We start from the raw sequence: 72,089 nt of genomic DNA on the forward strand, positions 1-72,089 counted from the left end.
TCGTCAGTTTAGCAAACTGTATCGTAAACATTTGAAACATAATAGTTATTCTGTATAAATGAGAACTTGATCTTCTATTCAGAACTCTTGAAATTTTGAGTATATATACCTTTATAGAGATAAATACATTCACAGTTGAACAAAATAGAAAGCTGGAAGAATTACTTCATAAAAGAATACAATAATAGAACATTTTAAAAACATGAAAACATTTTTTGGCTAGACCGTTTATTATTTTGATTTTAAAACTAATTATAATGTACATTAAAACATCGTTAAAAGTTGTTTGCTCAGCCTTTTTAATAATATTTTCTTTCTAATAACCTCTTAATTAAAGTCCAAAAACGAATTGGCACTTTATGCTCTTATACGGATCTGAGTAAGTTCTTTGTGTGCCAGAAGAGTGTTTAAGGAATACCCATCTTATTATAGTAATATTATGTCTCCGTCTTGTGTTTTATGAATTTTTTGTATCATATATTTAGCATATATGTGTTAAATCACAACCAAGTGGTAACTGTAGTTACGCAAGGATAATAGAACTTCGGACATTTGCCATCATTATATGTTACAAAAATAGAAGATTTGTTGTTACAGATTCCTAAATTTCTCAGTTGAGCGTTTCGGATGAAAAAATATTCAATTTAATATGAATGTCTACAGAATTAATATACCGTAAGTATGTTTGTTGAAGCTAAAACTTTCATTGTAATGAAAAATTTCAAAACGTAAAATTGTTTTCAATACAGTAATATATGTATACCTACAGCACTCGGCACCATCTTTCCCAGTAAAATGTTCCAGTTTGACTCGATTTATAGTGTTTTCATTTATTTTGTGCGTTGTTCTAGTAATGGTAGGGTCTTTTATAGTCCTTTTGTTAATCATTATAAATTTGCTATGGCGAACTTCCTGAGATATAGCGAAGGGTGCGATTTCATGGTTATGTTATATAAAATACGACATTGTAACAGTACAAGAGTGTTGGAAGTGCAGCGACGGACAGGTTGGGCTGTACCTATAATCTTCGGAATGTGCGGAATCCTCGTTCCGTTATCTGGCCCCTCCGTGATGCACTGCCACTCGGCGTCGGCACTCCAATTTTGACCAATCCACCCTTCCAATTTCATGTAGGTCATATGCAGTGACGCAACGCTGGCGGCAGAGCGGGGTCGGAGGGGAGGGAGAGAATGGATGACGTCAGGGGAAGCGGTGTCAATGAAGTGGCCGTGGAGGGGGGGTCACATGGGTGTGGAGGGGAGGGCGGCGGAATGTTCCACCCCTCTCGGCTCTCTTACTCCTCTCTCGTTCGCAGTTGCTCGTCGAGTTCCGAGGCGGTTCCACGTTCGCGCAGGTCGCTGTCGCCGCTTCATTTTCAGTTTTGGTGTTGAAACGGAGTCCTTCCAGTCAAATGTGGTGTCAAGTGGTCCTCACCGCTGGAATAACGGATTGTGCAAAGTTCTGTGCGAATTTTCTGAAAAATGTGCACCTCGTCGAGTGAAGTGAAGTTGGTGGAATTCGTGGGAATACGCAGTGAAAACGTAGTAATCGTGTAGAAAATCTTCTCGGTTGTGAAATTTCGACTCGTAGACGTCTGGAAATGAGTACAAGTGCGAGTCGCCCGACCGTGGGAACGGTATGCGCCATTCCTACGCCTCTCCAATCCAGCCTTTTTTGGAAATGACGACTTCCGGTCGAATGTCTGCCTTGTGAACGGCCCCAGAGTTGCGTAATTGCGTGATGTGGTATACCGAACAAGCCAGGATTGCTCCGATCGTGTACAGTTCACTGTATAGTCCAGATTCCTGTGGGAAGTGGCCGTGTGAAAATGTCTTCGTTTTGCTCTTACATTAATAAAAATGGCGAGTACACATACTTGACGCTAGGGGCAGCACTAGACGGTCGGCCGTCGCCCGCTCCTCCGCCTCAAGGTTGCTTACGCCAATTCTTGTGCAGTTTTTCTTTTATTTCTTGTTCCGCAGCCTGGGGGTTTGATTGGTGAATTAGTTACTAATCCTGAGATGAATTATCTTATATTCGAACTTTGCCCAGCCTATTGCGTGCGGTATCAGGCGTTTCTAATCAGACATTTAAAGGGCACTCATCTCTCATAAGTTTAAAGATTAAATGCCTCGTCTTAAGTGTTGTTTAAAGTTTAAAGAGCAAGCCTCGCCTCAGCTGTTTTCCTAAGTATACTATACTTAATGATATGTTATTTATTTCACAATTTCAAGATTTATACTTGCAGCAGCTATATTACAATAAGTCATCTCTTTATGACTAGTTAATTAGTTTTGGGAATTATTTAAACCCTATTTAGATTAGATATAGCTTAAAAATGACATTTTAAATTGCATACAATTTATAAAATGTTAGGCTACATTTTTATAGTGTTCGAGTTTGAAATATTACTAACATTAAACTTTATTTAATTTAGTTTAATTGATCTAAAATGCATCCTTGACAAAATTTTTCATATTTTCTGATCTATAATTATGTTTTCATCATAATTAAATGGAAAAAAACCAATCAGTGTACCCCGCCTTGTTACAAGTTGGCTAGTTTTGGTCATATCAATTTTTAATTACAGTTTTAAATTTACTAAAATTGATAACTTATTATTTGAATTTTCCTTTCAAATTTTTGGCAAATTTTACAATAGCCCAAAAGAGTAATATAATTATCAGATGAATAATATAGTTTTCTGTGTATATCAATATATACTTTCAAAGTATACATCAAATACTGTCAAATTATTAAGTTACTGAGTTAGTTTATCTTACTCTGAATTCAAATCTAATAATTAAACTTTGGTTGAAAATAAGTTAATTAAGACTAATATAAACTTCCAGAACAAGTGATAAATTTAGTACTGATTGTTAATTTTTTTCAGCATTTATCTATATTGAATACATATATGTCAAAATAGAAGCTATTTTAAAGATGGTAACCTCTTTGTACTATTGTATGTGTATAATCTATGTAAATTATTTGTACAATTTCATATAAATTTGGTCTTTGCTAGCAAGTTTTTGTTACATTTGATAAAAGTACATGTAGATGTTTTTATTTTTAAAATCATGGGTAATATTCAAAGTTATAATTTTACAACTTCTATTTGTACATGTAACAACAATAATTCAATCCATTGTTATGTAATTTAAATTTCAAAGCTGATTTTTTCCTGTACAGGTTATGTTAGCAAAGTTGTTGTTAAGGTAAGGAAAATGTGGAGGTTGTATAATATAATATTTTATATTATATTTTTCAAATGAGGTGTAAAAATAAAAATGTATTTGGCCAACTTAGTTGGGTCGTATCTTACTATTATCTGGATAATCAAGATAAATGCAAAATGTGTAATTTTTACTGTATCTAATGAAATTATGGACAAGTACTGTAAACTTTTAGGACTAAATATTATTAGCATTCTTTGTTGTGTTGGAAATTGGGATGAGCTTTAGTACAAACCTTGGTGGTAGAATTTTAAATTGAAAAAATGTTATTTGGTACAAATTTTCAATATGTTAAAACTTTTATTTTGGCAAAATGTGTTCATACTTTTAATTTAATAATGGGGAAATTTAATGTTGTAATAGGTTTTTTAATGGATCGGTCTCTTCTACACAATTTTTTGCATGAAACCGATAACCTGAGTTTGAACACTTCTCAAACTCTTTTAATCTTTGTTAACTATTTCCTTATTATTCTCAAAATTATACTTAAAACTAGTCGGTATTTAAAATATATGTGATATAGAATTAAGTATGGAAGATGATTCTTAATTTAATGTAACCGAAATTATTTATGAATTGTTAACTAAATCAAGTGAGAGAAAAAGGAATAAGTACAACTATACGGAATCGAATAACAAACTCTAGGTTGAGTCCTTGTTTTGATCAAACATTTAATTTTCTCTTTTCACTCAGTGTAAGTTTAGGATGTTGAATGATTTTTTTGTAAATACATTGAAATGTATTTACAAAAAAATATTGAAATATTAAAAATAAGAAGTCTTAAAATGTATTTTAGTTTTAGTTTAAAAACTATTAATTTTGGTTTTCTATTGGATTCTTTGTTGGGACATCAGCAATCTAGTCATTGCAAATGAAATCAGTATTCTATGTGAATTTTACTGTAACTGTTTACCTAATAGTGGGAAATTATAGGATAAATAAAAAACATTAGTTAGCCTTAAGACTAGTCTGAGCGCAACTTAATTATTTACATAATTTGTATACTGAGGTTTTGACATATTTAGCCAAGTTTAAATTTGTACCGTTTTATTAATTTAATTATTATTTTTTTATTGGTATGATAAAGAAGTGTTCTTTAATGAATTGTGTTTGTCCATTTAAAAATTGCATGAAAATTGCTGGCAGCTGAAAACTTACATTGCTCATTAATTATTTAGTCACACATCTTAAAAGAATTTTAAAAAATGCGAGTTTTGTTGACGACAAATGTGTCGGTTAATTCTTCTTTTGTTATTAATCTGCGTACAGAAGTATGTATAAGTTTAAATATATTGTCATTTAAATGTGTCTGACTGAATTAAGCGAGACTGATTCTTTACAACTCAACAAGACTTGGACCTCGGACCAACTCACAACTCAGCAACACTCAAAACAACTCATCAAGACTCAACCGTCGAGAAATGATCAAACAGAACTGGTTTTCATTGTGATCTGGCAGAGTATGTACGTCTCTGAGATCATTATGAAAGCTAATTTTGTTATCAGAACTACAAGAACTTCACTACTAAACACCAACTTCGGTGTAGATTCTAACCCAGATCTGTAAAAGCATCTTGTTTGAGTCGTGTTTTGTTACTAAATTTTTGCTTTTTAAGCTTCAAAGACTGTTCAATATATGTTCAGCCTGTCTCGTGGTAAATATATACCATTAAAAGTACTGCTAATCATAATTTAGGAAATGCTAATTAATTTGTGTTTTGCTAGTTGTTATTCTATGCAAACTCTTTTAACAGGTTGTAACCCGTTTTGGATGGGCGTACCTTTAGAACAATGGTTGTATATGTTCCTATACATTTTATACAGTTTAGCGTGTTTACGAATAATCGATCGTAATTAATAAAGTTTGATAAAGTTTTCATGATTATTAGATACCGGTAAGTTAAATGTACTAATTTACTTACAAACATATATTTTTAGACAATAAAAATTTGAACATGTTTTTTTTAATAAAAATTACTTTAAAATGTAAGCTCCAGAAATGTAGTTTTCTTTCAGGAAAATTATGCATGGGAATTATCTTTTTTTATAACCGAGGAGGGATTCCGTAAGTTGGAAAAAAAATCCATTATTTAACTAATGTATTGAGGAGACTTTAAATAAGCAGCCTACACATGATATTCGATATTGTTATTATCAAACCATTCGATATATTATCTAAATTCAATATTATATAATAATTGTACACAACAAGACTCATAATACATTAGCAACAAGAATAGTTCATTATAATTTTTAATAAAATTACTACAAAATAACAAAACCAACTTTGGCCTAGACCTACATATCAGAGACACATTATTATATTTATAGGCTACCCAGATAACAGTGAGCAACCGCTTTAGTGAAATGAAGGAAAGGATTCTCCCAATGGGTTATCAGGAGCTAAACTCTCATTTTAAAGGCACTAGAAACAAATCTCCACTTTTAACAGATACCTCATAAATTTCCTAATATTCATCGACATTTTCAAATTAAAAAAAAAAAAATAGTTATTATTCTATGGTTTTGCATTAAAAATTACTGTAATTAATTAGTTTAAATCAAATATTATGTTAAACAAGCTGTAATATCGAATTATTTATTGGATAAAAACTATCGAAACATTCGTTAAAAGAAACCGAACAAGTGTAGGCCACTTATTACAGTCATCGTGGTTTATTAACAGTTTATTATGGGACAGGTCCAAAACTTACAAACAATTCTCACTGAATGTTATGTTTTAAATACTAGTATTGAATAATGTTCATTGGACCCCTTAGTCTTACGCAACTCTGGATTATGTATGATTTAATATACCTGGCTCCTCGGTACTAATACAATCACAACATTATATTATTGACAGTGCTAAATGACGGTTATTAATCAGACTCATTGCATTTTATTTGATACAAGGAAGTATGAACCATTAATATTGGTCTATCTAATCTATGAACAGTACAAGAGTTAAGTTACAACATAACAAAATTTATATCTGCTCACTGCATTAGGGTAGCAAATGTTATGTGTCACCTCACAAAACTTCTGTTTGGGATTGCTGCCTTGTGCTTTGTAAGTGAGAATGGGGTACTGTCTTTCTATCAAAATGCCATAAACATGTATAAACTCAAAATGAAGTATGAGGTATTTAACTTTCATATTATCTGGCCTGCCATCTACTATGTTATACGGGATAATGGTCTATTGTGCTTTCATTTTATTATTTTGCAAAATTTTGTTTGCATATTAATGTCACTACATTATAGATAAAAATTTGGATAACATTTTTTAAACATCGGAATATTGTTACATAAATAAGAAGTAAAAATTATGGTCCTCACTTGTACAGTATTTACCGTATTTAATAATTTTCTTAAATTTCTTTACTTTTAAATATACTGGTAGGCCTATAAAAATCTGTGTAAAGATATAATCTAAGATGCAATATCCACTGTTATATTTAAAAGAATGTTAATTTAAGAAAACATGACATTATAAGTATTATATAAAAAGAGATACACATAACAATGGAATTAATTTATTCAAGATCTTACAGAAAATAATTACTAATAAGTGAAAATGTACAGCCGATATGGATGCTCTTGGTGCTCGACCACCAACCCTTGACTGAGTTTACATAAAGACCCTTTGGGGTTTTGGGGGTAAGAGGGTTGATCAAACTAAAATGTAACACATTGACTGCGACAGACTAACCATTACTACTCAGGGGCAAGGGGGAGGGGGCTATCCCTAAAAGTTGAGACAAACATTAAAATTGCACTCAGTAATTTTTTTTTCTTACAACACATTTATGAGGTGTAAAGAGAAATCATTTCTCAGGGGGATATTCCAGAGCTCATATTTTTGGAGGGTATTTTATACCTCCTAAACCACACAGTGTCAGCCCCCCACCCTCCGAAATATTTTTCTATATACACCTCTGTCATAGAGTCAGTAAATGACTGTCACAGGGAAGGTGTTAACAAATTATAATATAACTAGAGGTATCATAGTTAACTTGAAACTAAGATCCTATGGTAACATATCACAACTTTTGATCCATTACATCTGAGAAATTCACTGGCGTACTTTGAATGGTATTTTCTAAGTGGTGGGTGGAAATGACAACATGTATACCTGCATTATTATAATTGTATTATGGTTGTATTGTTATTCTTAATTTTAAAAATTTCATGAAAAGTTTATTATCCCTCAAATTCTCCTTTGACTACACCCTTAAAGATGCAATATTTCTTAGACTGTATTATGCATTACATGGATTGAACTAATTGTAAAGAATATGTAAAAACAAAACGTGTAGGTGGTGTGTAGTTTTTCGTTACAAAATTAAATCAATTACAAATTAATAAGTGACTTAAATTAAAATAGTATTAAGATTGATTAATGGAAATATTATTTATACTATTGGTTTACAAATAGTGCAAGTTTTGTAAGTTATTTCATGTGTTTTTATTAACGTCGCCAAGCTGGAAATAATAGAGTTTAAGACTCCCAAGTTTGGTTTATTTTGTTACATTTTTCCTTAAAGGGACAACTCTCAACTAGGAAGGGTGAAGTACATTAAAGATTAAAAGTAGGTCTTTTGTAGGCTATCACTGTAGAGGAAGAGGCAGTTATCTTTAATAACCTAGACAGGTTATCTGCAACTGCGGCGCCGTGCTCTCGGCTCCGACTTCTATTATTAACAATACTATTAATTTGGTTAACGTTCTGTGCATAATCGAGGTTATCTACCTAATTACTATTGCCATCGCGTGCGAGAAGTAGGTACAATTTCTGCAAGAGCGCGTGCAAGCAGCCGAGTAATTCTCAGTAACGCCACTAGGAGCAGCAGCAACCAGTGAGTAGACACGCTCTAGTGGCCAAGCGAGCAACTAACTAGGTCGGCGCTCTAAATGGAGTATGAAGTCTAGACGATCTTTATTATCGACTCTCAAAGCTTCTCTGACAGAGCACGTAAAATATCCGGAATAATCAACGTAGCACAGCAGCAGAACCAATGAACTCACGAGGGTTTATTAACCTAGAAATTTGATGTCCACGCCAAAAACACATATCGTGATTTTTGTCTGATCTTTTAATTATTTTTAACATTGTTAAATGTATCAATTGATTATATCTATAGATTACTTGAGCCTTATCAAATAGCCCCTTAAAGGGAGGGAATGCTTGTTTGTGAGAATTCTATTAAAATATTTATGTGCCAATTTAATGAAAACATTCTTATTTAATTAGTTAATGTATGTCGTCCTAATTGTTTTTTTCGTCCATTTTTAATTCTGTGTTTTAAACGCATAACAAGCTAAAGCTTTCTTTAATTGAGTAAAAAGTACCCCTACCACAAACTAATCTTAGGAAGTTTTTTTTTAGTAATTTTAACTATAACGCACTAAATCAAAAAGTTCCTAGTCGCTCTCTTTCTTTTCCATCCTTAACGAGAGGTTATTAATGGATCAGCTTTTCTAAAAACTATTGTGATCTTCATGTCAATGTAGGAGATCAATATAGGCTCTGCTCGCACCGTATATCGCCATACACAGTGATCTCCGTGTAGTAAAATGGGAAGTCCGTGCAGTTGGCTTACTCTAAGACTACTACCAACGCAGAAATCGGTGCCATTCGTTAGTGCTGATTAGTGCTCCAACTCACAGTGTTAGTGCTTTTTTAGAAGATTTAAAACTAAGATACTAATTGATCCAAGTCTTCCTCCAAAGAAGGAGGGAGCAATTTTATGGAATTTATTCTTACTTCGATTAGCCACATTGGATAGGGTAACATTAGATACTTTTTTACCTTCAAAATAAGACGTCACTTGATAAGACATTTTTTACTTACCTTATATCACCCCATTCAGAGATAGGAATTGAACAGTTCAAACTCCTAGGTTGGTCATCCAAACACTCCTCCAAGTTAATCTATTTATATCCACTAATAAAAATATATAGGGAATTTTTAGTTAAATTCGAATAAATGGCAATAGCCAAATTTATTTTGGATATAGATTTATTCACAAAAGCCACCTGACCCATCAGGACTCGAATCCGGATTTCGTGCCGGGCGAGTATTTAGCCTAATTAGTAAAATATTTATGGTTTTCGCAGTAGTAAGTCATGGCGTAAAAAATCGGAATTTCTTGTCGATTATAATAGTTATTTTATGTCTCTAAGATTTTAAATTTCTATGAAAGTACTTATTTTTGAATATGACTGGGCCGACCCTGGCCCTCTAGTCGTGTGGTGGCCGGCAACTTATGTTGCATCCACCTTAAAAGCGATGAAAACTACAAGGGCTTGAACCAGAACAGGGATGTTGAAATTAATTATCATTGGGTTGCACCTCACAATGTAAGGGTTTTAGTTACTTTTGACTCTTTTTATCAATCATTCTTAGGTTGCAGGCGCAAGGAACATAGCTAAGTAGACTGCAAGACACAGTGTAAAAACTATGCCTGAACCAGAATGTAATGCCGTAATTGAACAGTGCAACCAAGAGATTCTATAATTTGCAGGCTTCTTGAAATTGGTTTAACTTTTTGCGAACTTAGCACTTATATTTTCGTTCATATTCTTAGATAAATGTCTATGAGCATAGTCAAGAAGCCGCAGGAAACTGTCACGATTGATTTTAACCATCAAAATATCCCCGTATTTACTACACTGAGTAATCTGAAAAATTCAACCCATGCCCAAATCTCCAAAACAGATCCAAAGAATAACACACTGATCCAAACTGTATACACACTGATGGGATCTTAGAAACTTTAAGAGATACAGTAAAGATTAAATTTACAAAGTTGTGCGTAATAACAGACCTTCAAATTAATGTGGTCAAGTTGATTATCGGTTGTGTCGTTCACTCGCTGCGCCCAAAACAACTGATTTTGGTCAAAAATGTCTAACTGTCACAGTTCTTTTATTAGCACCTATATTAAAACGTTTTTTTACGGGAAATCTGCAGAAATTTCTTCTAGTGTTTAAGAGACTAATAAGCAGGAGCTGTATAGGGTTCGAGTAAATTTTCTTTTAACGAGTATTATTATTTAACGATCCATTTTTTACTTAATAAAAAGAAAGTATAAATGTTGCATAAAATTTGGAATATACGGTATAACTTTATCCAGACTGTAAACATAATATTGCCAAAAGAAAAGAGGTAGGAGGAAAGGTAGGATCTTCTAGGTCGGACCTCAGCCAAAGGAACAAAAGTTTTACCAGCGATAATCATTGCCGTCATGCCATGATTACAAAGATTTTATCGTTCTCAAAGGGTGTAACTTTCCAGGAAGCTGTGCGGAAAATGGGCCTTGCATGACAGAATGATTGATGAAGCGGTTCATTAATGACTGGTAACTCTAAGAAAACTACTGTTATGATCTGACAGTTGGAGTTCCCGGCGCATTTCTTAGGTCAGAACAAAAGCGGCTTATTCACGAGGATTTGGTAGATACATATAACAAGATTAAAACTGAGTTTTTCTTATCTTTTGATTTTAATAGTCCGTTTTCTAAGAAGACATCGAAGTTGCGTCATACTTTATGGATTTCCAGACAAGATCGTAGCCAGGAACAGATGTTTTGGGGGAGGGGGAGGTCAAGACCACTAATATTTTCCCGTAGTGGACAGAGAGTAAGGCCAATTTTGTTCCTTAAAAAGTTCTTGACCCGTTTCTTTGTTGAGAACGATCTTTCAGGAGTACATATCAGTAATAGTGAATTATTTAAATAATAATAATCGTTTATTAAAAAAGTAAATGAAAAATTGAAAATTTAGGGGGAGGGGATCCAGACCTTTTGGACCCCTCACTGGCTAAGGCCCTTGTTTCCAGGCATAATCTGTTCATACAACTTTGTTGAAAATGTCTTTTTTTAAATGCACTCTTCCTTGTCTTATGGACAACGTATGTGATCATTGTCGATTGCCTCCTCAAAGTGAAATTACTCTCGTTCTCAAGAACTTCATTTATAGATTTGGAACGGGAAAACTTTACAGTTAAGACTTACTCTCTTAAGATCCCAGAAAGTAGCCATTCTGCTGCAGGCAATGTTGCTTTACATCAAACGGATATGTTCCATTTCCATTTGCAACTGGGTATCAGTGACGAGTTCAGAGTTTAAGGTTTATCAACACTATTAGCGAAAGGAAATGATACAAGAGGTTAAATTCACTATGTACAATGAGACACCAATAGCCAAAATATGTAATTCAGATAAATTGGTTAGAGGGAAAGTTATCATCCTTGCAGGAAAGTTTGAAGCACGTTTTTCACGCCTCTTAGTTACAGGCAACGGGGGTGTACCAGGTTACACATTTGGAGAGGGCAGAAGAAACAGAATTTGGTTTCTGTGAAGTAAAGTCCTTTTCAACTGCTATTGACCTGACGGATTTCCTTCATCCGGGGGATGTTCTCAACCAACCTGACATCGGCTAAAAACGTGCCCAATTGTGTCAACATCCGTCTGAGTTGACCGATAAGGTTTAGCTTATCTAGAACGGTGGAACAAAAACATGCAATGTAGGTGACTACCATGACCTCATAATAATAATAGCTGTAGCTTGTTAAGGCAAATCCTATAACCAAGACTTATGAAATCGTGGAAAGTGTGTAGATAACGGAAAGGTATATTTGTATTGAAACTGAGGGCAGTAGTGCACAAAATCGCTCTCCACTACTGTAACTCCACGGATTGTCCCATTTGTGAACAGGAATGGGGTGGCATTGCTACGATCGAGAGTTTTACTTATATTAGTAGAAGAGACCTGCAATTGATTAGGGCATATGGTCGGATTATTTAAGTTTCTATCCATTAACTAACGAAATAGTTCCTATTACTGTTATTGACTAATAATTTACTGCATCCTTTTCAGCTGATTTTTTGTGCATATAGACTTTTTACTGTTTTTTTTAAATAGTTGTCTTAAAAAGTTTCGCTACTGTCGCTATATAGAACCAGCTTCAGCCAAGAGATGGCCACTGAAAGAGTTCTACGTCTACACTTTGCTACCACGCTGACAAATCTGATTGTATCGTATTTAGTATTGTGTACATAATTCTTTTCATAGTTGAAAACGCAACACTATAATGCTCTATACTATGGTAGCTGCATTCAATAAAATAAGCATTTTCTGTTAGTTTCGTTTTTGTGGCCAAAGAGAGGTAAAATTGTTAAAGAGAAACTGAAACTTTGGTCGTCTCCAGCCCACAAACTTTCAGCTATAGCACCAACTAGCTCAACAGTTTGGGCAAAACACGTCAGGGCTAAAGCTCACAACTATGGGTCATCTGCTGTGACGTAACGAGGAAATTGAAGACAACCAAAACGTACACATGACTTCAGTCTACAGAATTCGCTAGTGTTGCACAATACGCTGCTAATAGTAGTACTAGGTCTGGCCGCAGGATCGCTTTGCGAAAAGTTGTTCCAGTGAAGCAGCTCTGGTGCACATTTTTATGGTGTGTATCGTGTGCTGGTTTGTTTATATATCCGCTGTTATTATTATCCATTAGAAGGATAGGATTTTTTACAATATGGATATTCGTCAGTACAGTAATTATTCTTTACGATTAGGCAAAAAGACAGAAAATAAACTTTTGAATGCGGCGTGCATTGCGGCAGATTGATAGTAATCATCGAACCGAATAAACTTCGACCATCTTTGGCGAAGTGAGCCAATGCTAAGGAGTGTCTAACCTTTTTTGTGCAATCGAAACTTTCTGGTGGATCGAGAGAAGGGCGTCTCAGAAACTGAACAGCAAGCTATCAAGAGCAATAATAGGATACCTAGTTTGAGCTCCGGGTGAATTTGGTATTCTTTAACTATTTTAAAGTTTTATACATATACTAGGGATATTCCTTTATGCTTTTTCAAATCTTTATAATTGTTTGTGTCCAACCCAACCATTGTAAAATAACAGTTAAGTCCTTTTGGTATCCTCCCATTTTGACTCTCCAGAACAAGAGTGGTTGATGCACAATATTTGGTTTAAAATGTCATAATCAACTGAGTTCAGTAGATAATTACAATACTGTAGTTCAAAATAATACTTTCATTCATAAATTGTTACTGTACACCAAAAATTTGAAATTTATTGGTCAGTCCAGTAATTTAAATTAATACAATCCTATACATCCTTAACTTTTTCTAAATATTTTCCATTGATCAGTAACAAAATAAAACAATCATTAATAAAATAGTTACATATATTTTCTAGTTGATTCTTGAATTTAGCTTTTAAATTAAGATGTTAATGTTTGCCAACCATTATTTGGTTTCTTAGTGTGAACGCTTGCATACCATTACTACGATGGTAAAAGTAATATTTTGACACTAATTTTTGTTTTTGAAGAAATTGAGCTTCCTGAATGAAATCTTAAATGTTTGGAGGTTAGCTTGTGTAAAATCTATCGTTATAATCTTTAATAATTTGGAAATAATAATTAAAAAGTAATAAATTACTTGTTTGAACATTTTAATTTTAAAAGCAAGTTAGCAGTCCTGGGATATTGTAGAGGATGAAATAGTGAAGGGGAGGCGTTGAAGAGGAGTGCTATTGTAAGGAAGAAAAGATGAAATTTTATGGATGGAAATAAAGAAATTATTTAGTTTTATTGGATATTGCACATTACAAAGATTTTTCAACTTCAAAATACATAGCCTATTATATAAGCTTCAAGTTAAATCATTTAGTTCGCGAATGTCGTCATATGTCAAAACAGCTGGGCAAGGTCTATTGCATCACGATTTCCGCTTATCACCGTTGATAAGGCGATACCGCGATAACTGATAAGGGACCAGAGGCCCGTTGATCCAGAGGGAGAATGTATACAGTACTGTGTCCAATACGTGCGCCCTTCGCTCGCGTCGTAACCTGGTTCGTAGTTTCATCTTTAGGATTTGGGCATCCCATAACAAGTCTGCCTATTGAAGAGTATCCTTGTCTCCAAAGATTATGAATAAAGAAAACCACCCTTTGATAATGAACTTACCTTCAAGTTATATAATATTGTGTTAAAGTGTATTGATTTCATTTGTATACAAACTTACTAACTGAGCAAAATAGAGTAACACTATACTTTGGTTTGTTAAGTTAATTTCAAAATGGCCTTTACAATTGTGTTCTTATAGTTGGAGGTATTTTAGGATAAGAGTCAGTGTACTGGTGTACACCTGATTTTTCTTTTCAGTATTTGAGAATATTGAATTACAATTTAGGTAAACTTAATTTACTTGTATTTTTTCTTACAATAATTAATGTAAACCCTTTGTTGAGGTTTGGTCTTGGATGTATTTCACTCTCAGATAGTGTAAACATTCATATACAATACTGGGAAACTTGTCTGGAGACCTATACCATTTAAAAATCTGAAAAAAATTCTCCATTTAAAATTGAACAAGTTACTTAGTGCATTATCAACAGATATTTCCTCATCTGCATGTAATTTATATGGAGTTTGAAAGGTTTTTAGCAAAGGCCTTGAATTATAAAAATAATCAAGATTTATTTAACCAATAAAATTCTAAAGTGTATTCCATATAGATATTTATTATTTTCTGTGATAATCTAATAGATAAAATGTATAAAATTATATAAAATAGGGCAAAAAGTCAAAACCCACTAGAAAAGGTTCCTTTGAAAGTATTTGAAAAATTCAATAACATCAATTAATCTTCTGTAAAAAGTATTCTTATGATTAAAAAAAAAAAAATAGAAGAAAAAGTATAAACAATTAAAAAATTGTCAGAATAAATCAATTGACATTTAGGAATAAGCAAAACAATATGGATTTGTAACTCATCAGCATTATTATTCAAATTTTATCAAAGATGATGAAATTTCTTGTGAAAAATGTATACAAAATCAAGACTCAGGCCATCACTTATGACTTATGACAAACAGTGAAGATAGAATTTGTTGGCCCACAACACAATAAAAATTACATGTAATATCATCGAAATTATTTGACAGCAGTAAAATATTGTGACAGCCTATTAGCACATGTTGGACAACTCTTCTCAACATAGTGGTGGTAAACAGTATATGCTGAGTAATTTCTACAACGCTAAGAATTAAAAACACAACAACATTGATTAACAATTCTTACCAATAGTGTTCTCAAGGCAAAGTCATATTGGAACTTAATAAGAATGCTGCAGTAATTTAAAGTTCAATGATATGATTATACAAACATAATAGAACTGTTTTCAAAACATTTTCGTAAATTAAATGTCTTGGCCTTCTTAGGAATGGGAACCAGAAGTTCTTCTCTACCAGGCACCGACCCATATTGATTACAAATGACCATGTGTCTGGACCTGTACATCCAATAAATAAGGCAATAGTCATATTGCTCAGTTGTTCTTGACTCTGATGAAGCAGCATAACTAGCTATATTATTAAAATATAAATAATGATCAAAGATTATAATAATGTTTAGTATAATAAATCTTCTCTTGAAACAGACCTAATTCATGTCAAATGAAAACAGACAAAATGAATTTCTACTTTGGATCTAAACTTAGAAAATTTTATTACTTCTTTATGGAGACCAATGTTGGCAACATATTACCGTTGGTCTAATTTTAATTCATAAAAATAATACCACAAATCAATCAAAGTAAAGAATTACTTAAGAGAATTCTTCCAATGTTAGAAACAATAAAATTCTGGGAGTGGACTTATGATTCCCTTGGAAACCCGAGTAAAAAATATACTCTTTTGAATCACTGGGTTCCCAAGAAAAGATCCTTGATACCAAGAGACTGAAAGTCATTATTAAGAACCTTAAAGCTCCTTCTTAAAATCGTATGTTGTCTGTATTATGTCTCTTGATAAAAAGGTCCAAGAGACTAACTTGTGTGTCTGACCTTTTGACTAAGATTGGTTTTTAGTGTGTTAGCCAAACAATATTATCTGAGAAAAAATCATGTTTTAATATTTGTTATCTTTTTGATATCATCCCATTTTGACATCCCCAGAACAAGAGTTGATGTATACATTTTTCTATGACAGGAAATTTCTCTATCAATGCATGAAGAATTAGTATAAAATAAAAATTGGTTCTTGTCTTTTGGACTAGAAGGCCGTTATTCCTTAAAAAGAGATCTGGCACATTGTGATCATCAAATCAGAGTGTTTGTGCAACATTCAGATAGAGTATCTGTGTTGAATTGTTTGCAAGTCATAAAGGTGGTTAGGTATCAAAATAACCCTTCATTAAGTGTGACTTTGTGTTAGCAGCACAATTTCAGAGGCCAATGACATTATTTTCTGGCCTTCAATAATTTCTTGTCATAGAATGTTATTGTTTCAGAACACAAAGAAAACAATCACATGTTCTTGGTTGGTTTGGACAGAACTAATCTCCTGCTTAGGAGAATTATTAATTTCCGAGCCTAGCAGAATGGGATGTGGAGGGTCCTTCTAACAGCCATTACTGTCTTTCGGAGAACCAAAAGTAATCTTGTTATCTTGGTAAGAATCATTAATGACCTATAAGGTTTAACATACTTCCTGACCTGTTATAGTGAGATGGGATGATACAGGGTGAGGAGATAAAATGTTTTTAATGACCTTTAGTCTCCATACAGAGCTTTGCAAAACTTAAGTAATATACTCATTGCATTACATCCTTAAAGATTATGGAATATCAGGTAACTTTTAAATGTCCTGCATTTGAATTCCTACTGCAGGTCTGACAAAGCAAACGCTTCAGCAATACAGGTACAGGTACTTTGGAATTTCCTTAAAAATAAGAATATTTACAATATTCACAAGGTAGAAATAACATACAGTCGATATTTGCTGTCAATTTATAAATTTACTGAACATTGTGTATAAAATTACAAAAACACACATATTCAAATTTCAAACTTCTCAAAAGATGACGACACAAATGACTACAAATTTCAGACTAGAAAAGCTACATTCTCCACACTAAGCACGATTTATTGTTGTGTGGAAAGCTACTCCGGAGGTATCTCGTCCTGCATGCGTGTGAGGACAATATTTCGATCAGTCTGTGTGGCCGGGTCGGCACGAGTTCCGGTGTTAAGGCGGGAACGCAAGTCCAGACAGCGCAGATCCGTAGTTAGAGCCTGATTCTTGTTGTAGAGTTCTCGGTCAATCACCATCAGCTGGTCCTCCAACCCGTTGTAAGTAGCTCTGAAACAGTGTGTGTGTGTGTGTGTGTGACAAGTTTATAGACATCGGTTGTTAGCTGACTTCTAGACTTCTAAATCTTTAATCAATAATATTCTTTGAGCTTCTTGTCAGTCTCTCAATAGTGTTCTCGGAGTAATACTAATTCAAAAAGCGTAGGTCAAAACTAAAAACCTCCCTGCTCAAGTTAGGGAGAGTATCTAGAATACGCCATAAAGAAAATAGTGTAATGAACCTATGTGGAGTTCTCCTAAAGCAAGAAGTTTCTAAGGAACTATTTACTTACAAAGAAATAAGTAAAAGAAATAAATGAGCTTTTCAGGATGTGGTTCAGTGGCATACCTAAGAATCTTACATCCAGAAGATCCACAGAAATCATTACTGTGCAGCAGCGGGATGGCAAAGGGGTGGCAAGGATGGTCCTCACCAAGGACTTCATTGCAACGGTTTCGCATAATCATCAAGGTATAGGTATCACCTGATTTTGATACCAAAGTTACGGTTTGGTAGAAAAGCACCAAAAACCAGTACCCTTTTCCCATGTTATTGATATAAAAAGTGGAAATTATTGTTTGTAAATCATTAACTTAACATGTCTAAATGCAAAGATAAAAAAATTTCCCTGTTATTGTGGCTCTATTTGTTAATTTTTAAACTCGTGTACCTACACGTTTTGATCTGAGAATAGGCTAAATAATGAAAGTTTATTGAAAGGTTTCTATTAGAAATGTCCAGAAATGTCAGCATTGGAAAATGTCCATAAATAGCATGGACATGTTTCTACCAGTTTTGGATTAGAATGAGTTTTCATAAAATAGATTATAATACTTCCCATACTCATTCAACTGAGAAAGTACTATCTGGAGTAAGATTTGAAGTCTTTAACGGTCCAAAGCTTTTGTCACAGTGATAAAGTTAGATTGTGTGTGGCTGAACGAGGTTCTCAAACAGTTGATGTGTCAATTTTTTAATTTTAGGTAATATGTGACTAGACATAAAATTGGTATCACAAGACTCTTGCAAATAGCAAAAAAGTGAGAGAATGGTAAACTTTATAGTCAGTCATAAGATGGTTTTTTAAATTGTATTCTGTTTGGAAGGATCAACAAGGGAAATCATCGCCATTTCCAAATCTAAACAAGGGCCTTGGATTGGATACACAAATCCATTTATGAAAACTCATCCAGCCCTAGGTTAAATTGTATGGAGTACATTAAATAAAAAAAGAAAAAAAGTTAAAAATTAAAAAGTATGAGGAATCTGAAATCCCAGGAAGTATTCAATAGAAGATTGAGAAGTAGAGGAGCATTATCAAAGTGGTTATTGATGTCCTATTTTTGTGCAAAAGATTTTACCACATCAGGGAAAAAGTAAGTAAGAAATAATTGCAGAGTCTAGTAGTGGAATATTTCTAAGTAACTTAGAATTGATGAGTCACTATAATCCTACTATAAGTTAAGATAGAATAGGCTGAGGATTTGTTGATTGAATAACATTACTGCAGTCAGTCATAGGTTGTTGGAAGACGAATGCAGACGTATTGTGACCTGTATTCTGTAGTTCAGATTTAATGATTAGTGTTGTGTATAGTTTTTTATCAAGTGGCTGTAGTTCAGATTTAATGATTAGTGTTGTGTATAGTTTTTTATCAAGTGCATGTTTTTAGAGTTAGTGTAGTTGACAAACAACATGGTGGTTGTAATTCCTGACTTAGGCGTGCCACAACGCTTTGGTATGATTTGTTTATTTTAACCTAGTTTGTAATTATGTATTAGGCTAGTTATTACCTGAAGAAGAGATCAGATTATAGATCTCGAAATGTAGTGTTACTGATTTATTGTTTCACTGAACGATTTCAAATGTCCGGAAAAATCCTGTTCCTGTATCCTGTTTACTGCAGCTACATTTGACCTGTTTTACCAAGTGAGATCAAATCACTGTTATCAAATCGAAAAACTTTTTATTTATTTTAAATACCTGAGATCCATGAGTTCGTAAATCCCTAATTGTATTTAATTTCTTTCTATTTATATGGGATCATATAAACTGTCATTTCTGTGGAAAAAGGTTTATTGTCTAAGGTAATTAAAAAGTAAATATACATACTTATATACACATTAAGAAGGATATTTTTGGCGAATGACGAATTTATATCAGAATATTAAAATATTCACACATTTATTACAATAAACACTTTTCGAAATGGAAAAAAGTGTTGAAGAAAGCAAACAAGTTTTCACAATATTAAAATAAATTTTCTTCAGTTCTTCACTGCTACTAGTAACTTTATTTATTTTTACATCCTTGTTTAAATCACACAATAGATCCTATTCTACACACATTGACTAAGTTAGACATTGCGTATTGAGTAAGATTTGAGTCTATATTTTACAACAAACTCACAAACCATAATAATTTGAATATAGATAATGCTCTTTTATATGTTACTAGCATTAGCTTAACAAGCATTTTTCTCTTATCAGTTTATTTTATATGTGATTGTACATTATCACGGCATAGTTTGCAACAAACATGACAAATTCAAGGAGATTGCCATGATTTTCAACATTATCTAGTGCTTTATTTGCCATGATCTTCAACATTATCTAGTTTTTGTTTAAAGTTTGTTATAGATGCTGGATCATTTGAAAGGATAGTAGGATTTTGGACATTTGCCATTGTTATGTGGCTACTTTTGTGTAACACGATGATGAGAATGTCCGAAATCCTATTATCCTTTCAATATCTAGTGTTTACACAACTTCTTTTCCTCTATCCTTGTATTTCTTTGAGTAAAACTATTTCAATCAATTGTTGGGCAACTTGCCTTCTAATTTGACCTTTACTCTCTATTTTTAGTTTTTCTGATCTTTGCTAGAAGTGTTGAAATATCTTGTTTTTTTTGACTATAGACAGCAGCCTCGTCACAAGTTAATGACTTTGGACGTTTTCGTGAATCTCAACACATACATAAATATGCTTAGCTAAAAGTTAATGGCTAATAATGAATGTATAATTTCTTTGATCTTTATCTCCAAACGCCATGTAACAGGAGTAATACACTTTGTTCAGTTGCATCGAATACAACAACCATTTTCTATGAATATTTTTGCCATTTGGTATAGCATTTGGCTCAAACAGTATTTTTTCTCTATCCCGTTACTAATTTGTTAGTTATGCTTTGCCATAAAAGCTTTTGTTGCATCAATTGTATTGTTTTCATTACAACTTGTTGTTCTTGCTTATCAGATCCCTGCTGAAAACTTTCTTTGTCCTCAGTTTTATAATTAGAAAATGTGTCTGATGAATGATTTCTAGAATACTCTTACTATGGAGAAATAAATGTTTTGTTTCTATATCTATACTGTACTGTACATATATAGATAATTAAAATTATTATTAAAACTTAATAGTTCAGACCACTAAAATGTATATTCATGTCGATGTGATTAGTAAAGTAAGGTAAGTTAGGGCCGCAACTGTGGAATGTTAAGATCAGTTTTCCTTAATTTTTAAAACATATAATTCCAATTTGTTTAGGTAAGTGAAACCGAACTATTAAGCAATTTAGCTACCGGCAAGTACAGTTTAAAACTGACTTCCTGACTGTGATTTTTATGTCAGTGAGAAATAATAATTAATGAAAAATAATTTGCATCAAATGGCACAGTCTGTTTTGAGATGCATGTCCTTATTAGGCAATTACAGATACTAATTAATGAAAAAATAATTTGCTTCAAATGGCACAGTCAGTTTCGAGATGCATGCCCTTTAATAAGGCAATTACAGATTTTAAAGACAAAAAAATTACAAGTAAGAGTGGTTTGCCAAGCTTTATTTAAATTATGTTTTCAACATTGTTAAAATATCAGCAGTATTTTATTCTAGAAATGAATTTACAATTCGATTAAATAAACTGTGTATGTAAAAATTTACATATGGTATTTAGTTCATTACATATTTCAGGAGAGGTTTCCTCAATATTTTGTTGGAGGGCCCAAAACCTTGATAACAATTAACGAAGCCTTATTATTTAATTTTAGAATATAAATGATGGAGAGCGAACGAGTCTGTCACTTATTCTTTACTTACTGTCACTATTCTCTGCTATTTAGTATTATCAAGTATTGTAATTTTAACACTCTCATTTAGCTGTCCACAATCTCTTTCGAGGACCCAATAAAATCCTCCAAATGCATTTTGCATCAAATAAATTTAATTTATTATTTATTTAATGGGACTCCTTCAATTATTTGTGGGAAGAGCTCCAAAATTGTTATTGCGTTCACAATTTCAGACTAAAGAAAATACAAGAAGATTGAACAATAAGAAATTTAAAAAAAGTAAGGATAATTATATGCAACTAGCAGTTGCCCGCGGCTTCGCACGCAATTTCCCGTTGAAAACAGTACACTATATTCACTTATTCTTTTTCTATCACATTCTAAGCATTGCTGAGATAATTGATAGTCGTTCCTTCGTGAGCCTCTTGGGCGCATTATGAAGGTATGTACCATATTCCTGCCTCTATCTTTGGTGGTTTTTGCTAGGTGTTGATAAGTTATCCAGAACAATTAATAAAATGTATCAAAGAAACCCAATTTTGATCATAAAGTGTCTTCTTTCGGCTCTTTTCATTAACCTTCGATGTAACCAAATTCGATTACCTTATGTGCAAACATTAACGGATTTGTACAATGAGGTTGTTTTCATAATAGTGTTTAATAGTATTTTCATTGCATTAGATAGTTTATTGATCATTGGTGCAATCTGAATTTAAAATTAGGCAATGACATCTTCTATGCAACCTGCATTACACTACTGATCAAGCACTTTACAATTTTACTCTAAATTTTAAATGTAAACAAATGTTTCTGCCTCTTTGATGAACTTCAGCTGAAAGTATTAACAGCTGTTAAGTATCAATTCGCTTAGTATTACGTGTCGTAGCGCAGTCTGTCTAAAAAAACAATTTATAATTAAAATTAATTAAATAAACTATTTAAATTGGACCAAATTGTGAATCTAAACCATTCTCGAATTCCACTGAAAACACACAAAAATTTCATCAAAATCGGTCCAATAGTTTCTGAGTCTATAAAGGACAAACACACAAACATTCATTTTTATATATATATATATAGATTAATTTTCAGTTACTATTGGTCATTTGTGGGAATCTCTGGACCATTCGAGGGCTCTATGAAACCTTCTGGACTTGGGGCCGTCAGCAATCTGTATTTATAGTTAAACAATTATGTATAGTAGTTTAACACACTGACTGAGGAAGATTGCCTTATTATGGTGCAGAGGGAGAATTGAGAGTAGTAGGTCTCACTTACGATAGAGCCAGAATGAAGTTGTTAATTTCTTATTCACTCTTATATCTAAATCACAGTTCATAATAGAAAGTCTCCCTTTTGTATTTTGTCGTATTTGTCCATCCATTAACTGCCTTACCCACGTTTGCACTATTCCACCACTCATTGCATGTTCACTGTAAGTCTCCATAATTTGACAATGGATTGCAGCTGCCATAATATTCCTTAAATTCCTTAGAACCAAATCTCACAGTTGGTAGAATCATCAGTTGTCTCAAACATTTCAGTGGCCAAAGTAAACACAACACTAATCAACCGTAATGGTATCAGTGTGTAGCTTATGAATTTAAGAAATAAAACCACTTGCATGTAACACTGACAGTAGTGCAGAGGTGGCTTTATGGTGAAATGTACTTACGTTTTGGATGTGTATTGTATTAAAATAGTCTTTTAGCTAACTTTGTAACACTGTAAACATTCAGCTTTTTATATTATATGCCAAATTCGTCAGTACATTTTAAAGTCAAGGTTACATTTTATAAAATCAAAATAAACAGTTTCATAAAAATTAGATAAATTATTCTCCCTAACGTAATAATGATCTTTTCTTATTCTTTTAATTATAAAAATTATAAATAGAGATATTCTGGATATTACTACTGTTAGGACAATTTCTTCAAAAGTAATTCGTACTTTGCTGAGTCAAGTTTGTCCTGAAGGTCACGCATAGTCCGGCGCAGCTGTAACACCTCATCAGCCAGTCCCAGCATTGGTTCGTCTCTGCAGAGCTCTGCGCCGGGCCGGTACAGTCGGTTTTCACATCTAGTTTCAGCCAGTTTCAGGGCATTTGTCTTCTCCAACAGTGCTGCTTCCAGGTTAGTGATTTCCTTCATGAGACGGTCCATGTCAGGGATCATCTGTACCACAAGAGAGATCTTTCAATATTTAAAACATTTTTACTCAAGTAATAAATAACCTTAGTAGTAGGTATAAAATAATTCAATATATTTAATTATTCTTAATCAGACAATAATGATTTGAATTCAATTTTTTAGGGATTAACAATACTGTAAGAATTTTCAATATAATATTAACAATTTTGCCATAACAGAAATCAACAGATAGTGGGTTTGAATTAAGGACCAATAAAAGAAATAAACTGCTCATAGATAGCAAGTGTAGCCTGTGTCACCAATTAGGAGTGGGGATGAAATGCATGAATCATCCACTCATCACGCCTTACAATTTCACTAATTTTATTACTGAAGGAGCTGACCAGTTTGAATCATGGTTAGCGCATGTGCACAAGCAACTGTTCCCTCTACACTCCATGCTAGAGCACATGGTACAGTCAGTGTTACACAAAAGTAGTGCTATCAATCGCTACACCACATGCGTCGAATTGCTCTATTTCTTTTAGTGCTTGTTTGGTTTGAAAGCAAGTGGCAAAGTATACAATAACTCATGAAAAGTGATTTCCAAAGTTATGGATTTTATGAAAGCTGAAAGGTTTTAATATATGTTAAGAAGGTGCATGAACTAGTTCAAGCTGCAAGTGGAGTGTGAAAAAGTACGTACCACAGAATCAGTGAGCAAAAAAAGGACAATAGTACAAGGCAACTTTCGTCCATTGTTAAAAACTCCAAACAAAAAAAAGAAAGCGGCCAAAACATGTAACTTGTCAGGATGATTTTTATACATGTGTGGTTAAGCGTATTGTAAACAATTATTATTAGGTCGAAAATTATAACAATTCAGATAAAAATGCAAGCTGATATGAACTTTACCGGTTTACAAGCGTATAACGGATTCTTACATGAATAGGTAACAAATGAAGAAAAACTAAAACAAATAAAAAGATTTGTATGGAATCTCATGATGTGTCCTATCAAAGATTTGTGTTTATAAAAAAGTTTGTCTAATCTATATATAACAATGAGTCATACATTGACTCTTCTCATGTTTCAAAAAAATATGGTTTTGACAGCTAAAATGCTGGTGTTGCTTTACCAATCAACAAAAGGACCCATCTTATACTGTTACATACAGGTGGAGAAATTAGCTTTATTAAGAACTGTTTGACAATGTAACAAGCAAACCACAAAACTGGCGATTATCACAACAATATCCATAACAACATGTACGTTAAGTGGTTTACAGAAAAGTTAATACCACAACTTCTAGAAAAAAGTGCAGTGGTCCAGTGCTGCTTTTCTGATTAGGCATGCTAGGTATGTGCAATGGGGCACAAAGGATTTGGGGTGCCAAAATCTAAATTAAAAAAAAAAATTTTTAAGGCGGAAAATGAGGTAGGAAAATGTTTAAAATAAAATTTACAGGATAAACATTTATTGCCTGTCAACCATGAACCAAGCCCAGTGAGTGAGACTTGTGTGCGATATTTTGTTTGTTAACTACGGTAAAAGGCTGTCCTGTACTAGTACAGCACAGTGTACTGTCTTATGAGTCATAAGCTTTGTTTGCAGGTGCCGAGACACTGACCAACGCAACAACAAATCGCTTCCCTCCCGCCCCTCACTTTACAGCGGCTTGATAATTCTAACTCTACTGTTATCTTCCTTCCCTCCTGCCTGCAGGTTAGAAAAATCTTAAACTGCGTAGTTTTCGTGTGGTGACATTGTAGTAGAAGTGTGTAGACACTTGCAGAGTGAATGACAATTGACGGCTTGTTTATTTAAAGCTTTTATTTACTTCATTAAAAGTTCCAATAGTTAACCAGTTAGTTACCTAATAGATTCTGATTCTAGTCAGTATTGAGAGTAGTATTATTTTTAGTTTTTAATTTGTCTTATAAAGTGTTAAAGTAACAGCGTTTTTTTTTTTTTTTTTTTTTTTTTTTTTTTATTAAAAATGATTGTTCAGCTGTTTGTGTACAGATAAGCAAGGCAGTTTTTCTTAACAATCATAAGGTTGTTACAAGAAAAGATATTTTTAAAATTATATTTTTTTACAGTCAGAATTATTTAACAGTTTGTGAAATCATTTTGATAGTACTTACAGTAGTTATAATTAAAAATCTTTTAGTATAATTTTATGAGCTTGTTTTTATTACTTTAATTACGAAGTTAGAGTATCTTTCTAAAACAAAATGACCTGTAAGAAAAAACCCAGTGGAACTGAGTTTCGCAAAGGAACTGCTGAAAATCAGCAAAAGGAAGAAAAAAAAAACTGTAAAAAGTTCCTAAGATAAGAAGTTTTTTTTACTTAAAATCGTGAATCTAACATTGGACACTCACATTCCCAAACTTCAACCAGCTAAAATGAAACCCAGACCAAAAACGATGAAAGTCATCAAGATAGACCATCAATATACCAGAACCAGACTGTCTTTCACCACTACCGACTGCTCTGACACAAGTGATACTACTAAGCCTGTGACGACCCTCTTCTCGACAGTGACTTTGTACTGGAAGATCTTGGTACACAAACTGTTCAAGTAAACAAAATATTTAACTCAAATTTAAGTAAACTTAGATGCAGATTTTTCTACCTCTGAAAATTCTTATGAAGGTGCCAAAATTAAACGTGAACTCTCAACAAAATTATTTTTTGGTGAGTTTCCCAATGAAGAGAAGTTTAAGAGAGACTGGTTCTTCTATTCAAAATCAAAAGGCCAGGTGTATTGTTTTTACTGCCTTCTGCAGACGTAAAACATTTAGCTTTAGTGATTGGCTTTAGTGGTTGGAAAAACTTTTGTACTAGTTTCACATGAGAGGTCCGAAGATCATAGAGCAAATGTTTTTAATTTTAAGGTAAGAAAAAAAAACACATTAGTCTAAATTGGATCTCAAAGTCAATAAGACAAAGAGGTTAAATACTGGTGAGATTTACTAACTAGAGTTGTCGCTTTGTAAAGATTTTGTCGGCTAGGGGTCTTGTATTCAGAGGCAACGACCAAAAACTTTGTTCAACATCAAACAGGCTTTTCTTACAACAACTTAAACTCATAAGAGAGTTTGACACATTTCTTGCCAATCATCATACAAAATATGACGAGAATTCTGAACTATCCTGTAAGTGTCAGTAATCAACATAAGTAAAAGTAAGCAACACATGTTACTCATTTGGAACAACAAACCTAGAACTTTTTCAAAATGGTTGATAATTGTCATTGTGTTGTTAAGCTTTAATAACTTTTAGACATAGCTGAGTCAGTTAAGCAGCTTTTTACAAACTTTAAATGAGCCATGTTGATTAATTACTACTTTAATTTTTAATCTAAGTCCATAAACTGAGTTATTTAGTTTTTAAAACCCTTGTTTGAAAGTAATGAAATTTAAAAAAAAAATAAACTTTTATTACTTATTTGATTATTTCATCAGATGCCTCTAAATTAAAACATAGAATGCTCATAGAATGCTGATAGAATGTTCAGGAATAAAGAACCAAAGAAATGTAACACCTTCATGTTTATTTCCACACATGATCTGAATTGCTAAACCAAAACCGTTTACCATATAATTTCAGAATAGGCTTCTCAAACCAGAATTTGAATCCTGATCCTTGGAGTGATAAGATGAGAGACGCTAGTCATTCAGCTGTTAGGCACAACATAACTCTTTCATCAACAGCAATTGCCTCCTACAGAGTTCACATCTCTTAGACCATTCTTGGGCAAAAATATCATCCTTCATCTCTTATGGATGTAGATTTCTATTATAAAATTCTAAGTGTAAAAGTTGTACGATGGTTCAGACATTCAAACCCTTTAGGAGCTATCTGATTTTGAGTGGGATCAGTTGCGAATTTGGTAAAGAAGTGATCGGTGGATGGATTTTTCATCAGTGTTTCCTAAAACATTCATACAACCTTTGTTTCCTAAAATGTCTGGCAACAGAATAATTATAAAAACAGAACAACAATAATATCATAGCTGTTATAATGTACTTGATTATTGAATAGAGGTATAACCCACTGCTTTACTTCTTTACTATGAGAAATACTCTAGAGAGGATGTGGGGAAGGGTCAAGTATCAGAAAAGAAGACTATTAGTCAGGACCAATGCAGATGTCTAGCTTCTCCCATACTTTTGGTTGATAGAGGCTGGTTAATATCTAAGTTCTCTGACTTGCTTAAGGTTTATGGCAAACTCCTCAGAGAATGCAGCAAAGAGTGGATCCCATCCATTATTCATTCTTTTCATCTAAACTTCTAATTTTCCAGAAACTCTACAAAAAGCCATTTGGAATTAAATGCAAAGATAGTTTCTTAAAATAAATAAAATTTAATGACTCAGTGGATCATTACAAATGAATGTAGCTCTGTTTTATTCACAAGCAGACAGCCTTTGGGGTTATAACTGTAATACGAGGGGTATTAGAAAAGTAAGGTTCCCATGATTTTTTTAAATACACAGCTCTATATTTCTACTTAGTGTTATACATCAATTTAAAACTTAGAAGTTAAGCTATTTTTCCACATAATCACCGTTTCTGTCCAAACACTTTTGTAGACGATGCTCCAACTTTTCTATCCCCATGTTGTAGAATTCTGCCGCCAATCGTTTGAAGAATCAAGTAACCTCTTCCTTGACTTCATCATCGGTACTGAAGCGTTGGCCACCCAAGTGTTCCTTTAATTTTGGTGATAATCACTTGGGGCTAGGTCTGGGCTGTAGGGTAGATGGGGCACAATAGTCCAGCCAAAATTTGTCAGCAGTTCTTGAGTTTGACGTGAGACATGAGGTCGAGCGTTTTCATGGAGAAGCCTCACACCACTGGACAATCTTCCTCTCTGGCAGTTCTGGATCGCGCGTCTCAGTTTTCTTAATGTGTCGCAATATCTGTCAGAGTTTACTATTATTCCATGAGGCAAAAAGTCGATCAAAAGCAGGCCCTTCCTGTCCCAAAAGACAAAACTGAAGGCCGTCCACTTCGGTTTTCATCGTGAATTTCCATGCGGCCTTCACTGAATTCTCTACACCAATTCCGAACGTGTTGAACAGATATGCAGTTTTTCCCATAAACTTCGATTAACTGATGATGAATTTCAATAGGTGAAATCTGTTTTGCATTTAAAAAACGTATCACAGCATGAATTTCGCATCTGGCGGTAACAACGATAGGGAGCTCCATTTTCGAAGGCAGCTAGGCCGGCACTGTTGGACGTAGCGATGCGCGAGTGGTATGGATAGAGAGAGGGACAGCTGATGAGTAAGACAGTGTTGCCAGATTTTTCCCAACATGCCGCATTCTGTCTCGGCGGCATAGGGAACCTTATTTTTCTAATACCCCTCGTACATAAAAAATAGCTTGATGCTACTTGGAACCATTGTCTTTGCTGTATTTTTTTATTTCCATAGGTAAATGCTGTAGGAAAAAATTTTACATTTGGTTTTTTGCTGGCATTTAAGAATATGCCTTAAATTGAGTGGCAGATCTTGTTATTTTAGCGGGAAAAGTTTAAGCTGTTATTTCACATGGCTGCACACAACTCACAAGTTGCTTAATTACATTATTAACTCTTAACAAACATTTATGGTATTTAATATTAAATAAAGATCCTTCTGGTATTTGCTTACATTAAATCTCTGCCAGTCGAGTTCATTCTTGATCCGTTGTGTCTCATAGATTCTCTTACGCAGGGCAAAGTTGGTTGCATCATTCTGCGCCTTGAGATCGTTCCTGGCACGTTCCCGTGGCACGTACATTGTCTCCCTCAGCTTCTGTGCAGCTGCGAGTTCATTGTCTGCACGCAGCTTGAGGTACTTGCAGTGTTCCACCCATGACTCATACGAAATCAACCTTGGATTCAGGCAAGTGAATCAGTCTGACATGCAAAAATAAGCAATAAAATTCGGACATAGCAAAACAAATGAATTATTATTTCATTCAACATACATTTCAGTCAAAAATATTGAATTATTCAACTCTAAAAGTTGTATGTTCTATATTTCTTAAGTACTAAATCATAAAAAAGTAATTATTGTATTTTTTAAATCTCTGTTATACCGTACATTTGACAATCATGTATAAGTTTTACATTAACCATTGCATTAGATGTTCAGGTTTTAATTTACGAGTACATGTAATATTTACCGATTTGTTTAAACTTGAACTACAATTTAAAAACAGAGAATTGCTATTTATCATCTGACGACAAATAGACATCAGTATAAATAAATATGTAAATATACCTAACACAAATATATTATTATTAAATCTGCAATAAGTCAACACTTTTTGTGTGATGAAATGTTTTTAAAAATGTATTAAGAAAAATCAAGATTACAGTTTTTATAAAGTACCCCGTTGATTAGATGATAAAAATATAAATGGACCCAGTGTAGATCCTTGAAAATCACCATAGATTTTAATTTACAACTAGTGTTTTTTTTAAGGCCAAAAGCAAATAGATTATCATTACCAGATTAGAATGAGTAAAACCAAACCATCTAGGTTTAACTCTAAAATTCTAATGAATCCTATTACTTCTTAGGCAGTCGAAGAGGGTCAGGCTTGAAGCTGGTGTTTGCACAATTCTTGTCCATGCCAAGGTTGTTCCTACAGATTTCTAATGTCTCGTCTTTATCCTGCAAGTCCTGCTTAAGCTGGAATCGGACCTCCTCCAGTCTATTCATCTGCTCCCATGCTGCTTGTGCCTTGTCTGTCAGCATCTTCTTCAACGACTCCAGTGTGCTCAACTCCTGGAATAACACCAACATTGCTCATGTTTATGAGAATATGATTATTTAATTAAAGAATAAAATTGTTCACAAGTCAAGCAAAGTTCACATATGATATGCTTTTGGTGTGGCGATAATACGATTATCCATGCCTTCAAACTGTTCATAAACCTGTTATGTCCACCCAGTACTTCTTTTACAGTTACATTGTAAATAGTTGTTTGAATGGTTCCATGACCATGAAACTGGTTGATTGAAATAAACTTACGGTCTACGCTGTTCTATTGTTTTAACAACTCTCAAAAGTTAACCAAAGTGAAATATTTACTAAGCTAAGAAAATATTGTGAATTCACTAGAAAATACAAGTAACTTAACCCTTTGCCCTTGGAACTGCCACCACTATTTCCATGAGCACAAAGGGTTAAGATTTCTAGCTACATTCAGTATGAAGCGAAGGATGGAAGACCACTCACATGTTTCAGCTCAGTCTCCGCCTCATCTCTACACAAATCTGCGCCTCCCCGCTGATCTCTCATGCTGAGACACTCATTTGCCAACGTGAAGTTTAGATTGAGATTCTCGATTTCCGATTCTGTTATTTCCTTCTCAGTCGTTAAGTCTGCAATCTCCTTCTCCACAGCCTCAAGACAGTTGTTCATCAATTCCCGCCATCTTGACACTTCGGTGATTCTGAAATCATGAGAATGGATTCTAGAATACAAAGCTTGTGATACAAAATATATACTGTTTATTAATTTGCCAGTTACACAAACATGACAAAATAAAATAGGCATATAGGATGAAAAAAGAGAAAGAGATAAAAAGGGCATTGGTACCCACAATATTAGTTTCCTTTACATTTACCTGACTTTTACCTTGGAGAACTAAATTGTTACTCATTTCTGTAATTGGTAGAGAGATCTTGATCTAATTTAGTAAACAATTATTAGATACATTAATAAACAATAAGGAAGAGAACGGTGGACTCTTGAATTCACATCAATACTTTTAGAAAACATTACATCAAATAGTACTATAAATGTTCATCCCAAAAGTTATAACTTGATCCTGTGAGTAAGTTTAGGTAAAAATCCAGAAGCTGGGGGCTTACTCTAAAAGATTATATGGGAGCTTGTCAAGCGTCTAGGAAATGAAAGTAGATAATTTTATCCTGACCTCATTGTTCAACCACAGGACCCGCTACTGCTTAAAACAGTGATATTTGTGGCAGTCAAATGATATCTCATGAAGGTCTCATGTGGAGAGACAGCATAAAACATTTTAAAAGTTTCATACCTACAGCAGAAACTGAATTGAAAAAAAAAGAATTGAAACTTGATTTTATTAGAGGCGAAGTTAGGACTATAAAGTCCTGTCTTCCATTTAACCTTAGAACAATATATCAAATTAAAAAACATAGGTACATTAATTGAAAAGAACATGATAACTGAAAAAAAATACCATAACTATTGACAGAACCTTATTGATTAATTTAAAACCTTATTGACAGAAAAAACTTAAAATAATAGCATTGAACGCAAGATCCCTACGTAAAGTAGTCTTAGCCCTAACTTCGCCTGGTAAAATAAGACATCTTTACTTTACTTTACTAAAGTAGTAAAAACAAAAGCATAATAGTAAATTAAAAAGGTCTTACAACATAATGACTTAAAAATAAGTAACAAATTAGAGAATCATTCATTCATATCATTCACATATTTAGCCCCAAAGTATGCTACCGCTGATCCAGACCACATCATACACGACACTCCCACAACATCTCCGCGATCTGTCCCTCAAACGAGAATGCATGCTAAGGTTTCTGATGTCATCGGGAAGATCATTCCATAGTCAGCAGGCAGTAACAGTGAATGAATTAATATAATATTTAGTAATATTTCACTGATGTTGAAAATGAAATGAAACATTTCGGACAGATAAGTAGATAATTTAGTAGTGCATATATAATGTAGAAGAATATTATGATAGTCACGGAGTTCTTTCAATTTCATTATGGATAGTTTTGTGTAAACTGGTACATACAAGTAGAAATTAGAAAGAATTTGCAGGTCCTTTTTGGATTTGGCGTTACTGCCAGAGTCTTTTAAATGGAAAGTAACGAGGGAGAACCTTCCTGAAAGGTGTTAAGATTTTCTATAATTTGGTTAGTTTAGACTTCAAGCCTACTACCACAATTACTAAAATGCTGCTTTGTATTAACTCAGTTATCCAGGTCTGAATACAAAACATAACTATCTATAACTCGTGAACATTTAGATTTTCAATTAGCAGAATGCTTATGCTTAACAAAAAAATGATCAAGGTGAATGAAAATCATTTGGATAACTGAAACAATTTTTCTTTTTAGTAACTTATGTAAAATGCGATGAGGGATAAAGTGGCATAAATATTTTAATAAATAACACAGATTGATTCATTTCAATCTATTTGTGAACACCACTATGCATAGTTGACATCTGTTGTTTTACTAGTATAGTTTATAGTTATATTTTTGGCTTGTCATGTTTGTATTACTTTTTTCTCTCTCCCTTTTCTAAGTAACTAATATTTTCTGATTCCACAATGGAAAATATGGTTAACAGGCTTTCACTTTACCATGAAAATTTGTATATGACTATATTTGAATAAGACACATAGAAAAAATATTGAAATTCCTGTAGACAAAATATGTGAAATCTCCAGATCTCAGAGCCCATTCCTGGTACAGAATATTGTGAAGAACTTAACTGTGAAATAGCTGTGATTAATCTGATACTGAATAAAAAACAACTATATGTAGCAGGTGTACACAGATCTTCTTCTGGCAGCTTAAATCAGGCACTACATCTCATCTCAGGGATGCTTGAACACACAAAAGCAGAAAATCACCCTATCCTGATACTTTAGCGACGTAAATGTTGACTGTTAAAAGCATCATAAAAAACTTAACCAAATGTCTTAACCTATCACAGTATAAAGAGGTTGATTCTGCCTCCTACCAGGATTACCTCAAACTCAAGATCATCAAAATTGACTTCATCTGTTCAAATCTTTCAAAGCAATCACCTTGAATATAAAGTTTTACATAGTGGATTATCTGACCATACTGCACAACTGTGTACGGCCCAGCTAACATTTAGTCCTGGAATTTTCTGCATGTCGAAAGGGAATGAAACAAAAGCTTTTGTGAAAACAATCTTACCACTTTAAATTTCATACTACTTGAGGAAAACTGGAAAGAGGTACTCAAAAAAGAAATTTGAACAATACAACAATGAGCAAAACAAAATTGACTAAGCCACTGCTAAAAAAGACTACGATCTTATGCTGAGAGAGTTGAGAAAAGAGGTTAAGAAGGTTAAGCCAATCTCATAAATAATACAGAAAATAAATCTAAAGCCTTACGGCAACTAATAAATACTGACAGAATGGAAAAAGTGCAGCACAAGAAAAGTTAAGCTAGAAATCAAGGAAAAGCAAGAAGATGACCAATATTCCGTAGCTAACCACATGAATTATTTCTTCACAAGCATCGCAGAGAAAACACTGAACAATAATCCTAAATCATGCAATAGCAACACTTCATAACCAAGTACTGGACATGATTTACTCTTCTTTCAAAATACAAACTCAGTAGAAGTATACAATATTAAAAATCTCAAACCTAAAACCTCTGCAGCAACAGACAATATCTCCATAAAACTATTAAGGCACTGCAGTGATTCTCTTACAATTCCTCTCACAAATATAATTAACAAATCCCTCAGTCAAGGTCAATTTCCCTCAGCATTAAAATTGGCAAAAGTTATCCTAATATACAAAAACGGTAGTTAAAGAGAAGTGAATATTTACAGACCACTTTCAATCATTCTGACCTTATCTAAAATTTTAGAGAAAGTAATACTAAAAAACTTTTGGTCCACTGTGAGCACTATATCTTAATAACAGACAAGCAACATGGATTCATTAAAGGGAAACCTTCCACTAGAGCCCTGATCAACTTTGCTGACTTTGTACTTGACAACCATGAAGAAAGGAAACTTGTAACAACTGTTGCCTGGGAGATGATCTCATACTGTACAAGTTAGAAAAGTTGGGAATAAAAGACACAGCTAAAATATGGTTCAATAGCTATCTAGAAAACCGGAGGCTATCAAGATCTCTACCCATAAACCGAGGAGTACCTCAGGGTTCAGTATTGGGACCAGTATTATTTATACTGTTTACAAATGACGCCTGAATACCTTGAAACTTTCTACACAATTTCGATGTATGCTGATGACACCACCTTACTCTTGAGTGGATCAAAGACATAATCTTGATGTTAAATGTTACACAGCATTAAACATGGCCTATCAATATTGTCACTCAAATCATCTTAGAGGTTAACCCCGAGAAAACAAACCAATTAACTCTTGGGAGAAGATGTGAAGAAGTCCCAGCAATTCTTGAAGTGGACAGAAAACCCCAAGTAAAGTGTCTGGGAGTCATTGTTGATGAGAGCCTCTCCTGATCACATACTGACAATCTACTTCCTAAACTCTTCACTTATGTGTTAAAGCGAATAAAATCAATAACCAATTCAACTACTGTACAAGTAGCTTATCACTCTCTGTTCAAAACACACCTTAGATATGGACTAGTGGTGTGGGGAGGAACCTCAGCAAGTAATCTCCAGAGAGTATTGGTGTTGCAAAAGAGGGCTATAATAGTCTTATCAGGGTTAGGCATTAGGACAGGTTGTAGAAAAGCAATTATAGGTCTGAAGATCATGACTGTAATAAACCTCTATTTAGAAGAAGTTCTAATGTATGCTGTTTGACAATCTTAGATACAAGGTAGATATCTTCACGACTACAACACCCAATATAGCCCAAGATACCATCTCCCAGCTCACCACCTCTCCCAGTATGAAAAGAAACCCTCTTATATTGGCATGAAGCTGCATGACCTAAGGAAATAAGACGTCTCTTCAGAGGAAGATTGAAGAGTGCCCTTACTGACTGGTTAATCAGCAATCCATTCTACTCAGTGGCTGAGTTTCATTAAAGAAGACAATGAAACACTACTTGAAAAATTTTGTTTTTGTTTTAATTACTTGACAACATTTCAATACTTTTGTATTTGTATTTGATAAGTCAGGTTGTATTCAAAACCTAAAACAAAGTAATTTGAGAGGTATCTTACACAGTAAATAACTTATTGTTTTTTAATAGGTTATTTATTTCATCCATGTGTAGTGCTTTACCAGTCCCTATATTTTTTGTCAAAGCAATCACCAAGAGATATTCTTTGATTGACAAGTCCATCAATATCTCATTCATCACATGATCAAACTTTGCAATCTGAAACAACTTTTATCATATATTTTGACCTGCACATATTTTAATACTTTTTCAGGTTTCGAGCTGGCGGTTGTTAAAACTTTTTAAAGAATACAATACACAGCTAATAAGCATCTTAGATTGAAACTAATAGAATATTTAGAATTGGATTCTTTAATATGTGAGTTTTGAATATACTGTATAGTAAGGTTTAAAGAATGATAGCCATAGGAAGTTCAGGGAAGTATAAAAAAATAAATAGTAAGCAATACTAGTGTAACATGGTAACTACTGTAATTCTTAACGATTCCAGCCAAACTTTGCTTCTTATAAGTAAGTGAAAAAGTGGAGAAAGCTTTGGAAGCTTTACAAATTAGTAACATATCTCGTATCAGAATCAGAATCAGAATCAGAATCAGAATCAGAATCAGAATCATCTTTATTTACAATCATTGAGATTACAAATAGTGTATTTTACAATAATGTGAGTTTTGAGTCTTCAAGCAGTTTTAGATGAGAGTTTTCACTGTAGAATTCTTCGAGTTTGTAAAATGGTCGGTCCAGGAGCCATGCTTTTAGTGCCGATCTCAGCGAGTTCCCTCTCTTGGTGTGCATTTCTTGAGGCAGTGAATTGTGAAGTTTTCTGCCGATGTAGGATGGTTTAGTTTCAAATAGCGTTAGGTGGTGTGCTGGCAGGATGTAAAGCTCACCGCTTCTGGTGTTGTGATGGTGAGTGTCCTTGTTCCTTGGCAGATCTTTTCCATCTACGTACATCACTACCTCTTGGATGTAGAGTGAGACAACAGTCATGATTGTACGAAAAAAACAAATATCAAAAGTACTAATATAACTAAGTTAGTAAAACTTTTAACACAGTAACCATGAACTTTATGTTTTTTTTTTTGTTTAAAGGAGAGAAGTAACGGAGGAGCCCTCTTTAGTATTAGAATTTGTAAAATGAGGATCCAGATTATTCAGTTTCAGAATATTTCACTGTCCATGTTAACTATCTTGTCTATTTTAATAGTAATTATGGTATATTTTTCAAATTTCAGTCTGAAAAACCTGTAAAATATAGCTGCAAACAATACACACAAAGATGTACTTGAATGATAAAAATAAGGTGTTATTGATGCCATAAAGCCAACATTTTTCACTGGTGATTTGACCAGGATTACATTAAACAAAATAATCCTAACCATTAAACAATAATACTAAAATAATGGAGTTGTTAATTTAGTATATGCACGTATAAGGGTCTATTAATTCGAATTGTATGTAATGTATTTGTAATTTGCATATTTTGCCTACAGGATATGCCATGGGTAGGCCTCATGCAACTTCACAACTATCCTCTTCTTCTCCACAAACAAAGTACATCAGGTTGTGTACAAATTCCAATACATGAAGATTTACGCCAGCTAATTTTATCTTCTTTAAGTCAAGAGCTAAAACCTCCACCGTCAACACCTGACCTAAACAGCTGTTTGTCTCTCTCACAACCTTTCAATGTCTTTTAATGAGAGGAAAGATGGCCCGACACAGATGTTCCTGACATGATGGAGATGAGGTCTTTTCCACCACTGCCTGCATCTGCCGCTGTAAACCTCAGCAGTGACCAGCAAGTTATGGATGTGGAAACTGGTGACAGCTTGAATATGGAGGATGATGCCCTGAATATGCCTCAAGAGTCAAGTGAAAGTGTTGTTGGTTTCAGGAAGGTCAGTGCTCAATATTTCAAGTGAGGTTGGTGAATTGAGTGATATTGACCCTTTACTTGGCTCTTCTACACCTGAAGCAGCAATGTCAAGTGTACATCGGAAAAATTTTTTAGAAAAGGAATTGAACAAAAACAATGTAGGTTAAAACTTGGTAAATTAGAAAAATGTAAAAAAATTACCATCTTCCATCAAAATGTACAATAATACCTACCTACGAGAATTGACCTTTTAGAAATTGCTCTTGATGAATTGAATCCCGATGTTGTAGCTCTTAGTGAACACAGTTTTGAACGAAAATGAAATTTCTCGGCTTAATGTATGTAATTACTCAGTAAGTTCTTTTTTTTGCCGTTCTTAAAACTACACGAGGAGGGGTTATGGTGTTAACTAAAAATGGGATCAAAAGTAAAAATATAAGTAAATTTTCAATTGACAAATTAATAACTGAAAAGGAATTTGAATGTTGTGTTTCAGAAATTACCATTGCAAATGTTGATGTTGTAATTGTTTGCCTATACAGATCTCCAAATAATAGTCTAATCAATAACTTTTTTGAAAAACTGGACCAACTTCTGAATGTTCTCTGCAATAACTTTAATAACATTATTATCGCTGGGGACATCAATATAAATATTTTAAATAATAATCTGACTTTAAAAAGTTTTAGAAATATATTAACTGAACATGGAGTGTATTATGCAGTTAATTTTCCTACTAGATTTTAGTAAAAGAAACTGCAACATCAATTGACAACTTTATAACCAATATTGATAAAAAATATATAAAAGTGGAGGGGATTATCACAGCAGTATCTGATCATGACGGGCAATTGATGGGAAGTTGGTAATTTTTATGATACAGATAGCAATACACATAAGAAATATCGAGAATTAACAAGAAAATTTAGCGAAAGTAATATTGAAACTTTCTTAAAACTTTTAGGATCAGAAAGTTGGATAGATGTTTATATGTCTGGTGTCAATGACAAGTTTCATACTTTCCATTCTATTTTTTTTGCACTATTTTAACATTTTTTTCCCTTAAGTATCTAGTCTAAGATCTTATTGCATATCCAAAAACAATTGGGTGACAGAAGAGTTTTAAAAACGAAAGAACACATTAATTGAGCAAGAAAAGATATATAGAAAGAAACAAACAAAATAATAACTTAAAGCAGCTAAAAATTAAAAAAACGTGATCTAAACTAAAAATTATTCAAGCTAAAAAAAGATTTTTTTGATAACAAAATAAAATGTTCAAGTAACGTTAACAAAACAACCTGGAAGTTAATTAACATGCAAACTGGTAAAAATAAGAATTTAAAAGAAAACATTATGTTGCTTGATAAAGAAAAACTGTTGTTGGATCCAGGTAGAGTTTGCAATGTTTTTAATAACTTCTTCATCAATGTTGTGGATCAGCAGATATCCCATGGTGATGAAGATGTGCCTAAATCCTCAAATTATTGTAATAGAGATTGGAATCCAAATTTAAAAGTATTTCGATTCAGTCAAGTTACACAACAGCAAGTTAAAAAAATTGTCAGTTCATTTATTTATAAATATTCTACTGGTTTTGATGAAGTACCAATTGTAATAATAAAAAAAGCAATAAGGCATTTATTAAGACCGTTAACACACACAATAAACTCTTCTCTAATATCTGGTAAATTCCCAGATGAACTGAAAACGGCTAAAGTAATTCCTATTTACAAAAAGGGAGATCCTCAGGTGCCGGAGAGCTACAGGCCAGTATCATTATTATCGACGTTTCTAAAATATTTGAGAAAGGTTGTTAATGAACAACTGTTTAAATTATCTGTCGGAAAATGATCTTCTTGATAGTCAACAACATGGTTTTCGTCCAGGCAGGTCAACAATTAACTGCATCAGTAGAATTTGTGCAAAATGTAATAGAAGAATTAGATAAAGGTAATAGACCTTTAGGAATTTTTATGGATTTGACTAGAGCGTTTGACAGCGTAATTCACGACGAACTTATAAATGTTCTGGAAGATTTAGGCTTAAAAAATAAAGAAATAAATTGGTTTCACTCTTACATCAGTAACCGTAATCAATACGTTGAATTATCATACTTAATAAATAAAGACAAAATCAATTTTGTATCCGAAAAAAAAGCTCATAAAGTATGGCGTACCACAAGGTTCAAATTTTGGGTCCCTTACTATTTATTTGCTATATAACAGGACTTTCTACAGTAGCAGAGGAAAACAAAATGTGTTTATACGCTGATGATGCAAGCGTAATTGTCAAAGGAAAGGATCCTAAGGTAATTGAAACATCATCTCTTAATTGTTTGAATAAAATTAACTCTTTTTTAACTAAAAAAAAATTGTTACTTAACCCCGGCAAAACACATTTTATACCCTTTAAAACACACCAATCGAAGTTTAATTTTCAATATGACATTAAGATAAATAACCAAAATATAATGGGAGGTAGAGGAAACTTGTTTCCTAGGTCTAATAATAGATCAAAATTTTAAGCTGGAATCAACATGTACAAACCATAATAAAAAAAGCATCATCTGGCCTGTACGCCCTTAGGCAAATGGCAAACCTTTGTAACCAGGATACTTTAAAACAAATTTATTTTTCTTTAATACATTCCCATATAAGCTACGGGATCATGTATATGGAGCTACTTTCAAATAAAAACCTTGAAAAAATTCTTATACTACAAAAAAAATCAATACGGTTAATTCTAAATTTACCATGGCAAGCAACCGTTTAAACATTTATTTGCACAATTAAGAATTTTAACTGGTTACAGTCAATACATATACGATACAATAACTTACACAAAATTTAAAAATATACCTAAATATACCACTCATAGATATAATACTAGGAGTGGTATAATTTTTGAAAATCATAAATTAGAGCTGTTTAAAAAAGAAAACTGAATAACGCCGGTACACGATTTATTCAATACATTCCTATTGATATAAAAAAAATTGAAGGAATCAATCCGTTTAGAAATAAATTTAAAAAATTATCTCATATCACGATCATTTTATTCTTTTTGAAGAATGTTTTGAGGGCTTGGGCCATTAAACAAAAATAAAAATTGAGTTGATTTTAGTTGTTTAAATTAACAATATTTATGTTAAGTTAACATAAGATTTTAGATAGGTTAACTTGTATCTGTGATGATATTATCTATCTGTATTTGTGACACTATTCTGACTGTATTTATAATATTACAGCTTTGAATAAAGATCTATGACTATGACTATGACTATGACTTCTGGTAATTTTCGAGATACCTCAGAAGACTTAGAACTGATCTGAACAAATATATCTCCTGGAAAACTGATCTCAATAAAGTCTAATGGCTGTTTGAAGCATCTCAATGTTGGAGTTTGTTCCTATCCTTGAGGATTTGTTTCTCAACTTTGTTTTTAGATACATTGCAGAGAGTCCAATATCTGAGGAATCAGTGTGTATTTCACTATTTTTTTATAGTAAGTTAATCTGCTATCATTATACCTCATCTAATACATCCTGGAACATATACATCCTTGTTACATGCCTTGTCAGTTCTTTAAGAGCATGCTGGGCCTTTAAATCTATTCTAGAGATAATGTGTGAAATAAATATTTTGACTGATGCTTTGTTGTCATTACTAACTTGTATACCTGGTAAAATGTCCTGCAGGCTTGCTATGTGAGTCTTTTAGTGAAATCGAGAATTTAAACTTGCTTCATGTTCAATTTGTTTATCTGCAGAAGTGGGCCTTTTGGGTACCGGGGTATTAATCCATGGGATCGTTGAAAGAAGCATTTTAAATTATATGGTCTTGTTAGTTCTTAATTTATTCACCATGAAATTAATATTTTTATAAACTTGGTACACTTATCTTAGACCCACGGATGTTGAACTTGTCTTATGAATGGAAGCCAGTTTCAAGCGTATTTGTCTTTGGAATACTTCTGTAATATCAGCTGATTGACAGGACATATTATAGTGTCGAACAGCCACTATGTAGTCTGCCATTTTTGAATGTAGCATTTTTAATATTATTTGTAAACAACAGTTAACATTATTTGTACAGACTCTTGTGTTGTGTAATTGATGAGCACAGAGAACTACTGAGTGTTTAAACAACTTAGAAGTTTATTACTTTTATATTAATACAGAATGTCACAGCCTATATATAGAAGAAGTACGTCTAGTTGGCATGTATATAAATTAGAAGATGCAGAAAACTGGTTCTACTTACTATTCGAGTTACAAACAAAATTTTAATTCCATTCCTCGAGCATAGTAATTTGTAATTTCTGTTGTCTATGGGGCAATGACTCAGACAGGTATTCATACTAAAAAACAGTGAATAGTGTATAATGTAAATAGTAGAACCCATAGCAAACCTTTGTTTATATAATTGAAAGTGTTAACTGAGCCTTCTTAATTTGTTCTTGCAGTATTATTGTATGTTAAAAACAACCTTAAAGAAATAATTGTAAATAGTTCTATACACAGTCATTTTACCAGACAGCATTATGATCTTACAGTAGCTGTCTGTAGTAACTACCAGCCCACATAAAACAGTTTTTTAGAGATAGGAATAAAATTGTATAATCTGCTTGCATGGTCATATTAAGTGCTCAGATTCAGTTGAATGTAAGAAATTTATTAAAGATATTTTTATAAATCTAGCTGTATAAAATGACGTTGAATTTGTAGTCTATTAGACAAAACCAATTATAGGCTATAAATGACTATTCACAATACACTGTACATGTTGTAGCATAATGTAACTTTAGTTTATAAATTTAAGAACTGTGACAATGTCATGCACGTTATTAATTTGTAACAAAAGTAACAATTCCGATTCCGATTAGAAATATACACAGAAATCAAAGTACATATTATCAAAACCAAACATAATGATTGTAATCAGGCAGAAATACAATATATTTGAAATAAATTTGTCTCTACCTGTCAGAGAGTCTTACGTTGTTGTGGTAAGTGTCCCACTGTGTTCTGCAGTTTGTCTCATTACGCAGCTGTCGGGCTTCATTACGCAGGCTGAAGGCATCAGCACGTCGAGAATCGCAGGTCTGGCGCAGCTCCGCCACCTTACCGTGCCAGTCCGGCAACGCCACTTTGGAGATCGGTTTCTCCACAGTCACTACTGACATCATCTTGTGGACAATTTTTTCACCTGAAACAGTTTCACCATTCACTTCTCATGACAATATCAAATCAAACTTTTACTCAATATTTTCTACTTACGCTCTCATCTACTGAAATAATAATGATATAAATTACCAAGGAAACTTCAAACTTCAGGCAGCGTCACCTTTAAAGAAAACTGTAGGACTGGAGCACAAAACTGTGGATTCTGGATTTCCAGGTGCTTTCTGAATTTTGCACTGGCAAAACGGTCCTTTAGTTGATCATAGGAGTTTAATATGGATATATTTTAATTTTTGCTTTTATAACATTTTGTGTATAATAGGCTTTTAATATAAATAATGTGTTCTATCCATGAGTTACCATAATGTAACATCAAGCAAATGTTCTTTTTTTGCCTGCTAAGGATATCAGAATTTTTACAGAAATTACAGAGATAATTAAGACATTTGGGAATGGATTTTTCAAGTTGTTTATAACACTTTGCTGTACCATCCTATAACTTAACGAAAAGGTAAGAATTGTAATATGAAATGGAAGAGTAGAGAAATCACCCTTCTTTGAGATTGCATCCCAGGGCTAAATCGAGGTAAGGCTGTCATAGATCCTATAGCAGCCAGTTTGATTCCTGAACTTGGAAGATCAGTGATCAGGGTATTTTCTAGTCTGATGACTGAACACTACCCACTAAAGTATAATCTATTTAAGAATGGAAAGCCTGAGTCAAATGGGTTTAATTTTTGCTGAAGATATAGTGAGACTGCAAAACAGGTGAAATCTGGCAATTATTTGGCATTACTCAATCCATGGTCATGTCTACTTATCGCTCTCGCATATTCTAAGGTCAAAGACTAACTTGCGTAATATGATTTCAGAGTTTGTATGGATTACAGTGGTAGATATAAATATAGCCTATTTATATTCTAAATATTATTAATAGATAAATCACCAGCAGTCCACATCTTCAAGAAATGATTCTCCCAACAAATTCAGTAACTACATTGTATAATTCTATGATAGAGATAACCTTTCTCAAACATGATGCATTTATGAAGATGAGCATAACTGAAGAGATGTGAAATTAAGTTATTCCAATCTATAGTTTTAGTAGGACCAACTCAATAACCTGGGAAATTTGAACATTTATTACTGGAGTCTGCTGGGCTGCAGCTAATGCTATCCCTGTATTCATTGGTTTTTACGGTTGCCCGGCCTGTAGGAACAGGCCTGTAAAGGAAGACATACTAAGATCTCAGAGAATGTGTATAATAGATACACGTTTAACATTGAAAGAGCAGTTGGCCAAACTGCAGAATTAGATTGAGACAGTGGGAATTCAATGGAATAGAATCTAAGATGAATACATACAATACTAATAATATCTATGGTGAAGACATATTAGTTCTGAGTAAAAGAGCAACAGAAAGTAAGGCCACATGACAAAATGAGAAAATTAAAGTACTGATAAAAGAAGAATAAAGAAATATATACTGAAAATAAAGATATGATGGTGACTCAGAATCCTACAAAGGAGTCAGGAACAGACTTAAAAATTTGATAGGGAGGGTGAAACATTGTAGGTATTTTACATAGATTATTATCACATTGAAATAACCATTAATGTTTTGTTTTGCTGGAAAAAGTGTGATAGTACATTGGCTGTCCGCATTAAGGCAGAATTACAAAACATAAGTGCACCTATGAGCATACACATGGGTTGTGAAAATATTCAAACAGTATGGGCAATATGTCATGAACAAGTAGAAAAGATGGTTCCTAGACAGCTGCTTTGAGGAACACTTCGTCGCTTATACAGGCTTGATGTCTCGAAACTACCTTATTTAGCCAGTTGATTTTTCAATAAAATAATAATAACTAATCTACACCGGAGGCATGTCATGGATAAAAGACTGAAATTGTTTAGGATACTTTTAACACTATAACGAAGCTGTATCTGTCTCTGTCCTTGGCTGGCATCAATACTAGCACTAAGTAAGTTTGCAAGAGCTTTACTTGTGCTTTAACTTTATCAAAAGTTAGGTTGTAAACCTGGTAAAATATTTTACTTTCTTTATCTACATATTTTTTCAACTGGTGAATAACTTATAGGTTATATGTTTGGACATTTCCGGTAGTTTGAAAATAGGTCTTAACACGTTGACTGCAGCAAACTCCTTATTACATGTTGTAATGTGGAAAATTTCAGATCACTTGGTATAGAGCCTCAGTGAAGGTTTTAACTTTTTAGTATTGGGAGCAGACACTTTAGGCAAAATACAAACAATACTGATTTACCAATTTTTAAGGAGTAAACGATTGTCCAGGGAAAAATGTTCCAAGATTGGAAATTGTTCTTATGATTTGTAATTTCTACAAAAAGATTTATATAGCATCGCTACAAACTTTTTTGGATTTTTAACAGTCATTGCTGTTTTGACTTCTCTACAGTCACTTTTCTAAGATGGAATCCGTTCTCTGCGATGTCTTTTCTATTGTTCATGACATATATAAGAACATCTTCGTTACATCAAAACCAAATCCTGTGTTGATACATTTTTGGACTGATCTCATTACATTGAATTTCAATAGAGATGCTTGAGGTTTATACATTTTGTCAGTTCAGCTATGATGTGGAGAAAATCCTGGGATAGTCCCTTGGAAGTGACCTGAAACTTGACATAGGCAAGTGGACTCTTCAGCACTTTGAATTTCTACAAATAGTGGAATGAGTATAATTTGGATAGTAACAGCTTGGCCACACTCAATTTTTAAATAGTAGCCTCACCTTCATCAAACATGCTATGAACCCATCACCTCTCAACTGTAGAATTCTGTACAGGCGAAGTTTTGATTCATGGAATCACCAATCCTTACAGATTCCTACTCCTGCTAACTAGCTTTTGGAACAGGATCCCAAAAAGGAACAAAGAGCGAGTCCAAAAACTCCAAAATTCCCCTATACATTGTCTTCAATATTGGATAGTTATGCTCGCCTTCAATTTTGAGATACTGCAGAAATGTTATGTATGGAGTGTGGAATGCTAATGTGCTGTATGGTTCACAAGATACAGATTCTCAAGAAACCCTACAATCTACATTACATTTAAAACTTACAGATTACAGAACATTACAAATAACCTTGGAGATGTTTTAAAGGTTAAGTTAATTGAGTGAATTTAACCATTTATAAATAATTAAATTTTAAATTCATGGTTATTATTTTCTAATTTAATTTATGTATGACAGCTTTCTTTAAAAAAAGCAGTGTAAAGCTGAGTGTCCTGCTTGGAAATAAAGGAGTTTGTTATTTAATGAGTATTGGGGGGAGGGGAGGGGAATAGGTAAAGGATATCTAGAGGAGACAATAAATTACAAAGGAAGATGTAGATGGATCTAAATCCCCACCAGTGCTTTTGTAGTTCTGATGACATTTTTTCACCTTGTTTACACAATTGCTTCAGAGATCACCATTAATAATTCCATAATTAGTCAAGATATAAAGCTCAATGCCAATATTGAGTTCAGCACCAGCTCACATTCCTCTTACATGCAGTATCTGAAATCTGATGCTATCGCAGATTTGAATCCTGAAATCTGGTATCATGTTCGTCTGAAGGGATCCAAAAATAGTCAGGGACAAAGAACAGAGTAGCTCAAAACGAGCTCTTTCCATCGTTTCAACATCAAAGACACCTACACTACAAAATGTAGTGCCATCAATGTGACACGGAGATTACCTCTTCACCTAGAGATACTATTCTACCATTGAAGAATGCCACTGGTGGTATAGTACAACCAGTATCAGATAAAGCACAGATACCACGTCACCTAGAGGATCATGATGCTTGGTGTTACCTTCACATGTGATGTGTGATGTGGCAAGTTTGGGTTATATGAGTGACAGTCACTATCACATCAACTACAGAAGACAATTGTTTAAAAACATACATGAACCAAATATAACAAACTAGGATTCGAAGTATTTTGTTATAATAATATATAGCTATAAGCCATAATAATCACGCATAACATTTCAAATTGCCAAGCATAAAACTAAAGATGGTGTAGTTTATCAAAGAGATGTCTAATCCATTATTAGATATAGTTAGTTATGGTACAAGCTCAAATAGTATTTCTGTAGTGGCTCTGTAAACAATTTTCAATTTCCTAAATCTCCAAACCAGTTTGTGTGTTTCCATAAACATCTACAGGCTGGGTATAGAAATCTTCAATCTGCTATTGATTCCCAGTAATAAATGTAGTTAATCATAAGGTGTTTATTGTATCTAATAGGTAAGCAATTCTTGAAGACTTGTGGGAAAGATGTAGTAGATTGGTCCTAACCTGTTTCCCTCTGGCTCAGACAGTAGATGAGTTGGCAAAATTAACCCCTCAAATAAAATGAAAGGGAGTTGGGAACACACAAGAGTCCAAGAGCTGCACAAATAGAAAGCTGGAGATACAGTAGTGATCTGCTGTCGCCAATCTCGTATCTCCTTGTGGTGTTGTTGAGGATTTTACTTATAGATCATTTATAGTAATTCAGGACTTGAAAGCAAATTTGCATTGTATAAGTATACAAAACAATGTTTGTATATTGATAGAGAAAGATATCAATTATCAGTTATGCTAGTATGGGTAGAGGGCAAAACGAGATGGTTTCATACAATAAATACAAATAACAAACAATAAATGTTTGATTAGTTTTGTCTTAGCTTCACACACAAAGAGCTTTAAATAAGACATATAAATAATAGAGTCGTATCAGCAACTGCCAACAAGATATTTTCATCCAGTCAGTCTTTATCTGGTTCATTAAACTTTTATTTATATAGGCTACCTAGTGGTTGAATTTATAAAAGTTAAGCTAAAAAATATGACTTGTGAAAATATTTATTACTGATATTTCAAACTCTTTTGATACCCTCACATTTTAAATTAGTATAATAGAGCTATAATGGATGAGACATCCCATACAGAATATATACATTGACCATTGGTCAAAACTAAATGAAGATTTTAATACCAATGTCAGTTTCAATGCATGTGACATGACAATAAAGATTCATTTTACTGTATTGGGTGGAGCCAGGTGGCGTCAGCACAGAGGCTTAACTTTAATCCTACCAAAATGCAATATAGATTGTTGTCTCTTGTACTGATGTGAAAAAGTAGGAAAAACAATGTAGTATTCTCTATATGCCTGCTTTTAGATATAATGTTACTCAGTTATAGATTTTAAGGCTGAATCAGAATTTAAGAATGTATGCGGAGATATTCCATTACATATTGATTTCTTCACTTAACACAATCTAAGAAACTACATCATCATACCATACATAATAGGTTTTGTAGATGACACTCAACTTCCACTGGAATCCTTTCAACTGGAAAACTAGACTATTTTCCTCTTCTACGTATCTATATCAGTTTATACTTTATAAAATATAATTGGAGTCTTTATGATTAAATTCAGCAATAGCTATTATACTAATAATTTATGTATGTGATTTTTCCACTTTGGCATTTGCAATGGTTGACTTGGTGTCCCTTTTTGGCTTTTAATATCCCTGGTTTCAAGGGCATGTATACGGGGGAGCTCAGAGAGCTCAAGCCCCCCTGTAATTTTGAAAGACAAACATTAAAAGTCAGTAGTTTGTTTTACAGCTCAAGAAGTTTCCGGGGGAAGGTTCCCAAGCCCATATTATCCGTAGATGATTGGACTGTGACACAGGACCAGTTTTATAATACTAACGGGCTGAAGAGACAATAATGGTGTATGCATCAAAGTAGTTTTGGATTTATCTGCAGATGACTGGACTGTGACACAGGACCAGTTTTATAATACTAAAGGGTTGAAGAGACAATGATGCTGATGGTACGTCAACTCTTGTTTCATCTAAGAGCTCTGTTATAGACTCAGCCCTCAAACTGTTTTAGATATTTGATTTTTCAAGAGTTAAACTGATCTAGTTCATATATCAGCTATAATGGTGTACTGTACCAAAAACGTTATGATGTAACGCTCAAAAAAGTTTCAATATTAGTCATAGAAGAAAATTAAAATTAAAATGTACTCTATAGAGTTAAACAAAATTACAAGATTTTTTAAGAATAAAAGTAAAATATCCTTAAAATACATAGAAACTGTTTTATTGTTTAAGATTGATTGGTTCTAAAACTACTTCAACATTCAATAAGGTAGAGTTAAGATAAGTTGTTTATATCTTAAATTGTTTAGTGGTGAAAATGTCCTGACCCCTTTAGAATTCATGTTTCTTTGGCAATTTACACACTATAGCCTATACATACTCAATTAATATTCTTCAAAAAACAAAATATATACATAAAGAAACATTTACAAAAACAGTATATCGTTCAATTGAAGGCTCAAACAGATTTATAAATATTTTAGTAGATCTGTTAATGGGGAGACTTTAATAAGCGGCCTACATTCATTAGTCGATTGTTATTATCGAACCATTCAATATATTATCCAACTTCGATATTATATAATAATCGTATGTGACAAGAATTATAATACATTAACAACCAAATACATTACAATTTTTAACTCCTTAAACTTCTCTTGACTGCCATAAACTTTCATCAATTGTTTATCTCACACAATATGCTCATTTATCGTCATTTACAAATTCTCCAAAATTAGTTATTTCTTGTTGCTTATTATTTACTTTAAACATTACTATAATTAATAAGTTGAAATATATGGTAATTTAAATAAGTTGTAATATCAAATTCTTCATTTCATAAAATAAATCAATAAACATTACTGAATAATGAATGTAGGCCGTTTATTAAAGTCTACCCCTGTTAATGGTTAGAAGTGTACTCTAAATTTCATTTTAGAATGTAATACTGATACAGATAATCACTGTTAAAATTAAAAAGTAAATATAAGTTTCTTAATTAATATTTTATAATATTACCAGGGAATAAAATCCATATACAAACTTATTATTCTTCTAAATTTCTAAGTAATCTTCCTCTACATTCTTCTCCCTTGCACCAGATAGCCCCCTGTTGTTGTTTACTTATACAAGATATTGAACATTGTACAATTATTGATTGTACAATACAGATATTGGATAGCTGTTTAATACTTAGTGTAAGTTATTAGTAAATCATTTTGTCACCTGATTAAAGGATGGATAAGCAGAAGAAATGGATGTTAAAACTTATTTCACTGTAAACAATATTATTAAAACACAACTTTTAACTTATAATTACAATTACAAATTTTGTTCCAATATAAAAAAGATTTCTAAATTATAAACATAACATTCACACTAGTACTTTATGATATAAAAAGCTCTACAAATAAACATAAAGTTAACTTTTAAATTATACTGAACGAAGCTACAAGCTATGCAGATTAGTGTTAAGATTTCAGCACTGTGTTTCCATGGTTACCAGCGCCAATGCGCCACCTGTGTTGTTACGTCATCTCTCACAACCCAGCTGTTTCAGACAGCTGGTTGGATTAATCGGCTGCTGCAGCTGCATGTTATATTTTTACACAGAGGACCTGACTATTATTATACCTTGTTGCATATATAGAATACATATATATCCTAAATCTCAGCAAAATGCTTTTGTAACTGTACGAAGATTTATTTACCGTTTAATGGCAGTACAATCTCTTGAACAGTACAATTTAAAGACTGTACTGATGTACATTTTTTTGAAGAAGAAGAATAAGTTTTATTACCTACCATGTTTTGTTAAGACTCAAACATGTTTTGATTTCTTGATCATCTTTTGATAACCCATGATGAACACAGTTTAAACATAGACAGATAAAATGAGCTTATATTTGTGATTGTTTATTGTTGTCGCGGCGAGCGACAGTCTCTTGTTATTCAATAGTGACATATTATAAGGAGGCAAAATACAGAGGAGTTTCATTGGAAAAAACTAAAAAGTGATGAATCTTTAGTCCAATTAAGGCACAAAGAACAAATTAATTAATTGTATATAATTCTTTGATTTTTTCGATGGTTTACTAAATTGGATGTACAAATAAACTATTATTTCATGGTTAGTAGATCTAAATTGCAGATCTGAAGTCTCAAAGTGCAATATTGAGTTTAAACCCCTCGCTTAAGTAGGTCTAGTGGAACAGATTATGAACACAATACTGTATTGTAAATAATAAACGCAAATTGCAGGAACATTTGAAAAAGTCTAATGTTTTGAAAACCGTTTTATGGACAACAAAATTTGCACCAAGATTTAAATTTGATGTTTATTTTTTACAAATCTTAACATATGAAGAAATAATTAAACGACATACAGCGAACAATGAAAAAGCCACAATCAATTTTATCAAAAACCTGTTACCTGTAAACAAAGGCACAGAATTATATTCAGTCTTTTAAGTTCTAGTTTTAGACCAATAAATCTACGAGTTTTAACTCTAATGACGAACTCTTTCTCGCCTCAAGCGAGGAAGGCAAGAAAAGAGCCTTTCATCTGTAATAATTGACGAATCTGGTAAGACTAACAGTAACTTGCGTACTTTTATAAGAAGAGAACATTTCTTGTTTTCCTGAGGTTCATTTTTTATGTCTGCAGTTTAGTCACGGAAACTTCTGTAATCCTTATCTTTAGCTCTGGTAATATAAAAAAGTTGGCTTAAGAGTCTTGTCTTTTCCAGGACAGAGCCAAATGGTTACAGATATCATTCATTTCATTTCATATCTTACTTCTTCCGTTTTCGTTTCACCGCTTGAATTAGAAAATGTTCAATGTTCTAGTATACTTTAACACCAAGTGATTATGTTGAAATCGGTAATTAATGTCTGACCTAAAGTGGTCGATAATATCAAATTCTGTTTTCACCTATTTATTTCTGATGAATATTACAGGTGAAGATAGAACCTTTTTAGCTCTAACCACTTAGTGGGTATTTGTACACGGAGAAGGGTTACAGGAAGTAAATCTAAATCTACTGTTCACTTATGGCTATGTCCCAAAGTTCTTGAAACTTCTAATTTGTCTTCAAGGCTGTTACACGAGATTTCACAACACGACTAGCATAGGATATACTTATATCATTTATTTGCAGCTTCTTAGCAAGCTCATCAGTTATTTAAACAATCAATACTGCGAGTTCCAAGTGAAACAGTGTGCTAGATTTTTCACAAAATGATAGCAAGCCACTCGCTTTAGGAGCTCCATGTCTGAACTCTCGAGGGCGCTTGAATTGTAAATTGAATGCTTGTAAGGATTATAATCTAACTGCCAACTTCCATCTTTTGGGCATACAGGTTTTAGTTTAGTGTTTTTGTCATAGCAGGATTATCTTTCACATTTTGTTTATAATGAAGTAGGTAAAAAGCTATTTCCTTAGGCTAAGTTTTTGACAAGTTCATACACATTTTGTAATACATTGTTGAATTCTGATACAGTCTCAATAGCACTTCACTTTGGATAATCACGCCAACTTATTGTACCACTCTGGTTTAAATGATCGATTTACTCTAGTTATAACCTTTATTGGGTATTTAAAATGTAAAAGCTGAAATTGCTCATTATCTTCTATTCTTTCAATCGTTAATGTCGAAGCTGGAGTGGGGTCTAGTAATTACTCGTTACACGATATCATTAGAACTATCACAGCAAACAGCTCTTCATAATTTGTTAAAAATGTAACACTTATCAGTTACGGTATTGAACTAAAAAAAAAAACAACTTAAGAGTGATCAGCGAAGAGTAACAATGTAGGTTAGATGTCACTTCGCGTCGCGCCAATGCCAAATACTCACGCGGGCCCCGCATGTGTCTGCCGCTCGTCATAGAGTAATGAATTTGGCTAAAACGAACTAAGTCAAAGAGTATACGAGCAATTGAGGAGAAATATGCAGTAATAACGGGTTTTAACTATTTTATTGGCAATTTAATTTGATACAAGATAATTTAAGTTAGAATTACATTTTTTTGTTTTGACCACCAATAACTATTTAACTTTTATTCATAATCTTGTATGAAATGAATCAAATAATTGTATTTTATGCTTAACTAACTTGAATGTTTGACCACCTGACTCTTTCCTGAAAAATGTAGAGAGGTCAGCTGAATTACCCCGGTTCCGCAGTCCCTGTGCAATTTAACAAATTTATCCAACGGCAAGTGCTCAAGTGGTGCTTTTATTTTAATTGCACTGGGTGAATGGACAGCCACTCTTACAGATCTCTTATAAGGATTTTTTAAATAATATTAAGATAGTATCGTATAGTAATAACAGAGCGGTTATCTTTTTTGTGTCGAATTCAAGGCTTATAGAATAATTAGAATATTAGTCTATAATACACACAATCTTTTACATATATTAAAAAAGTACATAAATTTAAGTTAATTAAATAACATTATTTATTAAACTGTGTATACCCGATTTTGTTGTAAATTCGTGAAGTATAGATGAATAATAAAATATCCTTTAGAAAAACTATACCCTTGTCAGATATTATTATTTCTCCAATGATTTGGAGAGCAGCTACACATACGATATTATATCATACTAACATAAATCCTTGTCAGCTTTTATTATTTCTCCAGTGGTGTGGGGAGTAAATACTGTCATACACCGTTAGGCCATATTAATCTAAAACATACTGAACTGCACTCGTGCAATAATAATTGAGCTGGAAATTCGGCTAAATAGTGCGTCAAGAACAGCCTTGTATTTTGCATTTTATATTTTTACAGTACAAACGATATTTATATTGCAATTAGAGGAATTTTTGTTTTGATAGTTCTAATGTGAGGTTTGTTTTGGAAATAAAGTAGTACTTGATGTATTATTCATTGGAAAATTATTATTCAATGATTGTTATATGTAGCGAAATCCGCGAATAAAACAACATAATATGTTTGGAAACTGCCGTGTTTGGTTATTGATGAAGTATTACGTCATCTTACTTGTAGTTGTATGCTGTGTACATATGTACATCAACTATACGCGTTGCTTCTCTACGGTTGCTGTTATGTACGAGAACATAGTAGAATAAAAACTGTCTCGCGTAGGAGGCAATAGGAGTTTTTAGCATTTACAAAATGATGTGTACAAAACTCTTGGGTGTTGTATTACAGCTGCTAAGTTTTTTGATAGCCACATACTCGTAATGGAAGAACTCTTAGCATTTAAAATATTGTGTGGAAGTTGTTGCGCAGCATGTAAAAAGTTGATTTTGGCTCTACTGTAGGGCCTGTACCTGAAGAGGTCTTCGTGATGGAGGCACTGGTAATATAAAAATAACTCCTTTTGACTTGAAATATATAGCATTTTATTAATTTATACACTTATAATTTACGAATGAAAGCATTAAACTGTTGGTGTTGCTATGTTGTAAAATTTGACAGCACAAAGTTATGAGAATCATATTTTGATAATATTTCATATACTATAACGTTCTTGCGTTGCGGCCTTCCAAAGATTTCGACTGTCTGACTATATTATGTGACTTTCGGCTTTCTGCTCAATGTAAAGTGGTTTATCGTACGTTGGCATACAAACGAGACACTACATATAGCGATACTTATATGTCAGTAAAGTCGCTATGTGCCGTGATATACCGAGATTTTATGCATGAGACCATGGGAACGGATCACCCAGTAGGGATCACTTCTGGCTGGTTTATACCTTCCAGTTGAACCCACCACTGGGCACAGCAAAAACCGATATGCCACTTCAATCTGGGCCACCTTATGGATGTCCAGTAGCGGCACATCACTAACCGCAAATGTTGAGATTCTGGGGTTCATGGGCAATTCAATAGGTCTAATCTACTGTGGAAGATGACTGTTGGAGTTGGTGGGATTTGTTCCCTTACCTCAGAGGTTCTTGTTAACCTCAACAAGGGTGTGCCACCCCCTGCCTACTTTGACTGTAGAGGCTCGTTCAGAGCTGGCCTCCCCTTCTTCCAGGATGACTTTGAGATGTAGTGCCCTAATTCTTCCTCATGGATCTCGACAGGAGGCGGCCCCTACTCCCTAACCTTACCCATCCTGAATATCCTATCACTCCGGAAGCAGCGCAAAGGTTCTTACAGGACTAAGTGCAATTTATAAGCTTCTTGTCCTTAAAAAAAAAAAAAAAAAAAAAAAAAAAAAAAAAAAAAAAAAAAAAAAAAAAAAAAAAAAAAAAAAAAAAATGGGAACGGATCGCAGTTCATGAAGTCGTGTCGTGAAAAATAGTACGGTGGAAAGTCTATGTTCCAAGGTATGATCATTACGTACTCTCGCGTTCTGGTATCCTACATAGCTTATCGGAAACGGCAGTTCTAGTTCCACATGGTGCCAAATGTCAATTCATTTATACGATGTATTCTGTTAAAACCTATAATAAATTATTTTAACTTGACATTTGTATGGCATTTAATTTGCTGACATTTCAAAATTGTTAATTGTTTCATTCCTTTTTCCATACACTGACGAACACTATAAATAGTGTCACTAAGATGAGATAACTGTACCATTTGCGTAACATAAACACGTTGTTTACAATGTATAAAATAAAATACGAATAGTTTTAGCAATGTGAATAAATTTCGTTAACAACTGTTTAATGGTTAAAACTGTAAGGAAAGTAAATAATGGTAATTTGACATTCGGATTGAAATATCATTGGCCACTCTAAAACGAAATAACTTGATTAGATCTCTTTTAGGTGCAGTTCCCAATTAGCGCCCATAAAGAAGAAGAAGAAATCGTGGAATCTTCACCATAATTCGGTCACGATATGTCGGTGTCACAGCACTTTAATTTATAGAGTAAAGAATATAAAAAGGTTTACGTACAATGACATTTAAAATATTTTCATCCATACTAAATGATCGAGCTTCATTTTTTGATCCTAAAATCAGCTCAGTTCTATTATTTTTAGAAAGCAAACGAAATGTCGCGTGTTTTCAAAAAGAGCGCTCTTAGTATAGCTCGAATCCAGGTCCTTTAATATCTTCGATACTAAAATCTCTTTCAGTTGGCGCTGATTATACAAATATTAAAATGTAATCTATCTTTCTATGTAAGTAACTAATAGAAAGTAAAGTTAAAAAGATAAAGCACATTAATAATAAAAGTAGTATGGTCGTATGCAAGATTGTGATAAAGTTTGTATAGTAATAGGTCGAGCGATATGCAATTTTAGTTCTGTTAACTGAATTGCTAATATAAATTATACGAAAATATTGAAAATGAAATAATAAAATAGCCTCCATGAGAATTACTATACCATCCAAAAACAGATTTACTTGAATCATCTGTTAAAATAATTGGTTAGAACATAAACAGAAACTGTTTATGTAAAAGAAACAATATGCACTATATGAATAGCTACTTGTCTTTTGAAATATGTAGGATAAGCAGAACCTGCATCAAAACCTTTAGAAGAGGGCAGCTTTTCTTCGTAAAGGCTTCATAACACTCCTTGCTTTTGTCACAGTTCAAAATAATATTGCAGTCGGAAATGTATTTGAGGAAGAATACTTCAGTTGACGTTTTACTAACCTTGTGCCTTTGTCAGTGATAACAAAGTCATTCTTTCGCAGCTGGATGATGAACGATACGAATAAATAAGATATATTATTAATTGTGATTAATCCAGCTTCTAAACATCTGTATTTACATATAATGATTAATTACATTCTGTGCAGAAACTTCTGGACAGCTCACAATGGTACGCGGGGTTTGATTAATCAGTTAATTTAAAATTATATTTTAGAAGGAGTAACCAAAGACAACGTTTATATCACATGCCTTGTGCTTTAAAAAAGAAACTGAACGTTGTTTAAATTAGTAAATTAATATTTGACTAATTGCATGGTGAAAAATACGAATTGTGGCAACCGTAAGAAAATTAATTATTGATAGGCCTCCCAGGAACAAATCATTGTAACGAACCTTCATTTTCAATATTCCATAATTGAAGAACTCATAACGTACATGGGCTACGCTACATCTATTTAACATAAATTAGTAATAACATGCGAGTAGCATAAATGAGTAAACCAGAGTACAATAGCACTTCCTGCTTACAATTACTGTCACGGATAAAGCGATATTCCCTAGAATATTTCGCTGCCTATACATTTGCGTTTACAATGTTGAACTAATTTTCATAGTATAAAAAAATTATACTATGAAAATTAACCAAATTCATAAAATATACCATTATGACCATAAAATATATCTGTCCTTCGTTAGATAAGGAGTATACAAACACAATAAACAATTGTACTAGTATAGGAAAAGCGTTTAATTTATTCCTAAAAATATTACATATGGAAGGAATATGGCAGGAATATCTTTGTATGTTGTATATAACGACATATCAGAATATAAAATATAGGCTAATCAGTTTAAAAAATCAGCAAAATTTACCATCCATAGAAGTACACATGATGAATCAAGAAACATGAAAATACCCTTTACCATTCTTTATTCATTGCTATAAAATGACATAACAGTTTGTAGCCATTCGTATCACAGACTACAGAATCACGTTTTAGCCATTAATCTTTTCTGTGCAGCCTCGAAGTATCTGGGCATCGAGAATATATAGGCACCACCGGAATTCTTATTACGTCGGTTTTATAGTCGCATCCTGGTCTGGAATGGTTTGCCAGCACTCTTTTCTTTCTAGCTTCAAACATTTGGGCATTGAGAATTTAAAGATTTAACCTGTAACCTTACTATTCCAGTTTAATAGAAGAACCATGGGCCTGAGCTCATCGGCTGTTTCTTGCTGTAAATAAAATTTACGTTATATTAAAAATGCATTTTTATACCACTTATATTAATAATACAATAACGTAATCAAAATATACGAGTTATACCATTATTTAGTTACAGTATTAATATAGCCAAAATTTTATTTTTTTATTACTTTTGATTGATAATTTGCTGGAGAAGTAGGTTGTGGTATCCATCAAGTAAACTAGTCGTGGTATATTTTAAACCAATATAGGAGTTTTTACGATTACGATTTAACACGATTTTAAGACAAAATGTCTCCTTGGTCTATAACATAATAAAAATCTAGATTTTGAAACATCCAACATTTAGGGCTACAGTAAAAATTGTATACTGTTGTTCGAAAACATATTAAGGAATTGTAAGGTCAAAATTTGACAACAGCCTAAAAATTCATCTTATAATATTACAGACCTTGTAATAAATCACATTGTAGAATATGCATGCGAATAATGTGGATTAATACAACTGATAATATAAACAGCAGATCTTATTTATGTGAGCCTTTCTCTAGGGAACCAAATCACCAAAGCTTCAAAAAGTGCTACTAATACCATTTCCTCTTCGAGCAAGCTACTGACCGTCTTCAAGGGAATCAACGAGGATTTTTTCCAAGAAGATTTCTTTTTTATGTCCAAAAGAAGACATTTCTTCTATAGAAGTCTTCACAGAGCCAAGTAAAACTCTACAACTGGTGCATACCACAATATTCAGAGGTTTTCAATTCGTATCAGTAACTGTAGTAGCTCCTTCGCGTTCCTGTCATAAACAATGTCTAAGAAACTCTTCAAGAAGAATAAGTAGATTGGGTGTCTTCCTGTTTTAAACATATTTGGGAATAATGCTCAACGAAGACAGGTTGACCGCTAAACCTTACGGTTTTGTTCTTTTTCCAACAATACACTCATAATGTAATGTCCGTATAAAAACTTTTGAGGGGGTTCTCCCTTTCTTCAAGGTTATCTTGTATACCGATTGTATTAAATAATAATTCTGGGGTAACTGGATTACCGGTGGAAGGAGTAGGCCCAGAAGAATGATAAGGACTGGACTGTACAAAAGAGGCTGCTATCAGCGAGGCGCGCATCGCAGATGGCAGTGTTTGATAACGAAATTGAGAGGTGGGGTGAGGTAGACGTGCCGTACCTCCCATCTCAGTTAATCGGAAGTGATTGTAACGAGTAGAGTTTGAATAGTGCTTAGAGTAAATCTTTTTGCTAATCGTCATCGAACCTGCGGATGCTTTCAGCAATTTTTTTAAATCTCTAACACTGAAGAATTTATAATTTTCTAACACTGAAAAGAAGTAATAGTTAAAATAAAATAAAGAATATTAGTAACAAAATAAAATAAAGAATATTAGTAACAAAATAAAATTGTATTTTGAAGATAAATTAGAGTGAAGAATTGCCAGATCAGATTAGAGTGTGAAAGTTTTGAATTTTGAAAATTGAATAAAAGACAAGCTGTAAGAACTTTGTACATTTTTGGAGTGACGAATATATTACAAGTTTGAATTTAAAAGTCTTCAAGAAGTTTTTATTTTAATTTTAATTCCAGTAATTAATTTTAAGAAGAAGTTTTATTTTAGTTTGAACTTTATTTATTTCAGAAGATTTTCTTTTATTTTTAAACCTTCACAAAAGTTTTAAATTTCAAAGCTAACCCCTCATGTGCCAGTAAAACGGTACAATCTTCTTAAAATTATTAATACGCTAAAAATAGGTCCTTTTGATCTAAAATACTCTGAAAGTTTCCCTGTTCTATCTGCAAATATTAAAATACAAGGTAGGAATACGCCACACCATGTGTCGCGTAGCAGGCTTGGCTGAGGTTCAATGCAACATTTCAAGTCTATAGCTCATTATATTGTTGACAGATAGAATGAAAGACAATTATACGGCAAAGACATGTTTACACCCCACGGTAAACGAAAGAGAAAGTGATAGGCTTCAACGACTCTCAGCCAATTTCCATGGTTGGACATGCAACATCATTGATATATCTATGCAAAACAGTTTCATGCAAAAGTCTACTGAATTTTCGTTCTCGAGATGTCTTACCACATGATACATTTGAATTTTTGTCCATTAAGTTGCATCAAGTGGGTTGACTTGGTGAAGACCAACTCACCATAAAGTGATGTTTGATGTGTTGGGATGTTTGAAGTTAGGCTACATTTGTTTACATGCCGCATGTTAAAAATTCTTATGATGTACTAAGTTTGTTTATTTATTCTCCTATTTTCTTGTTGCCATCATGGTTACCCATCAGACTCATCAGTATTTGTTAACGTACAGCCAAATCCCACAGTATAACACACACCATAACCGAACCCAGAATTTACGTTGAAATGGTTCACGGATAATATCAAGTCTATAGATCAGTTCGTTTGTGAGATATCGTACGGACAAACAGACACACAGACAGACAGACAGAAATAAGTTTTTCCAGAACCACGAGTGATATACTTCGCTAACGCTCAGCCAATTACCAGTTCGTCCTGCTGTATAGTCCTGACCGCCCTGTATGGTACTCCGGTAAACATGAAACAGAACAACTCTAATACATACAAGACGGCAAGGCTTGATCAATTTCGTATATGAGTATTTACTTAAATTTGGTCCGAGAAACAAAAAGCAACCACACAGTAAATACTCCAGACAAACACGAAGGGTAATGGTTTCTATCAAAAACGTTCCTTTTTAATGACGGCAATTGACTGTAAGACAAAGTGATTTAGACAACATGTGATCATGTGTGATGTTCCGAACGTGATGCCATTAAAACTACTTGTATATTAAATTTGTATGAAAAGAAACAAAAAATTACATAAAAGTAACATCAAGGCTTTTCAGTGGTTTGGAAAACAGTATGTTGTTTTATAGTTATATTAAAAGTAGCCTACCAATGTTCCCTACGTTCTCCACGAAGTATTTTATGAACAATTCTAGACCGGTAGTTATTACTATATACATAGTATTTCATGCTATTTGTATATACATTTTCAGAAAATTTCCTATCCACAAAACTATATCAACTCGAATTTATATAATTATTACTATAAGTTTATAATACTGTAAGAAGTACAATATACGAGGTACTCATCTTTATGGCATGCAAAGGGTTAATAAGAATGACAAAATGAAAGCTCGCTAGTTTTGAGAACCTTTGTTTATAGCACGAGCGAAAAATTTGTCTTTCTAAATTAATTGAATTTTTGTTTGAAACTGAGTAAACAAATTAGTGTCAAATTTATATTATATTAGGTAAAATATAATTTTGTTACAGTGTAGAGGACAGCGAAATATATGGACAGCGTATTATATAAAGATTAGACAAGAAGATAGGTTTGGGTTTTAAAATATAATATAGGTTCTCCAATAATGGAAGACATTGTTAATTTTGATAACTCAGGAATTATTAAAAAATCATTTTACTTCTTTACCAACATTAGAAGTACAAGTAATTATAAATTAATTAATATTAACAAGGTTAAAACCTCTTTTAGTCAACCATATTCCTCGTATAATAAGTGAGAAACGTAACTGAAAATATGCTATACTAAAGATGCGTAATATCCAAGCTAAGACTGAAGTCAATATGTGAATATTTTTTAGAATTAACAAAATTCGCTGACCTAGCAACATTGGCAAGAATCGTTTAGAGTACAATTTTCAAGTGAGTTACGGATCATTACTTCCTTTTCAGCTTTTCCCAATTGGATTTATAAGAACTGTAGTACGTATTTGAATACATTTTTATATTGTGCAGTGGTTTAACAAACGTGCAATAACTGGATTTGAGAAGTGAAATAAAACAGGAACTTTTAACTAGCTAATCGGTTTTTACCTGCGAACAAGAGAGACTAACTAAAAGTTTCAAACAGTTTTCAAATATTTGTAGCGCTTACCCGAAGTTATGTAATGAAGTTTTAAAAGACCCAGCTGTCTTTTTGTTGTAAATTACAACTTTGAATTAATTCTCACCGTTAGAAATGGAATGTAATTTGCCTGAGAGCTGCAACTTGAGTTCAGACAACTCATTAAAAGTCTCAGACTCATTCCGTCTGTTTGGTTTACTTTGGTAAAACAGCAGTCCGGAACTGTCACAGGTGTCGAGGAGTGAATGTCAATGGAAATTGTTGCCTAAACTGGTTCTTCAGCTTTATAAACCCAACGGGAATAGAGGTTTTCGTCATCTTGTTTTCTGATAGTATTAATTAGTAGTTCTAGTTTTAATTAGTTAAACACATGTGTATTGATTACAGCATGAAAAAGATAAGCATTGTAAAAATTTAAAGCGTACTATATATCTAGTCCGGGTTACTTGTATTGTTATGTAGTATTTTTGTAAAAAGTTTATTTGTAAATAATTCCTTAACATTATTTTAAATTTCATGTCATTGTTATTTCGTGTGTTTTAAAATTAAATACAACGTAGGGTTTCATTACAAGAATGGTAAAGAGTAATTTAATATTAATACTACTTAATCAATGCTATACTGTATATCCTACATGTAAATACAGAAAAATACTATAAAAATGTATTTTGAAATATAATTTAATAATATTGAGTAGATTAAAAGATTCTTTACAGTATGTTTTCCCTCTTAGTAAAATCTTACTACTGAGTTACATTGTACAACTTGAATAGATTTTTATGTAACATTGGTAACAAATGGTATTTTGTACAGCAAAAATGACAGGCTCATATAAATTGAGGACAATTTTCCTTTAAAGTAAAATATTTTGTATGTGTAAGCCACATTAAAAAAATGAAAAACTGTAAATTTGTTTGTTAGCTATGCGATTGGAAAAATTGTATTCTGTTTCATATAAATGTTACTGAATAAATGATTTTCGTCAATAAAACTGAGTCGATGGAGAACCATCAAGTGTCTTCTAGCAGAATATTGGTACTTAGAAAATAATAGAACAACAATGTAGTAGCAATCTGATGAGTATGTGTAGCATGCAGCTACAACGTTAATATAAAAGTAAAAAATTCTAAATGTTAATAAAAAATAGGAAAATAAAAAATGTTATAATTTTGTACGAAAGTTTTATGAGCGTACTAGGGTCATCGTGAGCATATTCAGTTTAAATGACATTTCAAACACTGAGTCAGGTGAGAATCACGGAAAAATAAATATTCCAGTCTTTTGATCCATTTTAGTTTTATCTTTATAAAGAGCAGTGTTTATGAACCCTAAAGTCGGAGAGTGAAATAGTTTTTAGAAGTACCATGAAATAAGATGAATTTCTTTCCAATATTTCATGATAAAAGATTTCAGTAACAATTGATATATTTTGGGATCATCCTGGAGAAATCCAAAGTCGAAGATTTTATATTTGCAGTTAAGACACTCACGATATAATAAATAATGGGGCTCTATTTCATTTTGAAACGGAAGTCTGTTATGTGTTGTTGTACCAACCAACAATACATACACGTACGCAAATCTGAGAAGCGAAATTCGCTCAAAAAGTGTATACCATTTCCGTTGCAGTTTATTCCGATCTAAGGTATTTCTAGAGCCATAGTTTAATTAGTCTAAGACGCCTACTTCAGTTAAATATTAAAAATATTTACTATGTTCTTTGTAAAAGTCTTTAAATCTTTAGCATAAGTTAGATAGTAACTTTGTCTTAGTAACTAGTCTTTATATCTGCATTACACTAATGATAAAGATTTGCCTATTTAATATTAGGTAAAATGTTAAGTTAAAAGTACATTTTACTAAAACTTCCTATTTTACTATCTGCATAACTTCTGTGCTCATCAGTGATTGTGTAGAGAAGGTTAAATATACATAAGAAGTGTAGTTACTGTTAAGTTAACTCTATGCTTTCAATACTATAAACGAAAAGAAATTTAAAATCGTACTAAAATTAATAATAATAAAAAAAAATAACTATGTTGTCACATTATAATGTTTGCAAAGAAAAGTTGTTTAAAAAAGCACATTTACTCTCTGCTGATTAATCCAAAAAAGGTGATATTCAAGAACAGTGGGGCTTAACCTGGAGGTATTTTCGAAATAGGAATAAGGCCTATATTCTTTGCTTAAAGTTTGTTATTGACGATGGAACTTACTTTTGCTGTCTTTTTTGTTTGAGAGAATAACAGGATTTTCACATTTACCAATCGTTATAGGTTACAAAAGGCCTATATGTTAACCAGGAACTATAAAAATGTTCATATAAAATTTCAATACAATCGCTCCAGTCATTTTTACTTGAACACACATGAACTCAGAGACAGACACAATTAGATTTTTGTACTAGTACAATGATATAGATGTTACAATTGTATGAACAGGTTTAAACATGTTATTTAATTCCTACAAGGACTGTAGTTCAGGCTGGTAACGATGTTTAAGCAAAAGTTTATCCGTACCGGCTTCCGCGACATAGAATTATGCTTAGCGTTTCTTCTTGACCATGATTTATACTTTTGTTTCGTCTAAACTGTCATAAATTAGAGAGCCTTGCCCGAAAGAGAGCACGGAAATTACGTAATCTGAATGGGAATTTGAAGTGAGGGGGTTTTCATTCTAGTAGGATCGACTCGGTCATTTGTTCGGTGTGTTCAACTGTGGAAAAATTGTTAAAAGGTGAAGAGATTAATTAGAAGGTAGGAGACCGCGAGGAAGTGTGTGTAACTAGAAATTACATGAGTTTTGTGAATTTAATATTAGGATTCTCTTGCTCATTCAATTAGTTGTTTTTACATGGATTAAATATTTAATAATCCGAACACATAAAAAATTGTTTTCTGCGAAATTGATTACGAAATAAAAAAACACAATACACAAACTAGTAGCATGATTTCAATTAAACAATCGGAAGAAACCTCCATTGTTTGTTTCCTTTTTATATCTGAAAAATGACAAGTTTCAAAAGAAGTAAATATTGATTTATTTTAACTACTGGTAATTTTTAATAGACTGATTTTTAAATTGTATAAAATTAAAAATATAATTTTCATTGACGAACTTATAAACATTTGTTGTATAGTAGTGGGTTTACTTCGGAGTTGTTATATTTATAAAAAAAACTGTTATTTTACTTTGAAACAATTCATATTTTACTTTGAACCCTAATGGATTCTATTTTGTTTGGGTTAATTTTGTGTTTACTGTTTGAAATTTTCAATAAGGTACTATTAGTTTGTTATGCCTTTTACTTTTAACTTTTGAATTAAAAGAAAGTTATTATTTAAATCTTTCGATACCTTTATTGAATTTACATAAAAACTTAAAATAAAAAATTGTCGAATGGTACCATATTTCGTGAATTGATTATTTAAATTTATCAACTGAATTGAATACACATACTTTTGATAAATGTTGTTTTGTTTAATGTTTTCTATTATTACTAAATTTTAGTATTAAATAAAATATCGACTTGAATAGCACAAAACGATGGAAAAAATAAATTATTTATAGTTATCCTTATGCAGAGATACTATACTATGATATAGTACTAACATAGGCTGGAGTTAGTACTAAGATCAACTGTGTTGATCTTAAATAAAGTATCGACTTGAATAGAAAAATAACAATGGACAAAATAAATTATTTATAGTTATCCTTATGCAGAGATACAGTACTATACTATGATATAGTACTAACACAGGCTGGAGTTAGTACTAAGATCAACTGTGTTGATCTTAAATAAAGTATCGACTTGAATAGCAAATAACAATGGACAAAATAAATTATTGATAGTTATCCTTATGCAGAGATACTATACTATGATACAGTACTAACATAGTACTTGAGATATAATACTGTTTTAGGAAAACTAAGGAACCAAGAATATAAGTTGCCAATAATAGAAACTAAGTTTCTTCTCTAACAGCTTATGCCAATAATTGTTCTTGGTACAGTGGCAGTCTGTGTAAGCGGATTACATTTTACAGTAAGCGGATAAGCGTTTCCATTATGTATGAATAGTTAATATTCGTGGAAGACGTCGTCATTGTGGAGAAATGCAATTTCAAAATGAGAGAAGAAATGCTGACTAGAATAGGGAAATGAAAATTAGTGATAAAAAATGTCTGACTCAACAGCATAGTTTAGGCCTACTAACTAACAGTTTTTATGCTAAATTATAACAGGAGATAATTATTTGAATATTGAATGTTATTTGTTTGGATTTAGCTCCAGTTCAACTTCATCTTAGTGCAGCGTCTGGAATCTGACGCTGTCACAGACTTGACTCCTGGAATCTGGAGTCATGTTCGTCTGAAGAGATCCAAAAATAGTCGGCGATGAAGAAGCTCAAAATAAATTCTTCAGATTGTTTCGACATCACAGACACACAGTGTCATATATGTGAATTCTCATTGTCTCACTGGGTGCACTAAGATGTTTTAGGCACGATTTCTAATATTTAGGGTAAATTTCACTGGAATTTAATAAACTGGCTGAAATTCCTTTTGCAATGAAATTGTGCAGATTAAATCATCTAAATGTATAAATAAAATCTTATATTCATTGTAAAATTTGATATTTAACATTTAAAGCTGCCGCTATTAAAGAAAATAAATTTTTTATATACTTATATGTAGGACCATAGACAGCTTTGACGGGCCCGGAAAAGATATTCGGCCGAGCCCCGTCAAGTCCCGCCACCGCGCCCCCCTGTCGTAACCCATTCACCCCCCCCCCGTTATCCCATTGGTAACATGTTATTATTTTTTAATGATAGTAAGATTCAATATATGTTGCTAAAAATAACTATGGAAAAATCTTATTATTGGACCATTTTTAAGCATTGTTTTTAATTAATTAGTAAACCCTAAAAATGTAGAATATTTAGTCTTTTAGTTTTACAATTCAAATTTCTTTAGATATTAATGATTGTGAGAAAAATCTTTTAAAATGCTTTTTTAAATTTTATTTTTATCATCAATTGAAGATAATTCGTCTTTTGTATCGACATTCAAGTCATGGTTCATCGGGTCAGGCCGGACGAAAGTGTACAAGTAGTGGTTGTTTGATCGCAGAAACTATTATTAACTTTTCAGCTTGAATGCACGATATAAATAAACACGATCGAGATTGTAAAATCAAAAGTAAGATTATTATTTTTGAAGTAATAGTCAACGTTGTTCGAAATTTTAATAACCGATATTACAAATTTAGCTTATAATAGTGTTACAGTAATTAGATTGAGCTATCTCATCAAGGTCTCAAGGGGCCCAGACCGGGCTAAACCGACCGGTAAAATTGTCCGAAAATCCGACCTAAGTACGGCAGTTTTTTTCTTGTTCTGATTCAGTGTACTGATTTATGAAAAGGGTTTGCGCAACATATCCTGTATAAGACATCACACCAGACATAAGGTACAGGGTAAGTGGTGTGAAAAATAAAATTGATGCAGTGCTAATGCTTTAGCCTTATAAAAAATGTTATGATCAATTTAGAAATTAAAAGAAAATTATTTGACGTTTCCATGGCTCGATAGAAAGAGAGGAATCAGCAAGATGGGCCACTAAATTAGAAAACATGAACAATCTATAAGCCGTCATCGCGATACATCTATTAAACACCTCAATATGATGATATTGAATCAACAATGTAGGCAAACTAGTATTTGTATATCACGATGTTTCCACGTTAAAAAAAAAATACAAATCTGGATTTTTCTGGGAGATCAATAAAAATAGTCGGCAGTAGAACCAAAACACTGAGTATCTGATGCTCTGTTTTCAAATGTAAATTTTATAGACATCAATGTGTAAAAACCTGAACTAAACACAAATACAGTAAAATAAGCCTGCCACGAGAAGAAGCTGTTTAATGTTAAAAGGCATGAAATTGGTTCTTAAGTTTAAATGAGAGAATTAAAGCAAATACCCTTTAAAAGGTACTTATAACAAAAGCAGTTCCGTCAAGTTTAATGTACATCGTCAAGGCCTAAGATTTCCCCCCTTTGCTCTTTAGTGAAGTAGTGAACTAATAATTTAAGTCTGTAATGTATGCTTTCTAATGTCATTAATTTTATTGTGTATTTATTTATTATTGTAAATATATTGGATATTATTGATGGTAACTTCAGATATTCTCAATTTTAAATCCTTCAAATAAGATGATTATTTGCAAATACTGTTTTGTTTCTTTCATGTACGATTCAAGTTCAGATAAAATAAGGGTTATCCATGTTTTGGACAAGAAAAAACCCAAAGGTTTTGAAAGTAAAAAAAATGTATTATGTAAGTATAATCCCATTTGTTGTGAAACACCAAGACTTTAAGCATCTCAAATCTGTTGACGTTTTTTTTATGAACAGTGAAATGTTTCAATGGTTTTCTATAATTTTAAACTAAACTAGCTTTTAATACTTATTACTCTACATTGGTATTATTGGTAAGTCAATTTTTGTCCGTTTTATTCAAAGGACACTTGACGGAAATATGCGCAAATACTTCTTCATAGTTTACTTGCTTAATTTATTTTTGAATATTCCTGAATAAACTATCAAAAAAATGTGGTTTATCCACGATGGGGCGCCAGCCCCTTGCTCTGACAAACTCTGGATGAGGAATATCTTTTAAAACGGATTGGGACAGGTGGACCAGTCAACTACCCACACATATTTCCGGATTTAACGTGCATGGACTACTATTTATGGGGAAGGTTAAAAGATTGGTTTATGCATCAAGGCCCACGACTCGAGAAGACATAGTGTAACGAATAAGGGCTGATGTTTAATCAATAAACGGAGCACTACTCAGTTTATTGATTAAACAGCAGTTCTGGATTCGATGCCTCTTGTCCTTAAGGGCTGTTCTGACTTCAGTTCCAGTGGAACTGTGTTTCGAAAACAACGGATATTCGAACATCCTTAAACAAGAATGAGTTAGTTGAATGATTACTGAACCGCAAGAGTTATAAGCTAGATAACTGTAGGAGTACTAATTACTTACATTACGGTATCAAAGGGAGAAAATGTTTTGAAAAATTAAAAAAATCTCAATTCACTAAGAACATACGGTAAATGCAGGAGCTCGAAACACTGTAATGCAAGAAAAGGATATGAAAATTAGTATTTTTGGTGCCGTTTCTCAACCATCCAAGATAACGTTAAACTTTAAATACAAAAAAGTTTAGATTTTATGAGAACTATAAGAGGTGTATGAAAGTCTTTCCGTGCCATTTGAATTTTTAAATTTAAACTGTTTAAAAACAGTTGGAGAAGTTCTGAAAAGTGACAATGGTAACATATTATTTTGTTTTAGAAAGAGTAATTCTTTAGTAACCTTAGATACAAATTTGGATTTGCTAAAATGTTTAACGAGGTAAAAGTAAAAAAGGAAACTAGAATTTTGACATTTTGGACCACCTGTATGCAAGAAGCGAAATAAGTTAACACTTTTTTCAAGATGAGCAGTGAATTTGAACATATATAATTCAAATAACAATTACGCCTACCCTTCCTAAGGTGCCATTTTGGGGTATTTTTGGGCGTTCAAAATTATTTTCCGAAATTCTTTGGGGTCGAAATATGGGAGGTTTTCGTTAAAATGAAGAAGGTAGGTTTCGCGGTTTAGCCGCTATCAATCGCGGACGGGTGGTCTGGCTCATCCCGAATAACAAAATATTCGTAATGTTTCACAGGAATCTGAATCATAAATATTTCAGTCTTATATTACTTGAAAATGTTTCATCTCATAGTACTAATGGAATCTAGCTTTTAATGTTAATTAAAATTCATTTCCCTTTTAAATGGTGATATGAACATCTTTACAAGATTCCGTATTATCGGCGATTATAAGGTTAGCGCTATCCTTATTTCATCCTACCTCATCCTTCAAATTTCTTAAAGTTCGACTCAACAAGTAGCTTGGATACAGGATCATGCAACTAGTTCCACAATAATAATGAAATTCGTACCTTCTAGATATGTCATTTTTGCCTTAAACCTAGCAAACCCACCTCTTAATTCTATTCTTTGTGTATGTTATTATGAAATCTCTTATTAAAAACATGAGAAAACACATGTTTCTCGTTAACTTTATTTTTAAATCGAATGTCGCCCTCCAATTTGAGCGCGGGACTCGACACGATGAATATTTAAATTAAGTCATCAATCTGTGCAGAATACAATTAACTTTATTTAATCGATTTATTTGTATGCAAGGGAGGACACGTTTTCCATTCCATCAGCTTTTATCAAATTGTGCAAACCTTTATCAATTTAAAAATAAAATTACAACCCTTTTCCTCTTTTATTCTGAGTATCAGATGTAGTAAATGAATTACCTTTAGATAACCGCCTTTAGATAACACCGTCACGGTGTTTCTAGGAATTTTTATTTTTCCTCCCTACATATGCTATTTACCTTCGCGTTCATTTTCCTGTATCGTGGGCGTCAAGATCAACTCCTATTTAAATAGTGAGATAAGAGATGGCTATTGGAAGATGTTCTTAAGTACGGAACCACTTCTGAATGATTGTAAGTTAAATGATTTTAAAGGCCAGCAAACTGTAAACAAGACTTGAGAGCCAATTAATACTAAGAGCTAAAGAATGATAAATGCGTTTGTCAAAAGCCATTTTTATTTGATACTGTTGTTCCTGAAATTTATATGAGGTAGATGTAGATTTTCAAAGACCAACTTGGTGGAGCAATATAAATGATTGAATTGCTATAAACAACAATGTCTAAAGGGAATTTACATAGGGCTTTAAATTAATTTAACGGTAATACCCATTTTCATAGTTATTTTCATCAGATCGTAATAAATGAGATATTAAATGTTTGCCTTTTTATAACAATTTTTGTCCTTTGTTTAAATTTTGTTATTGAAGATTGAAGGTTTGGAAGGATAATAGGTTTTCGGATATTTGCCATCGTTATATGTTATAAGGTACAAAAGGTATAAAACAACGTTTCGAGGACTGGAATCTATCCTCTTCGTCAGATGGGGGAGGTACTGATACATACAAAAATAAAGAACAGAAGGATAAAAAGAAGGAAAAGAAAAGGGTTCTCACGTACCCAAAAGCTGCTTGGAGTCCAGTCTCGGCGTTGTCACATCACAGAATGCAGGTCCCGAGCACAAGTCACGAGTACGAGAATTACAATCACATAGCATACCAGCACAGGCGAAAGTGGGATTCCAATCCTCGAAACGTTGTTTTTTTTACCTTTTGTAATATGCAACGATGGCAAATGTCCATAATTCTGTTATTCTTTTCATTTTTGGTTTTTAGGGTATATCTGAGTTTGCTGTAGTTTACAACAATACTTTTAAAACAACTGCCATTTATAACTAAAATAATGTTAACAATATGTTAGTTTCCATTAAGATACACATATGCCAGTTTGCAACGCTATTACTTACGTTTTAGACCCATGAATTTTGCAAAGACAAGCACAAACAGAGTGACGGACGAAAAAGGGAAGTGTTTTAGAATATGTTTACCTTTTATCATTTTGGTCCAAAAAATCATATCATGGGAACCAAACTTAAGTTCTATGTTGTGATAGGTTAGTGAGAGTACCATAGGATAAATTACAAAACATAATTAGTAAACGTTATTTATTATTATTAGTAAATTAGATGGATTAAAAATACATTTATTCCTAATTTGCTATAATTATTTTCTCTTTAAAAAAGTAAGATTTTCTTTCATTTAATGTTACTTTGAATAGAATTTAAAAGTGCTGATTTATAAAAAAATAGAATCAGTTTTGTTTTCATTAATATGTAAAAGTAGCAAGGTTTAAATAATTTTGAAATCCAAACAAATTTTAAATTTATTTAGGACAAGAGAAAAATAAGGTTCCCTATGTCGCCGAGACAGAATGCGATATGTTGGTAGAAATCTGGCAATACTGTCTTACTCGTCAGCTGTCCCTCTCTTTATCCATACCACTCGCGCCTCGCTACGTCCAACAGTGCCGGCCTAGCTGCCTTCGAAGATAGAGTTCCCTATCGTTGTTACCGCCAGATGCGAAATTCATGCTGTGATAAGTTTTGTAAATGCAAAACAGATATCACCTATTGAAATTCATCGTCAGTTAATCCAAGTTTATGGTGAGAAGCATATCCAAGCAGCAATCACGTGAATGGCGTCACTCAACTTCACCGAAGCCGAAGACGTTCAAGCAAACACAGTCTGCTGGGAAAGTCATGACAACCATCTTTTGGGACAGGAAGGGCCTGTTTTTGATCGACGTTTTGCCTCGTGGAACAACAGTAAACTCTGACAGACATTGCGACACATTAAGAAAACTGAGACGCGCGATCCAGAACCGCCGGAGAGGAAAGTTGTCCAGTGGTGTGAGGCTTCTCCATGACAACGCTCGACCTCATGTCTCACGTCAAACTCAAGAACTGCTGACAAATTTTGGCTGGACTATTGTGCCCCATCCCCCCTACAGCCCAGACCTAGCCCCAAGTGATTATCACTTATTCCCAAAATTAAAGGAACACTTGGGTGGCCAACGCTTTAGTACCAATGATGAAGTCAAGGAAGAGGTTACTCGATTCCTCAAAGGATTGGCGGCAGAATTCTACAACATGAGGATAGAAAAGTTGGAGCATCGTCTACAAAAGTGTTTGGACAGAAACGGTGAAAAAATAGCTTAACTTTTAAGTTTTTAAATTGATGTATAATACCAAGTAGAAATATATAGCTGTCTATTTAAAAAAATAATGGGAACCTTATTTTTTATAATACCCCTCTGTTTGAAGTGCCAATAA

At 33.0% G+C, this 72,089-nt stretch overlaps 1 protein-coding gene and 1 long non-coding RNA gene across 3 annotated transcripts; one reads left to right on the forward strand and one right to left on the reverse strand.

Annotated features, from left to right (window-relative positions):
- The first annotated feature begins 14,055 nt into the window (after positions 1-14,055).
- On the forward strand, positions 14,056-23,590 carry LOC124353818. The gene is made up of 3 exons (XR_006921633.1): positions 14,056-14,464; positions 16,564-16,724; positions 23,452-23,590. It is a non-coding gene; the product is annotated as an uncharacterized LOC124353818 (long non-coding RNA).
- LOC124353817 (tektin-2) lies at positions 17,049-50,006 on the reverse strand. 2 transcript variants are annotated; one of them, XM_046803831.1, is made up of 7 exons: positions 49,744-50,006; positions 42,389-42,614; positions 30,854-31,070; positions 30,185-30,399; positions 29,275-29,497; positions 23,426-23,649; positions 17,049-17,414 (listed from the first exon to the last, which is right to left on the reverse strand). In XM_046803831.1, the coding sequence occupies exons 2-7, from the start codon at positions 42,592-42,594 to the stop codon at positions 17,216-17,218; spliced, it is 1,284 nt and encodes a 427-aa protein (XP_046659787.1). In that variant the 5' UTR covers positions 42,595-42,614; positions 49,744-50,006; the 3' UTR covers positions 17,049-17,215. The 2 variants fall into 2 exon arrangements, with proteins under 2 accessions (XP_046659787.1, XP_046659788.1); XM_046803832.1 differs by lacking the exon at positions 49,744-50,006 and adding an exon at positions 49,537-49,621.
- Between the last annotated feature and the right edge of the window lie 22,083 nt (positions 50,007-72,089).

The sequence above is a fragment of the Homalodisca vitripennis genome, chromosome 2 (genome assembly GCF_021130785.1).
Source record: "Homalodisca vitripennis isolate AUS2020 chromosome 2, UT_GWSS_2.1, whole genome shotgun sequence".
Lineage (NCBI taxonomy): Eukaryota > Metazoa > Arthropoda > Insecta > Hemiptera > Cicadellidae > Homalodisca > Homalodisca vitripennis.

What these genes read in the sequence shown, in the direction of transcription:
- LOC124353817 (XM_046803831.1), bottom strand. Translation starts at nt 42,594, where the DNA reads ATGATGTCAGTAGTGACTGTGGAGAAACCGATCTCCAAAGTGGCGTTG. An exon ending in CGGAGACTGAGCTGAAACAT is followed by an intron (nt 30,400 to 30,853) that starts GTGAGTGGTCTT and finishes GTGTTATTCCAG; the next exon opens with GAGTTGAGCACACTGGAGTC. An exon ending in CCTCTTCGACTGCCTAAGAA is followed by an intron (nt 29,498 to 30,184) that starts GTAATAGGATTC and finishes CCTGAATCCAAG; the next exon opens with GTTGATTTCGTATGAGTCAT.